The sequence below is a fragment of the Cryptomeria japonica genome, chromosome 5 (genome assembly GCF_030272615.1).
Source record: "Cryptomeria japonica chromosome 5, Sugi_1.0, whole genome shotgun sequence".
In the NCBI taxonomy this organism is placed as follows: domain Eukaryota; kingdom Viridiplantae; phylum Streptophyta; class Pinopsida; order Cupressales; family Cupressaceae; genus Cryptomeria; species Cryptomeria japonica.
Window position 1 is genome coordinate 194,207,786 of NC_081409.1, and position 60,948 is coordinate 194,268,733.

Here is a 60,948-nt window from a genome sequence, read left to right on the forward strand (position 1 = left end):
TCCTTAAAGTTGGATCATCTTTGTATAAATCCATATCATCAAAACTAACTATTTAAACTCTCATTTCAACAAGTAATATTGCTTTACCACTCAATGCATGTACTCCTTTTGAACTTCCACTTGATGCTTCAAAAAAACTTATAGGTCCTTGATGGACATGTAGAAGAAATATTAAAACAATCAATTTAGCCTCCATTATTTCCTTGTAACTTTGTGAGGTGACTTGCATTGTGGTTTTTTCACTAACATTTTCTTTTTTTCTTTTTTTATTATTGTTGAATTTTATTTTCTATTATTTTTGGTACTTAACAACACATTATTCATTAACTAGTGTTATTATTCTAAATTTTATTGCACTCTATCTAGCATTGAACTATTATTATTTTACTCTTAAATACACTTAAGATAAAGAACAAACACATTTTATCTATCATTATGAAATCTTGGTTGTTTGTGGAGGTTGGAAAACCTAGATAGGGGCTTAACTTGAAGGAAAGGTCCACAACAACCCAAAAACATTTCCTTTTGTCTATAGGTTTTCCTTTGGAGAAGAGATATTCACCTATTCAAGAGTTTGTCAATATTTCCTCTTCCTTTGTCATTTTTTTTATTTGTATTATAATAGATAGATAATTTATATTATTTATTACACTCTTTCATTTGTGATCTAACTAGAATTTTCTAGTTTTATCTATATATAAATAGATCACATATTTTAAGTTAGTGTAGATGAGGGAAAATGAAGTTCTCCAAAAGGACAATTATACTTCGAGAAATCGATCTTCTTCCTTACACTTGGGTAAATAAGTTGCACTTCTTTTAAGTTTATCTAATTTTAATGATAGATGGTAATTGAAATGTAAAAGGGGGAAGCTTTGCAATGTCTCTACATACAAGCATTCAAATACCTTGAGGTTTTATTAATAATCCATGATTATCATATGGGACTATTATCATTCCATTTGGAACCCTAATACTCAAGAAATCACTTTGAAATAAGGTTTGAAAATGACCCTAGTTTTTGTATAAAATGACTCAAAGAAGTACTGATGGATATATTCATAAAAAAATAGATTTTTCAAGAGTTTACAACTGTCCTAATACACATAATAGTCCATTGTCACATTTAGACAATTATAATAGTGTAGCTTAGAATGATTGGGATAGTTGGGGTACAAAATAAGGTCTCCCCTAGTGTTCACCCACCCACCTCATTGTGTTCAAATGGTTGAACCCCATGAGACATAGAATGCAAAATTTGTCTCTCAACATCTAACACTTTTTGTAACCTTTAAAACATTGTCACCATGGTCAAACGGATTAGAGATATAAAAAAATAAGAGAGATAATTATGGAGATACCCTATATTGACATGTAGGTTTAGAAACAGCATTTGTAGGTGTCATGAATTCTAAGAAACAATCTGTAGTTTGGCATTTTTTTACACTTAGGTCTCTTAAGAGACTACATCAAAACATTATAACCTAGGATGATCGGGATAGTAGGAGTGCAAAAATATTGAATACAAGGTGAATAAATATTGAAATGTTAACTTCTTTATGTGATTGTATCTGAAAATTATATTACTAAATCTGAAATAAACATAAGATTGCAACATTCTACACAATATAAAAATCAACAACCAAATGATCCACCCCAAGGGTGGGGAACCAATCTACATGGCTATCACCTTCTTTGGCCAGATCTTCCAACCTTTTCATTGTTCTCCCCAAATCTTCCATCGGGAAGAAATGATTGAAATGAATATTTGGAAGCTTCACCCAAAGATATAAGACAAGAAGATGCCCTACTATTCTAAAGGGATTAATTAATTAGCCTGCTAGAATAGGGATGCACTAGCTCGATAAATAATGATGTGGTGGTCGAAGGGATAGAAGGGGCCACACTCCCCTCCTTATTGCTTCCGATTGACATCGCTTTTCTGCCCCGAAATAGAATGGAACTTATCCCTACTATTCTAAGGGGCACTAACAATCATTAACATATTGAAGTGCACGTAGACGAGGGAAAACTTTTTTAAAAATATTAGGCCGACTACTAGAACTCTACTATAGGACAATAGATTTACATGGAGAAACCTTTTCAGGAAAAAGGCTCCACCAAAGAAAGAGGGAAAGTATATTATGATTATTAAAAAGAGAGATATCTTTGAAAAATATAATTCACCTCACTTCTCCAACCAAACCCAATCGCACTTGGATATCTAAAAATAAACCACACGTTACCACTATTCCAAGTGTCATGTGCCTTTTATAAAAATAGTGCTTACTATTTATAGTAAGTCTAATTATCCAAAATAGTAAATCAGGACTTGTAGATAAATTGAGAAACATTGTCCTTTATGGTTAAAGGATCAAATCAAATTTAATGTTGACATAATAAATAACATTTGAAATATTTTGGAGGAAAATTATGGAGTGAGAAATTGGAAATACATTTTAGAATGTTAAGTGGCAATTGAGAATTTTTTTCAACATGGGCAAGTGGCAAGTTATGGCTGAGAAAGTTTGGAGGTGGAAGACAAGTGGAGGAAAGTTACATTCTTGGAAATGAAAAGAATCTTCCCTCTTCGTCATTATTTTTTAGTATGAATGTGATTTAGAATTTCTTGCACAAAGTGATTCTGACTATCAACATTCTTATTACAAGGATGATACATGGAATTCTTGGCCAAACAAATAGCACTCTAACTGTCACATATGATTCTCACAATTGTGCAATAAAAACCAATGACAATAACAAGTCTTTATAACCATGTTTCCTTCTTAGAGGCATGTGTAGAAACCAAATACTCAACTTCAGTGGTGGAAAAAGAAACTATGGGAAGCCTCTTACTCATCCAACTCAATACTCTTCCAAACAAAGTAAATACAAATCCATTAATAGACCTCCAATAATTTTAAAGTCTTCTATCCAATCTACATCAACAAATCCATGTATGTCTAATGACTTAACCACATCATTGATACAATGATAAACTATATAGTAATTAGAACTACCTTGCCAATATATAAACATCTTCTTAACAAAAGTCCAATCCTCTCTACCAAGATTAGACATAAATTTGTTTAAAATAATATATGAGAGAAATTGATAAAGCACCAAGAATGAGATATAAAAAGAATGACATGAATCAAACCATTGTCTTATTCTAACAATTAAAATATCTCTAAAGGAATTCATCAATATACTATCATGTATATGTTCATCATATGAAAAATAAAAATAAAATTGCATCTTTATTTCAACTAAATGCATCTAATATTGGCTCTCTCAAAATGTGTTCATTACATATAACATAAACCAAATCATCATGAAACAATGAATTATTAATAAAATCATATGAGGAAGAGGATAAATCATGTCCATCAACTAAGGAAGCATCAATAAGCTCCTTGCAGGATAAACCATCAAGAGATTGTGAATCCAAGAATATAGAAAAAGGACTATCATGAGTTATACAAGGGATCGTTGTTAAGTGTGACAACATAATGAACTATCAGAAAAGATGAAATATCACCATCCTTTGATGTATCATTAGAATAAAGGAATGTTATTAGAGCCAAATCACTATCATGTCATAAAAGAAGTCTCAGCATTATGAATCATACTAGCAAAGGTAATTTTTTTAGGATGACGAAGATCTTATGACTAAAAACTTAAAAAAGGAAGTGCACAAGAGGGAATGGAAATATACAAATCCCCAAAGGGATAAATTCCTAGGAAAAGTATCTATAATGCACATGGACATACCAAATCTAAAAAATGATGAGAAAATTAGGGCAATCATATCTAAAACTAAAAATATCTACCAATTACAGTAAGTATGAAAGTTACAAATTCACCAAAATGTAGGGAAAAAAATACTCTAAATTAATTTAGATGTGTAATGGAATGATAAGGCAACTAAATCATCCCTCATCTCACAATAAAATATAAAATGTTCCTCAAACTCTATCTTTTTATGAGCACACACTTATATTGAGAGGGGGGATGAATCAATATAAGACAAACTTTTACTTTTTAAAAATTTAACAACCACAATAATAGAAAACACACAAGATCCATACAATCAAGAACACAAAATTTACATGGAAACCCTTTCAAGGGAAAAACCACGAAGAAGGTTTGCTTGGATCTACTATTTGAATCCAACCACAACAAAAATAAAATGATCTTACAATATTTATAGGCACCAACCCATTGGATACACCAATCCCCACTTACATAATATAAAGTCACCAACCTACTAGAGTCACCAACACCCACAACTAAACACCAACTTAGTAAGAGACACCAATTTCTTCTTTTACGGGGCACCAACCACTTCTGCAAAATTTCATCTTCTAGATATTCCTTCTTCAACAAATTGTAAACACATCTTTCTACCATTTCACACTTCACAAAAAATACACTATATTAAATCTACTCTACATTAAATTCTCTCTACTTTATATTTGAATGATAAAACATTTTCTGACACACCATACTTACAAAAACACTTCACCTTTTTACACCCCTTTGGGAACCAAAACTAATTACATAAAACACATAGGTTGGCCCTATTAAATTAAATTAGAAGAATAAAATTCCATGAGTAAGCAAACAATCTCCCAAACTTTGACATCAACAGCCTTTGTCATCAATGACAATATTTTCAACAATGTCACTCTAACATCAATGACCATATTTCCAACAATCTTCCTTTTTGAACAAAACACACGTTGACATCAATGACAATATTTTCACCTGCCCAAAACCCCCCCTCATTGGGGTTTGGGTGTCTCACCTGTTCTCCAGTTGGATAGCATTTTGTGCATGTCTGGTTGTGTTTGTTTCTAAATGCCTATGGGCGGTTGTTCTTTTGCCAACATCATTTATCTTGATGATGTTTGTTTTTTGTTGATAGTTTTTTACTATGTTAAGGGTCAGCACCCTAGTTAACGCTCCTTTACTAATCAAAAATATTTTCACCAATCTACCCCTTTGTCATTGATGACAATCTTTCAAAGAATTAATCATCTATGAGCATAACAAGAACATAATACTCTATCTTTTTGTAATGCTCACCTTTCTATAACTCTCCCCCTTTGACATCAATAATGAAGGGATGTCCAATACTCTAACAAATAATCTCCCCCTTTATGTAATTCTTCATGTTGACATTAATTGCATTAATCTCCCTTTTTCTTGTAACTCTCCCTTTTCTTGAAATCCACCAACTAATTTTTCTCTCAGTTGTCTTATTAAAGTATATCACCAAGAAATCTACAAGGCTAAAAGATAATACAATCAATAACTCCCTTGGAATTTGTGCTTCTCTTTAAGCATTTAGAATCATGCCATATGTTGTTCTACTACCTTACTATCTTTTAATGTCAAGCTCATCCAAATAACTTGTTTGCAACATGACACTGTCACTATGTATTTTGCATTTGCAATATGAACTAACATGACACTAGTTCTATCATCAAATACTTCATGCCCAATCTACATCTGTATATGTTGCTAAAGTGAAATCCTCACCTCTAAGATACCGTAAACCAAAGTTCAAAATGCCCTTCAATATTTTAATATTATTTTGACCATTTTCACATGAGTCTCTCTTTGATAATGTTTGGCCTTGATGTTGTCGCATATAATAGGTTGCCAAACAATTACTTATATAGTGTTTGATTATTTAAAGTTCATATGGCCCATTCTTCTATTTGATAACCAACTTTCACTTGTGTGTCATGTACAGCATTTTTGCTCCCTTGATCTCACTGAGGATATATAGGTTATTTGTTGTTCAATTTGCATCTACAACTAATTATTGGACTTTCCTTCTTTATCTGACAACATTGAGCATGAAATGTGAGAGTGTATCTTTGATCACACATTTGACTAACACTCGAAAGATTATGCTTCAAAACTTCATCATTCAAGGCATTTTCTATTTATTTTTTCTATTATCAAGACTAAGAATACCTTTTCTAGTTGTCTTTGTTGTAGCATTACCTCTATTTATTTCGTTCAAAGTGATAAACTTTCTCTTGTCCCCTATCATGTGGCTTGAGCATCCACTTTCAATATACCATTAGTTTCCTTCATCCTAAGCATGAAAAGTAGTTTACACTAGCATAGACTTTTCTTTCTTCTATTTTTCTAGCCCCTACTTCCTTTTCCAAACTTCACAAGTTCTTTCTTCTAATTAGCAGGGGTATCCACTTTCTTGTTTTGTTTAGGAGGTTCCAAAAAACCACTTCTACAAAAACGTGCTATATGACCAAATTTCTTGCACTTATAACATATGACATTGTACAATAAAGGAATAACTGAGTTGTGGTTTCAACCTAAGAACCAAGAAGAACTCTTGTTTTGTGTTCCACACAAAATTATTTATTGTATTTGTCCTACACTTTGCTACCTTATGACCAAAGTGATTACAAAAAAAACAATAACCAAAGAAATAATTTTCGAACTTCATCATTGTAGCATCGTAAATTGTAACCTGAACAATTTACACCTCATGTTTGTGCTCCTACTTTAGCATGTCTCATTTCCATTCCCCCTAGGCCTATTTTGGCCCCATTTTACTCCAACTTTGATATCACCTATTCACATTGTTGGGTGGGCCCTATCTCAAAGGTTGTCCCCTCCTATTTCAGGATTAACCAATCTTGTTTTTGGAGGAGCAAGGCGCTTAGAGCATCTAAAAATACATTGGTCCCCCTTAAACAAACCCCAAATTGAAATGGAGTAGGCACTCCCTCTCCTTGGTGGATTTTGGTCCTCGCAGCTACACTTGATAACTGGTGGTCAGCCTAATCAATGATTTATCTAATGAACCCTATATAAAGGTGTCCTATCAATTCATTTTGACATCACTCATATACCCCATCATTCATGCATCCATTAAGCATTCATCATCAAGAATATTTAGATATTCAAGGCAACATTTCATCCTTCAAGCATTATGGAGCAAATTTACATCAATTTTCATGCAAACATGTGTGTGTGATTAGGGTTTTCATGTTCATGAGTTTGTCATGCCATTACATTCAAAATTTGTGATTACATTCAAAGAGTATTGCATCATCAATCCTTCCATCAACAATTGCAGATTTGAGGTATATCTCCTAGCATTTACTTTAATATTTACATTATTCAATTCAAAGTTAATTCCTAAACGTAAGGCAAACCCCTATCCACAACACTTTCTGTTCTCTTTCTATGTACAAGGAATAGGCTCAAGTGTTGTACTCGGAGGTTCTAATAGAGTTGATGGTGATGAATAGGTTTAGCTTTTGACAAAGCAAAATTCGGAGGACCAAGGCGAATCTATGCTACCTAGTCCCAAACAATCAAGTCAAACTTCTAGGAACAAGTTCTAATAATCTGTTTTTTCCTGAATCTCAATTTGCGGCTCTATGGGATATTTGCAGTCATCTATTTTCATTAGTCTACTTCAATTATTCACTTCTTTACCCTAATCTCACAATAACCATCCAATTTCAACTAAGAAAGAGGAGGCAAACAAATAACCAGTGAATTTAATTAGAATTACAGCCCTTTTCCATATTTGAATAGTGGCTAGATCTATTGGATTCACCCCTCTTTCAGTGTAGTGGTCCCTAAGCTAAAATTAGTGGTCTTCCTATCCTATTTGGTGAAACCCTAGTTTTTCCACCATTAAAGTCATGTCATATTGTCTTGTAGGAAATATTCTTCTTAAACCCTTGTCATTCTAAGGAATGTCATCTTCTTTCTTCCTTCTTTCATTCTTGACAATCCCCTTGAGTGTGTCTATATAACTTTTAGGTTTTTCTACATTTGTCATATTTGGTTGTTTCATAGCCTTTGTATTTTAATCTTCTTCAATCTTCTTCTATTTTTCTTCAATCAAGACCGATCTTAATGATTGATGATCTTGGAAATTGATAATGTCTTCTATAATTTTAGTACTCTTCTCAAACTTCAAGCTTATGCTTAATTGAGTAATATTTTTTCTCTAGTTCCTTCCTCAAGGTAAGAATTTCATACTCTAACTTCTCACAATCTTCTTTATTTGTCTTCAACTAAGTTCTCACCTCCTCTTCTATCATTTTTTTGTCTCTTCTATTTGAATCTTTAGGATAATGATAACATTTTATGATTCCCCAAGGCTTTGTGATATTTTTTTCTTTTGAATCACAAATCTCTTCTATATATTTCTAGAGTTGCAATTTTTATTTCAAATTCATTTTCTTAAGCTTCTTGATTGTGCTTCTTCATGATCCACTTCTCCTTCAATTTCAAAATTTTCTTCCTTTGAATCTGTCTTTTTTTTCCTTCTCTTACAAGGTTGTCTTCACCTTTTATGACATCTCTCCTTATTTCTATTGCCATGAAGAAAGTTTCTTCTTTGTCACTATTAGAGATGCTTTCATCACTCTCCTCAAATAAGTTACTATCTGATGGGTTCGTTGTAATCCTAATCATTTAATTTATCAATCCAAGGTGGTGTCCATGGCTATATACAAAATAAAATTCAGAAAACTTGTTTGATGGTCTCTTCTAAAGAACACTTGAAAAAATGAAAGCTAATCTAAGGCACACTTGCATGAATTGAAAAGGCTAAACTAATTCACACTTGTTGGAAATAAAATACTTGCTTGAATTCAAATTTATTCTAAGAAATTTTGAAATATACATTGTTAGAAATGAAACTAGTTCATCCTATTTCCTCAAGCTAAAACAAACTTTTCTAGTCCCCCCTTTGATCAATTGATTACAAATTATTTATATAATTCATATTTCATATCTACCTGGCCAATTTGCTAAGATTGTGGATCTAAGATCTTATTTTTGAGGGGTCGTTTACAAAACTTGGAGAAAATTGAAACTCTTGTCCTTCATCACGCCACCTTTTTCTCAATCATTTTCTATCATAAATTGCTCCTTCCCTATTTTGAATCTTGTCAAATTCTCAAAAGGGGTTTTAACCCTAGAATTCTAGTTTCCAAATCATTTTGACGTTTTGAATTTTGTTAAGAAATGAGGGAGATATCACCATTTTACTAAGAATGTTTAGAAAGTCTTCAAGTTTTCAAGGTGAATGAAGGAATTATTCTTCAGTTTGGTTGACCAGATCATTGTTGATCATAATGAAGAAGATGCTACAATCATGCAATTGCATTGGAGTACTTTAGTAACTTGAGTTATCTAAGTTGGAGAAAGATAACGAGTGTAGTGTGCAACTGCAACTTGCATGAAACATATACTTTGTCCATTGATTTAGGAATGGTTGATGCTCCATAATTTTGCATGAATGTTGGAGTGTGTTGGGAGTCTTCAAGAGTCCTCTCTATCTTCTCTTAATGTCTTCAAAACCTTTTACAATGTATGGAGTTGTTAGGAGTTAATGTTTGGAGCTCTTTGTTGTAAGTGTTTTTGAAGCTTCTTCTTGTCATGAGTTATTCAATAACTCATTCAACTGCATTTTTGTTAGACAAAATAACCAGAAGACAACTAAGAAGGGGGGGGTGAATTAGTTGTCACCAGATTACCAGAACATTAAGCAAATAAAACTTTAATACCGGAACCCAAAAGATCAATACCGGAATGCATAAATCAATTGTCGAAAGAGCAGATATACCAATTAAGCACAAGCAACAATTAGAGAATAAATACCATCCACATGACACCAAGATTTGTATGTGAAAAAATCGGTAAAGAGAAAAACCATGGTGGGAAGCCTACCCACAGTCAGATAATACTTATGTAGTAAGTATGTGATTACAAATGAGGGGCCTGCACTTGCAAGAAGGCCAACAACCTAGAGCACACTGCTCATTACAAATAGAGTCTCACTGACTACATAAAAATCCAGACTACAATCCAGAAGAGAGAATGAACTGCAATGCTAGCATCTCCTATACCTAAGTACAGTTTCGGTTAATCTCAATACCGGAGGACTAAATCCTCTTACATAAACCCAACTCGATCACCAACGATCAACCAAATCCTCTATATGAATGATTAATACATTATTCGCTCCTTACATATCCATATATCCTCACATATGATCTACAATGAGATCTTACATCATATATGTACAAACCCTCAACCACAAACAATAAGGTCGACCACCAGACAATAAAACAATTACATAATTACAAAACATGTCAGCCTGAGACAAAACAAATAATATCCAACCCATAAGACATCCAAGAGACACATCGAGAAGTCCAAACAACACGTTACATTAAGTCGGTCCATAACCTAGATAAACCGGACCCAATTTAGGTCCACACGCTAAAGCAATGATCCCAATCAACCAAGTCTCGAACATGATCACCATCACCATCCTGAATCTCTACTAGAAGCCGCACCAACACCACTTATGCATAACATCAAAGATCTTCAACAAAGCTCTATCGGTGAAACCATCACCGGAACAACAAACCAAGCTTACCAGCATATACGATAGCATCTAATCACCAAATCAAAACCAATTGACTGAACATAAATCTAAGTAGCATGAATAAGCCAATTCCAAAAGCCGAAACATACTGGAGCATACTAGATCATCATGATCTAATCCAACCAGAAACCAAGCAACTTACCGAGACTAGAAGGATATCGGTAAAGCAGCCAAAACAGCTAGTGTTGACATCAATGCAACACATAATCAATTCCTCCAAATGGCCAACAATTTTAATATCTTGCACACTCACAGAGACATATTAGAAGCAATTTGGATCACATTTATTTACTAAAAGTAAATCAAATATTTACTTTATATTCTACTTTAAATAAGCTAAAGAACTTCCAATTATTACTCAAATCCACTTTTACAACAATACACTACTTAGAAGAAATAGACGATTTTAATGGATTAAATATGAGATAATTTATGGTCTCATCTCTATCTTCTTCGGAATAGAGGTTTTTCGCGTGCTTATGGAAGTTGTTCCTCTTTTCATGTTTACCTTATTTGTAGTTATTTTTGTAATGATGGTGTCTACTCCCTTTCTTTATGTTATGATCTTCTTCATCATCACTATTATCATCTTCTACATATGGACACATCAACAAAATGTCCATTTTTTCACAATTAAAGCATTTAAAGGTAACTCACCTTTATATTTGGGCTCTTTATTCTTCATCTTCTTTGAAGCTTTGAAGGTAGCTTCTCACTTAAATGACTTCTTTTTAGTCTCCATTCCATGCGTTGTGAGGATCCCATGCAATTCATCTATTGTTAATGTATCCAAATCTTTCATTTTATCAATAGGAAACTTTTGCATCAAAAATCAAGGGGAGAGACCTTAGCATATTTTGCAATCATTGAATCTTCAACCTTTTCACCAAGTCCTTTTATGGAATTCATGATTTTGTCCACATGAAGGAGATGGGCTACAATATTTTCTTCCTCTTTCATTTTCAAGCTCTCGAATTGTGCTCTATAGGTTTGGATCTTAGCCTTCTTAACTTTGTCACCACCTTCATAGATGCTTTTAAGTTTGACCCAAATTTCTTTTGCCAAGTCACTGTGCATTACCTTGAAAATTTTGATTCAAATAGACCACACGAGCTAGCATTCATGAATTTTACATTGTTTTCATGGCCTTCTTTTCATCATGGTCCGTTGGTGTAGATAATGGAGTTGTATAACCATTCACTTTTGATTTCCAAAGTCAAGAGTCATTAAATAAGTTTGCATCCATATGCTCCAAGATGCAAATTTTTATATGTCAAATAATGGAGCTCTCTTTGAGGAGAAACCTTCTTGACTAGACATGTGTGCTCTCAAGATCTACCTTTTAGCAGTTAGACTATTTTGAAGAAACGTGTTCTGGTACCAATTGATGAGCACACACTTATACTAAGGTGGGGGTGAATTAGTATAAGACACTTTTACTTATTTAAAATTTAACAACCACAATAATAGCAAAAACATGAGATCCACATATCAAGAACAGAATATTTACACGGAAACCCTTTTCGAGAAAAACCATGGAGGACTGCTTGGATCTACTATCCAAATCTAGGCACAACAAAAATAAAATAATCTTACAATATTTGCATGCATCAACCCTTTGGAAACACCAATACCCACTTACAAAATTTGCAAGCGCCAACCTATTGGAGACACCAATCCCTAGAAATGAGCACCAACTCAACAAGAGACAACAATCCCTTCTTTTAGGAGGCACCAACCTTTTTTGCAAAATTTCAATGAATGATGAAAATATTTTTTCTACAATGGCATACTTGCCAAAATCTACTTTGTATCAAATCCACCCTGCTTTGCATTTGAATGATAAAAAAAATTCTCACACACCATACTTGCAAACAAACTTCACCTTTGTATACCCCTTTGGCACCAAAATTAATTACATGAAACACATAAGTCAACCCTATAAAACTAAATCTTAATAATAAAATTTCATGGATCAACTTCCAATTATAGCTATTTCAAAATAATAAAATTCCAAGTGTCAACCTACAATTACACCTCTTTCAAAATAATAAAATTTCATGAGTTGACAAACAAATCTCTCAAACTTTGATATCAACGACCTTTGTCTTCAATGACAATATTTTCAACAATCTCACTCTTACATTAATGATAACATTCTAACAGCTCTTATTAAAAAAGTTGATAAATTATGGAACACGATGTTGCAAACCTCAAACCAAAAATAATCAAATCTGAGATTCTATTTGAATAAAAAACAATATACTAGTATTGTCCTCGTGTCTTTTAATGTCTTTTAGAGTGAATTAGGCCAACATAAAATAATAAGAATTGATAAAGATACCAAAATGTTAAAAAGGTTCATAATCAATTATTATTACTTTTTCTTGACTAACATTGATGGAGAACTCAAAATGCAAAGATTGAAGTGCTGAAATAGGTAAGAGATCTTCACAAACCAATAGGCATGACCCCTGTATAGTAAGTTATGTAGAAAATTGAAGAGTTATAAACAAGTCCTTGTTAATAGCCATACGTCATACCTTGGAAACATTGTTGCAATGTGGAAGGTCATCAACGTGAAATTAGAATGACTCCTACTCCTAAAATTCAAGGAGATGATTTGAGGTGAAGTTATTTTATATGTGCTAATCTAATGCTATGACTCTCAAGTGAACTACAATGTATATAAATCAAATATAAGCTTCATAATTTTAAGATGAAAGTAGTTGAATAAGAAATAAGACAACCCTTGGCCAAATCATCCAAGGTTAGAATTGAAAATAGTTAATTAAATTACTTGTCATCTACACAAGACAGACGGAATGTCATAATTTGCCTTCTAATTTTAATGTGGTCATTACTTAATTGTACAAATAGCAAGATGTGAAAGTTTTGAATTCAACCAAAATGAGACTATTTTGTAATCCCAATTTTTTAACTTGGAATAGTAGATAGTTTTACTTCACTTGTGTTACTATTACAGTTGTACCTATTGTTCTTACTGAAAATCTATGCCTTGTGGGGTTGAAGGGTTCAAGAGGAACAATGCCTTGTTAGATTTAAGAACTTTATAATAACCAATGCCTTGTGGGGGTGTGAGGATGTAATGTCCCCTTTTTAGCCGCTCTCATTTTATGATAGGCAACAATTATCTCATAACAAGCCATTACCAACCAAATCATTAGATCGCAGAAAATTAAGTAAAAATTGTAGAATTAGCATTAAATGTCTTCAAAAAAGCTAGAACAACAAAGAAACTTCTAAAGACAATTTGTTCATTTATGTATTTCAAATATTTTTCCGGATCTTTATAAAACCATCACTTTTTTGATGCAATCCTATTTCAAGTTTCCTATAGATCACAAATAACCAAGCCAAAGTCATCCTAATTCATTCATTTTTTCTTTTTCTTTATAAAGTCATTCTAATTCATTCATTTTTTCTTTTCTTTAATAAAGTCATACCTGTTTTCTGAATCATTTAATAGACTACTTATAATGCAATCCATTTTCTTAAAATATGCTGATCATTAAAATGCAATCCATTCTTTTAACCATTTTCATTATTTGTATGATTTTATATTTATTATTTTAAATTTCATATATATTACAAATAACCAAGCCAAAGTTGTGATATGAATCCAAGGTAGATTAAACCAATTACTTTCTCCAAATTAATTTGTAAAATACAGATGTGTATTTGCACTTGATACTATGAGCTGAGACAACTTTTTAAGCTTTTCCTTTCTTATATATGGTCATGATTTTCCATGAAATATCATTTACATGTGAACAGCCTGAAGGGCCTAGCAAAGATTTTTTCAAAATATTAATTGAATATTAAACATGTTGATATGGAATACTATTACGACTTAAAGAATCTTCAAACTCTTCGTTATAAATCAAAAATGACTAGTATATATTGTAATTGCTTAGAGAAACTAATGTATATAATGGTATCACCTAGACATGCTAGTAGATTGAGCTGAAAGAGTAACTTGAATATCTTTTATTTAACTAAATAATATTTTTCTAGCGGTTACACAGTAGTATTTAGCAACATCAAGATTATAGGGAACTTTCTGAATATCTAAATAGGACATCACCCAGAATTTTCATTTTATAGCCACTTGTGTGTTCTTAAGCAGCTAGCGAGATAGTCAAACATGTGGGTACAAGGGGTGAAAACGACACGTCCACAGCATACTGTTAGAAAGCTTCGGTCCACCACATAAAAGTTTTCAATGGTTAGGATTTTGCTGACACCAGTAATGTCTCTTTACATGATAACCACCAAATGTTTAGCTCTGTAAATGATTTATTTTGACTGTTAAACTAGGGTGACTAGTACAGACTTGTTGAGCCCTAGTAATAGTATTGGAAAACAATAGGACTATAATCTAGTGCCAATCATTTAATGAAGACAAATATTCCAATGAAAGAATGTGCAAGTATTGTCCCCTTAAGGCAGCATTTATGGTCATAAAATCCTGGCAGAGTGAGTTACAGATTGTTGAAGATCAGATTCCAATTATCTAATTACTGAAAATCCAACATTTTGCCAAATATTTATTTGTTGCAAGATAGTCGTACAAATTTGTGAGCATTAATGTTTCTCACCTGCATTGGATTGGCATTTGCAGATAAAAATCACAAAATATGATCTTTCATTGATTAAGTAGAATGATTTAAATTTCATTTAATACTTGCTGTCTGCATATTGTTCTAGCTGCTACTTCTCTGACAGCTTTGATTGTGGAATTTTTTTAATTGATTATATGTCTTGCAATCTACTTATAGTGCCAAGTGAAATCCTTGACTTGTAATTACACAATCATTTCCCCTATTAATTGATTATCACCTCATGTTCAAATCAAGCTCTCCCACTTCTCTCCAGTCATCATGCACTCCGTTTCCTGATGCCACTTCCATATTTTGAAAGCCTCTATCATCACCTGCCTCTTGATCATGATCATCATTCAAGAAGTCCTCAGAGGGTTCAGCATCATCTTCCCTCTGGAGAGGACCCCAGTTATGCAAAATTTCATCCATGTTTACACCTTGCTCATGCATAGACGGCTCATGCACAGCATGTTGCTCTTCAGCTCTTGCTTTCGCAAGAGCTTCCACTCTAGCTGCCTCTACTCTCGCTGCCTCTGCCCTGGCCAATGCTTCTGCATGTGCTTGTGCTTGTGCTTCAGCCCGTGCCTGTTGTTCGGCTATAGCTATCCTCCGTTTTGCTTCTGCTGCTTCTCTTCCTGCTTTCTCTCTAGATTCTATTTCTGCCCTGGTCTCCATCAGCTTTTGCCTCTCATCATGAAGTAGGATTTGCTCTACCATTAGCCTTTCCTCTGATCTCATATCTCCTTGAGCTCTCCTCCTTAACAGGGTGTTGTAAGTGTGAATTTGCCTCTCAAATGCAACATTAAGTTCACCAACTTTGGTAAGTAGGTTCTGCTCCCAAAGTTGAAAACGTGACAACACCTGACCTGTTGTGTCGGAATCCAATAGTCTATCATCATCTTCAATTTCGTAGTCTGCCACAACATGGTAAGGCAAAATCCTGCAAAAAAATCAGAATCTTAATATTGATAAGCACCACAACAGAGCACTCAGAACAGCACTTCCATCTGAATATCATATCAGGAATAGCAGGGTTTAATTGAAATTATAGTTACTCATATATAAATTGACTACAGAAATATTTATCTTTCTACCAAGACAGAAAACAATAAATATATTATGCATGAGTTTTATTTTTAGTCACATTCAAACTACATCCTTTTGTGGGGTTAATTTTCTTTATTTTTATATCTTGAAAGTATGCATACTGAATTGTCATGAAACGAGTGTTATGCACTACCAATTGCTAGAAAAGAGGACAAAAGGCCGCCTGGTAAAATAGTGAAGGCAGAGTATTTTAGTCTTTGGGCTTAAATAGTATCACAAGGATGTTTTTTTTAAATGTTGAAGTGTATTCACTTTTTGAGAACCTTAAGACTCCTAAAACCATGTGCACCTCATGGAGGGAGTCTTATTTTGAAACAAGGAGTCTATGTTTGTTTAACTCTCACGAAGGTTTAGGGTTTTGCTTGGATCAAGACAACCTGTTAGGTTAACATGGTAGGTGTCCCAGCTCATGGAGGCATGGACAACAGGTGTCTGAAGATGCAGTACACACATTCATGCAATATCATGCACAGGAGCAATCATTGAGTCTATTAGCACTTACTACTATTGGAATCGGAAAGCAATTATTGTGGGAATGTGGCCTGTACACTTAATCTGGACTTATTACTGCATTGCTAAACAGAACCGAGCTACTGGGACCATTTTTGAAGTTTCTTTCAATGTTCCAGTGCCACTATTTTGTGGCCGGTAATTGGCAGCGTTGGAAGAATGTTGTTGGTATAAGATATGGGATCTGTTCACCATTGATGGCAACATTTGCAGCAGTTGGTGAAGGGAAAAGTGAAAATTTTAAACAGTGCTTTGTTAATGGGACATGGAGCACAGCTCTGGGAAGCTGTACAATAGTACAAGACTTTGCAGATGTGGGCTATCATTTTATTTTCCTACTCTCATTGAGATTCATGACCATCCACCAAGCAGCAAGCCTTTGGATATTAAGTGTAACATTTGTCACAGATACCAGGGTGTATATTGGTGGGGCTACTTGGTATCATAATAGATGTACCTACAATTACAGTAATAGCAGTTTACGAATTCCCCTTCATATTATTTAAGAAATGGAAACAGTTACTAACAGATCTTATTGGAAGGACAGAACCCTTTTTGAAGACTGCTTGAGTTCCATTTGCTAGCCTCACTATCATACTCTGGCCTTTGACAGTTGCATTCAGAGTCTTGGGGGCAATTCTATCAAGATTTTTCCTTGACATCTAAGCATTTACCATTGTTTATCAGGAAAATTCTATTCATCAAGGATTAGCCTACATTGTGGCTGCAATAACATTGTTTGATGAATACACCAATGACTTTATGTACATGCGAGAAGGAACTTGCTTTCCAAGACCTAAATACTGCAAGGAAAGTGCCTCTGATGCTGCCAATAATCGTATTCCAGGTATTCCAACTTCCAAGGTTCAGAAACATCCTCCACAACTTGCATATTCATTCAGTGATGCTTGGCAGGAATAGAAAGCAGTACAGATATAGAATAATATCTTTGAGGCCTGTGAGGAGTCAGGTAAAGTTCTGTACCAAGCTGGTGTAATTATGGATGAAGATCTGAAAGACTGGAAGCATTATAACAGCAGAATACTCAATATGTGGCTTCCAGCTTATGTTCTGCTACAGTGTCTTCTCCACTCCATGAAGTCAAATACGCCTGGTTTTGTTCTGCAGGATGGCAAGGTTATAACACATGCTAATAGGCCTAAGGAAAGAACTTTTAATTTTTCATAGGAACCAATTTCAACCATCTTAGAACAGCTCAAAATCCAAAACTTAATGAGAGCAAAGAACTATGTTTGTCCAAATCAATACTTACAGGAGGTAATTCTGAATGGATTGAAAAATGGCACAATGGGGGAATTACACCTACAGATGAGATCACAAGAGGTCAATTGCAAGGCATATATGGGTTTGTTACAAATCTATCAAGAATGCCAACAATCATGTGTTGTTTTGAAGATGTGGCGAAGGTCATTTCTAAAGTGGCAGATGAATTAAAGAGGCAGCACAAGCAGTGAAGGAAGAAAACAGAAATTCTATGGAGTCCGCATATTTTGATGAACACCTGTTCAATAAAACAAGGTCTACAAGTAAGAAGGCCCTGCTATCAACAAATTTGCAAAGCCATCTCTACCTTGAGGGTTTACAATCATGCTTCATAAATAAGAATAACCATGCTTATTGACAGTTTACAGGAAGTATGAGGCTTTATGAAGGTATGCAAGCACTAAAAATATCTGTATACTCTAAGTGAATGCAATTACCTATGCGAAAGCATGTAAGGGATTGTCATTACAGGGTATTCATGCCATACATGGCTCTAAGAAGGTGATAGGACTGTGAAACCTCCAAGCCTGTTAAAGGCCAAATGAAATATGACCATGAAAGACTCTTACAAGATAGCAGTTGTGAGCTGAGTGCTAAGGATAATGTGGGATTAGGAAGTGGATGCCAAGGGGAATATCAAATGCAACAGTCTCAATCAAATGAGTGGGGAAGTTTTAAGAGAATTCTCTTTATGCTGGATCTGTCTCTCACATCCCTTCAGCTATGGGTTCTATTAGAATAACAAATCATCACCTAGTTTAGAAGGATGTGAATACATGTAAGTTTTGCTTAGATAGGTGAACCAACCTTGTCTTTCATACATAATAATAATGAGATGGAGATTTTGAGAAGCATTTTGGGGTCTACAGAGTGATCTGAGGAAGTTTTCAAGCCAAGGTTCACCAAATTTTTAAAGTCTTTTAAGGGATAGTAAGGGAGACCTATTAAGTCTTGAATGAACAGATGTAGACCTGACATACCTTTCCATTATCATTTTGATCACTGTGAGACCAGTATGCTATTAGCATGCACAGAAGATTGCAAGAGGAAGAAGCGAGTAGTGTTGATTTTAACACTTTCAAATTAATGTAAACTCAGAAAATCAGAATTTAATTACTAACTAAATTGATTAAATGAATGGTTTATAGTTTTCCAAATTTAAGCATAACCAAGAATAGAACAAAATAAGAACAAGATGCGATTACCCTGGGAAAACCTCCTAGAAGGAAAAACCCAGCCAGAAAAGATCCTCAAATCTGATTATGGATTGTATTCATATGAAGGAACACTTATCTCAAATACTTGAAGGTGATTGCACTTAGGACTGATAATGTCTTCCACAAGACTGCACTTTCACAAGCATCAATTTGTCACATCTGCCCCCTTTAACCCTTCTAACAGCAATCAAGTCCAAACCCTAGGTCTGCAATATTTGCATATGATGTCTGCACTTGATGGACTGCAACCTTAGCCCTCAGTTCGCTCTCCTCATTGATGAATTCCGCACCTTAACTAGCAGATGTAGTTTGCTGATATACCAGAGGTAATTCGCTGTGATAGCAGATGTAATATTGCTCCTTTAAGTTCGCATTAGGCAGGCACATGTAGTTCGCATGGAATGATAAAACTGAATGAGTAAATGATAATATGAAGTTGATGTTTATTTATATGGGGAGCAATAATCTTAATCATGTCGGCTTGCTTGATAAATTAATGAACTTTAATTTATTTAACCGAAAGGCATTAGGATAGGGTTGGCCCTATACATGTTGGCATGTTAGCTTGTTTGTAGCATGGAGTTGTAGAGTGGGGTCTTTATTTGATGCCGTGAGGTATAGGGCCCAGCCCTACACATTGGGGAAGGGGTTGGCCCCCTTGGACGGATTCCAATGTTGCCCAAGGCAATTGGAATCCGACATCCCTAATTACAATCAACACTCCCTCTTAATTAGGGAAGAGAAACATAACCATAATCTTCCATCTTGCATACAAGCAAAGAATGGATTACATAATCAGAATATTGTAGTCTTCCATCTTGCACACAAGCATATAATGGAACTACATAATATAATCTTCTAGCTCGCACACAAGAATAGACTGGATCCACCTTACATTGCTCGCAGAGGGTGGAGAGGATCTTTTCTACCATCTTACATTGTCTGCAGAGGATGGTTAACAGTTACTCTTCTCCCTGAGAAGATTACAATACCACCTTACATTGCCCGCAGAGGGTGGTTTGATACAACATAATGTATCACTAAGATTGAGACTTCCTCTCAATCAAGATTTCATTTTCCACAATACCGAGTCTGTCCCTAAAGTACACAAACTTCACTTTGGACAGAGGCTTGGTAAGAATATCAGCAACCTGCTCATCAGTGCTGACATACTTCAGCTGAATGGCGCCTCTTTGCACCATATCTCGAATGAAGTGATAATGAGTTTCCACATGTTTTGACCTGTCATGAAACACTGGATTGATAGACATTTTGATACAACTTTGATTATCACAATGAATAACTGTAGGATCCCAAGGTTGGCCAAACAACCCAGCAAGAAGCTTACGAAGCCATACTACTTCTCTAGAGGATATAGTTGCTGCAATATACTCAGCTTTAGCAGTACTTAGTGCCACTGAGGATTGTTTTCTGCAAGCCCAAGAGATCACTGCGAATCCTAAGCTGAAACAAATGGCGGAAGTGTTTTTCCTGTCTTTGACGCTTCCAGCCCAATCTGCATCTGAATAACCTTCCAAGGTTATTGAAGTGTTAAGTGGATACTTTAGCCCATAACCAACTGTGCCTCGCAGGTATCTTAGGATATGCTTGGCTGCAACAAGATGAACATATTTGGGCATGCTCATGAACTGGCTGAGAGCATTCACTGCAAAGCAAATGTCTAGTCTAGTGTTAACTAGATACATCAGTGATCCAATCAACTGCCTGTACTCTGATGGATCTGCAAAATCAGAGTTAGTTGTAGAAACACTTAACTTCTTTAAGTTAGATTCCATAGGAGTAGACATAGGTTTACAATCCATCATTCTAAATCTTTTCAAAATATCAATAGTATACTTCTCTTGACTTAAAAAAATTTCATTAGATCTTTGCCATACTTCTAGACCTAGAAAATAATGCATTAGACCTAAGTCTTTCGTTTCAAATTCTGAAACTAGTTCTTTCTTACATCTAATGATAAGTTCATCTTTACCGGTGAGAAATAAATCATCCACATATAGAACTAGAATTAGCATTTCATTATTGGATAACTTAAAGTAGATGTTAGAGTCAGCATCATTTTTACAAAAACCTGAACTCAACAAGTATTTATCAATTCTTTCATACCAAGCACGAGGAGCCTGTTTGAGGCCATACAGAGTTTTCTTCAATCTGCACACATGGGTTATTCTATCCTGGATCTCATAACCCTCAGGTTGTTCAATATAGACTTCTTCCTCAATGACACCATTAAGGAAGGCAGTCTTAACATCTATCTGATGTAGCTTCCAACCTCTAGCAGCAACAATAGCTATTATAGTTCTAATAGAAGTATATCTAGCAACGAGAGCAAATGTTTTTTCATAGTTTATGCCTTCCTTTTGAGAAAAACCACGAGCTACAAATCTAGCTTTATATTTTTCAATACTACCATCCACATTATGTTTAATTTTAAATAGCCATTTAGAGGAAACAACAGATTTACCTTTAGGTCTGGGCACAATATCCCAAACATCATTCTTGATGATTGACTGATACTCTTCATCCATAGCAAGCTTCCAAGCATGATGGTTCAAGGCTTCTTCAACATTGCAAGGTTCAGATTCAATGAGATTGTTCATCAATGCAATATAGTTGGAAAATACTTGAGGTCTCTTGGTTTCACGGAAGGTGCCACTGGGAGCAGCAAATCTTTCGACTTCTTGAATGGTGTTTCTTACCCAAAGTGGCCTCTTTTTGGTAACAACAATGTCACTAGGAATGTCAGTGGAATTCATAGGCTCTGGTGGATCATTATGTTCTTCTTGAGGTGGAGGTTCAACAGGCTCCCTCTGAATCTCAGGGTTAGTATCAACATTCATATCTTGATTGTCATTAGCTTCATCAATAATAGAAGAACCTTTTGATTTCTTAAAAGCAATATCTTCTTCAAAAGTAACATCCCTACTTACCTCAACATACCTTTGACCAGGGATATAGATCCTGAAGGCCTTGGAGGATTCACTGTATCCGACTAGCATGCCTTTCTTCCCGAAGGGTTCCAACTTGGTTCGCATTTCTTTGGGCACATGAACATAAACAGGACTTCCAAAAATTATGAGGTGACTGATGTCTGATTTGGATCCTGTGAAAGCTTCTTCAGGGGTCGTGTTCTTTAGAACATGGTGAGGACATCTATTCTGAATATATACCGCTGTTCTAGAAGCCTCAGCCCATAGAAAGGTCTGCAAATCTTGATCATGAATCATAGCCTTTGCAGCCTCAACAATAGTTCTATTCTTCCCTCTTAATTCTTGACTCAACACAAAAATCATAAAAGCTATCGGAGGTGTACTCACCTCCATTGTCAGATCTTAAACATTTAATTCTTTTACCAGAGAAGTTTTCAGTTAATGCCTTAAACTCTTTAAATTTACTTAAGACTTCATCAGATTCTTTAGATTTCAAGAAGTAGATCCAAGTTTTCCTAGAGAAATCATCTATGAAGATTACGTAATAAAGAAATCCACTAGGAGATGCTATAGACATAGGACCACATAAATCAGAGTGAACGAGTTCTAGTTTATCTTTGGCTCTATTTTCACTTTTATGAAAAGGACTCTTACATTTTTACCTACAGCACAACCTTTGCAAGTATTATCATGAATTTGACTAGGCATACCTTTGACTAATTTTTCAAGAGAGGGAAGTGCTTGATAATGTAAATGTCCAAGTCTTCGATGCCATAGCTCACAGGTTTCGGGAGCCTCATTAATGAGGGCTTGAACAGGGTTAGTAGAGAGCTTATAAAGACTATCATATCTATTACCAATTACACGAGCAGACTTAAAACTAGATTTCTTAGGCCAAGCAAGTACTTTTCCCTCAGAAAATGCAATTTGATAACCTTTATCTTCTAGAGCAGAAATGAAAATTAAGTTTCTTTTAATTCCAGGAACAAACAAGATGTCACTAAGGTGAAGTGAAATACCAAAGTCTAAATTTAAAGTAGTGCCAGAACCTCTCACCGAATATCGAGCATCATCACCAATTACCACGTGGAGGTAGGTATCCTTTTCTACTAAGTCTGAAAGATGTTCACGGTGGCCTGTGATGTGTCTGGAAGCACCACTGTCAATCAGCCACGTATTACTATCTGTAGGTATGCTGCTTGACAGGGCAGAGATGAATAAGAAGTCATCATTTTGTTCTGAGACTTCATTTAGGTTGGCTTCTCTTTGAGTAGGGTTTTTCTGACATTCTTTAGCATAGTGACCAAATTTGTTACATCTGAAACATCGAACACGAGAGATATCTCTTGGTTTCTTCCAAGAGTGCTGGAGACTAGATGGTCTGAATTCCCTATTTCTCTTTGGATAATGCTTCTTCCAATTTCCACCTTTCTTGCATTGGGCAGCAAGCATGTGTTGGTGATCTACATGAGGACTTTTGGTTTGCCCTCTTGTGATAAGGCGAGATTATTCTTGGATGCAATCATTCTTAAGGTGATCAAGGGTAGGTAACTCAGTTCTACCACTTATGGTTTGAATAAATAACTCCCATGAGTGTGGTAAACCATTTAGGGCAATCATGACAAGGTCCTTGTCTTCCATGTTATGTCCAATTGTACCTAGCTGATTCTTTAGTTCCGAAATTCTCATAATATAGGAAATAACAAAATCTTCTTTTGACATTTTGATATTAAGTAGTTGTTGTCTTAAAGTAATTGCCCTACTGAAACTGTTAATTTCATAGGTACCTTGTAGATGACTGAACATTTCCCTTGCAGTAATAAATGAGGCAATGGAGGTGACAAGGTGTTCTTTAATTGAATCAATGAGAAGTTTTTTGGCTTTGACAGCATCCTTTTTGAATTGTTTTAGCTCAGCAGCATCCGTAGGTTCAGTTAGCTCTTTCGCTTCTATGAAGTGGAGAAGATCTTCTTCTTCTAGGGCCAACATGATTCGAACCTTCCATGCAGCAAAATTGATATTTCCATCAAGCCTATCTTCAACTTTGAGCCCCATTAACCTGACCTGAAAATGAGACAACAATCTGGAAATAAAGGAGTACTGAATTCTGAAAACTGAAAGTTGATCTATCCTATAGCTCTGATACCATGTTGATTTTAACACTTTCAGATTAATGTAAACTCAGAAAATCAGAATTTAATTACTAACTAAATTGATTAAATGAATGGTTTATAGTTTTCCAGATTTAAGCATAACCAAGAAAAGAACAAAATAAGAACAAGACACGATTACCCTGGGAAAACCTTCTAGGAGGAAAAACCCAGCCAGAAAAGATCCTCAGATCTGATTATGGATTGTATTCATATGAAGGTTAAAACACTTATCTCAAGTACTTGAAGGTGATTGCACTTAAGACTAATAATGTCTTCCACAAGACTGCACTTTCACAAGCATCAAATTGTCACATCTGCCCCCTTTACCCTTCTAACAGCAATCAAGTCCAAACCCTAGGTCTTCAATATTTGCATATGAAGTCTGCACTTGATGGAATGCAACCTTAGCCCTCAGTTCGCTCTCCTCATTGATGATATCGCACCTTAACTAGCAGATGTAGTTCGCTGATATAGCAGAGGTAATTCGCTGTGATAGCAGATGTAATATTGCTCCTTTAAGTTTGCATTAGGCAGGCACATGTATTTCGCATGGAATGATAAAACTGAATGAGTAAATGATAATGTGAAGTTGATGTTTATTTATATGGGGAGCAATAATCTTAATCATGTCGGCTTGCTTGATAAATTAACGAACTTTAATTTATTTAACCGAAAGGCATTAGGATAGGGTTGGCCCTATACATGTTGGCATGTTAGCTTGTTTGTAGCGTGGAGTTGTAGTGTGGGGTCTTTATTTGATGCTGTGAGGTATAGGGCCCAGCCCTACACGTTGGGGAAGGGGCTGGCCCCCTTGTACGGATTACAATGTTGCCCAAGGCAATTGGAATCCGCCATCCCTAATTACAATCAACAAGTAGGTTGGAGTGAATTGGTCAAAAGTCATAAATGAAGGAAGACTCCTATTCTGTGCCCTCAAAGAGACAAGACAGTTGTAAGAAGACAAAAAAAACATGCAAGACCAGTATGAGAGGATAATGACCAGCAGGGGCACTTATTGCAGCATTTCATCTTCATCCACCTATCCAGGAGATTGGAATCAGTTGTTGAGCCTTATAAGGAACATCTTTATACCTTTGAGCTGAAGGAGTCAACCAGTATCATCTCCATGCCATGTTGAAGAGTTTGTTGGATGTTTTCAAAGAGCAAAAGAGGGAACATTTGACCTAGCATTAGGTAGTTAAAACATTTATTTCCATGAAAGCCACGTCTCCTAGATGCTCTCAAAAAATGTTACTTAACAAGATATGCTCTGTAAAGAGAGCATTAGCATTATCTCTGATTTTCAAGAGAATTCTGTAACACAAAGACCTGTAACAGTTTTGACATAGATTTGAATAAAACTTAGTTTTATATTTCTCCATTGTTCTACTTCTGTCACATTGTGTATTACTTTTCGGCGGTTGATCTTTGTCTGTGGACAGTATTTTGCCCCTCGTATTGCTGTCCAACCTTTATACTTCTGTGCAGAAACAAATCATTTATTTGCAGGTTGTATGTTGTGCTTTCAACAGTTCATCTTAATGGTTGTGGTTTTGGTGAATCTATTGTTGCTGTGATTAAACTTATTTGCCTTCATGCAAAATACTTACGTGAATGTTTGAGAAATTAGAGGTTGTGTGTAGAGATATAATGGCAATCTTGTGTTCTTAACTTCTTTGAAACAGGTCAAAGTTCTGCCCTACCTTTGGTGCATCACCACATTTTTATTTTCAGTTATCTTCTCTCCCCATTTCCTTAGTGAATGTTAAGAGTGGGATAGGATTAGTCTTGAACATCTGAAAGCATATTTCAGACAGGGAAACAGCCCTTCATCTGGAGGCTTGGCTTTAAATAGCAAGGTGCCACACCTTGAAGTCATTTCCAGTGATAATAATACCCATTCAGGTTATCAATATCTTTTCTACAAAGCTCCATACAAGCTGCCAAATGAATGGCATATACTTTGATTGCAAGATTCACAACTCTTTTTCAGTAGAAACTTTTAAAGATTATTGCTAAAGGTAGCAAAGACAAATGGATGTCCAAATAACCTCAGTACGTCCCCAAAAATAAAATGCTTCCAGTGAAGTGGTCCGGCAAAAAGTGTGCCATGTTCAGAACAGATAAATTCCCAAAAAGGCAAATATCCACTGCACTGGCACAGCACATGCTTAGCTAAGCAGCAAGATACAAAGTAACCAGCATTCGTAGTCAGGAATTTCATGTATAAGAATTCAAATTGCAAAGAATGTAGAGAGAACTTTTATCTAAAGATTTGTCTTTCATCATCCACAAATTCTCACAATTAGGAGACCTCTTTAAGCAATGAGTAATATTTCGATACAGCAGTGAAAGAACAAAAAAGCTTAATCTGAAGAAAACCTAAAGCAACGGATAAAACAGTTGTAGCATCAATTCTTAAGATCAAGAAGCCCTTTCCTAAACCACTGGTATTGAAGAGAAAATTGAGAATAGGCAATTCTCCTAGATGAAGAATATGAAAGGCACTTAATAAGACGCCATATAGCTACCATCAATACATACCAAGCTGCTATGGCCAGCCTCCAAGTCCACATTGAAGCTCTTAGAATTTTGAATTTTATGGAGGACGGGCAAGCATATGTTATCACTTTCTTGAAAAGACCCTTGTGGGAGTAAGATTATGTATGCGTCTTTGAGAGCTTCAAACATAAAAGTTTAAATACAAGCTCGAAACAAATAAAGCATTGTGGCATATAGCTTTCTACCAAAATTTCCAGTGGCAGATCAATCAGAGAAAGAAACAACTAAATTTATGCTTGTGTGGCCCAACATTTGTATAGCAACAGCACCAATTGAATCAGAAAATTTATAAGACAAGGAATTTGAAGTGATTGCAAAAGCAGCATTCTGCAGTGGCATAAGAAAAGATGTATTGACATGGAAATAAATCAAAAGCATGGAACAATATGCCATGTGGTAAGTTAAAAAGTTTGTAATTAAGAAGATATCATATAAAGAATAACCGCAAAATAAAGGGATCTACAAAGTACAAATCACAAAAAAGCACTTCTTAGCCATGTTATTACAAGTGAAGACGAAAACTCAGACATTTGGACAGCACTGTTTCCTTATGGATTGACAAAGCTTTTGGATCGTCAAGTGCTTCATAAATCTTTCTTGGCACAACCAATGCAGAAATATCCAGGGATTTCCTCAACATCCCTGTCCCCTTGCAAATTTCAAGTATACAGGGATGGCCATGACATGGATTGGCTAATCCCCTAACTTTCAAAACCCCTGAAATACAGGCTCAGAAGTTGAGATGTGCTGCGGGAAGACAGACATCCCTGACAAGGGTCACTTAACAAACAGTTTTTTAAAAACGTTAAAAAAAATACAAAATCTCTAGTGTTACTATGTTGTCATACTTTTGTCAACAACCACCTCTACATTAAAATTATTATTTCAATTAAGTTTTAACTAAGTCGACCGTTAAGCAAAGGAGAGAAGCAGATAACAATAGCAATAAAGTTTAAAGAAGCCATTCTAACTGTCAAAAGGGTCTTTCATTACTAAACATGAGGTTCACTGTCACACCGCAAGAAACTAATTATTCAGCATGAACAACACACCAATTAAAAGTAGTCCAAACCATAGTTTGCAAACTCTGTGAGTACTCTCCGAATTGCTGAGTACTCTATTTTTTTTTTTCTGGGTGAGTTTTCACAAGTTTAGCTCTCACATTTTTATAGACAAAAAAAAAAGCGGGTAAAAATGTTGACTCAAGTAAAATGCTGGTTAAAATGCATTTTTCACATGTTTTTGCTATAAAACCATGAATTTTCTCTTTCAATATATCAATTCTTGTCTATAATGACTGTGATCATGGTTTCCACAATAGTCAATGAGATTAGTGTATAAGGCTTCTACAAATTAATGTGTACTTGCAATTGATATATTGCAATTTCAACATATCGAATGAAGAAATTGCAACCGCATGTTGACGTGTTTTTTATGACAGCGTCTAACACAAAATAAAGTTGTCTAACGGTCACTTCACTCTCTCTTGATCAAAGTATGATTGTATGCTAAGATTGTCGTGTGTTCAAACAATCGACTCCAAGGTTCCTTTTCGCGATGGACGTGACTTAGTTGGCTGATGTGATTGTTGGTAATCCAAGGGGACTTATGTTTGGATCGTTCTTTCACTTCTTTGTTGTGGTTGGAACTTCATCATCGGATATGGCAATTCTGCGATACTTCTGCTTCAAATGAACTGATCTAGAATGGACTGAAATTAAAGGGGAAAGGGTTTAGAAGGATCTAAATCTACTCCTAAGGGCAGTGATATCAATAGATAGTGCTTTAGTGGACAAATTCCAAATAAACCAAGCTCTGCTTTGCCAAGATTAACTACAACTCCGCAAGAACTAGTGCAATCTTCTGAGGATGTTGAAGAATTTTCACATTGAGAAAGTGCATTTGAATATCCAACACGGCGCAATCCAACCGACTATTCACAATCGAACTTAGCACAAAATTGGGGGTTCAAACTAACTTTATACTGCAACTTATAATCAACAAGATGCAAAAAGTATGAACCATGGAAATTCATCAAACACCATTACATTCTCCATTGAAATCAAAGCACTACTCTATTTCTACTCTAAGTAAGAAAAGTGAAACCATGCAAGCATTTAAAATTAACTTAAGTGAACACCATCAGAGAACAATGTTTCACTATTGTTATCTCAAAACTTATCGCAACAATTTCATACAAATCTCCCTCCCTTTACAAATGAGGGGATCACCCCTTTTGTAATGTCCCTTTCTCCTTAGCACGTGGACATTCACGAGGTTGACCTATAATTGATCCTCGTAGGCCAAGGAGTTGATTGGGGGGTCGACTTGGCAGAAATTTGTGGCTTCATATTTTATTTCTATTTGGTTTTATGGAGAAATAAGGGGATAACACATATCATGAGACATGTGCACTTTAATAATAATGAAATAATATTTTTTTTAAGTGCAATTAAAATAATAATAAAGTGTACCTACCCGAATCTTCTAGAAGGAATCTTACGATGGGTTATGAAAAGAATAAATAGAAGAGGGTAATACATGTTTGATCATCAGTTGTTTGTTATCTCCTCTTGTGTTGTGGTTGCGGAGCCAAGGGCTGTCCGTAGATTTGGTCTTAGGGAACGAAACCTCCCTTTGATCTGCATAACTGACGGGGTGAGAAATCCTCCAAAGGGTTGCCTTGAGAGTGACATTGTTGAGCATATTGAGTTTGACATCAGATTTGAGATGTTTTGCATCAGACCTTCAGACTTCCATGTTTTTGCTCATATGACATGGTGAATGCATCCTTTCATGGGCTTGAAGACAGCGACATTATCTAGAAGAAAGGCGATTCCAATTGAAGCATTTTGGAGGTATTTTGTGTTGCTGCAGGTGATAAATCAGACTTGGTACAAACAGCTTCCAACCTCAACCTGCCACGATTTTGCTATTGTCTCCTTGTGTAGCATCGAAACCTTCATTAGGGGAGATCGCTAGCATTGGGTGCCAAAGGCGATTCTCTAGAGGTGTTTGGGAGAAGAAATTAAAAGGTTGCAGCAGTCAGATCGGGTCTGAGAAGAAATTCGAACCAGAACACATTACTCCCATTTTGGCTCCTATCTTCATAACAATGCATCGAACTTGGCCATTAATGACAGCACTACATTGAAGAAGGAAAGGCGATCATTCTAGAAGAAGATTGGAAGTGTTAGCAGCTGTTAATCATTAATTATCAGACTTCACATGCAGCAGGGGCGATTCTGAAGTATAGCCGATTTGGCATTTGTGAAGGCACCGAAGTTTGGGTATTGACTGCTTCTTCAATCATAAGGCAAGGCGTCTATAATCAGGTTCCCTTTGGCATCATTCTCATTATAATTTCATGTTGCACATTGTTCACCATGGCTGCCATGTATACTCAGAAAATTCTGAGTATTTATTGATAGGTGGTTAGGGACTTGATCATATGTAAGTGCAATGTAATGACCTCATTTGTCTCATGAAATAAAGAGTAATTTGATGCATCTCTTGGGACATTGTCTCAAGGTTGCATGTCAACCGTTTGCTTAAATACCAGCCAGCTGTAGGTGTGTAATTTTGGCATTCAAAGTCATGTAATAGCATTGGAAAACACAAATACAACTTGCACAATCATCCTTGAGGTTTATATTATTGTTTAGCAGTGGTTTGCAAGACTTATCTTGATTATACTTTGTGGAAAATGTTTCAAAACACAGTCTGAAGTTTGTAACAGTCATATACCTAACTGTTTGACATAATATCCCAAGCTGGAAATCAGAATTTCTTGTCATAATCAGCAGGGGATATTACATTTATATAGGCCTCAAGCCTTGATTACATGCAAACCCTAAATAGGGTTTGCCCCAAAAGATTCTCCACACATGATGCAACAAGATGGGAATATTCATTAAATGTCCATATACAATTAATTCCAGCCCATTACAATTGGTATCCAAAATGCATTAAATGCACCACTCTTCACTAAATTGCCCAACATGCATTGAATATTCCTCCATGCACAAATCACCCCATCATGCCATAAATGCATCATCATCTCCACATGTAACAGCTGCATGCAAAAGGAATCTGCCATAATGCCTTAAATGTGACGGCTGCATGCAAAAGATGCTCCATTAATTCATCATGAGCTGACCTAGCTGCCACTTGGCAAGAAACCCTCGGAGAGTGAAAATCCCTAGAGAGAAAACTTTATACGGGAAGCATTTTCTTGAAGTTTTGAATTTCCTTGTTCTAGAGGAGATTTTTCATCAATTTTCAACATCTATTTTTTAGGGACTTTTCCAATTTTGAATTTTGGGGTCTAGGAGAAAGAAAATTATCTCACAAATCCAAATCTATCATCGTTTTGAAATTTGGATGATTTTTTATGCCCGAAAAATGGATGAAAAAAAAATTCCAAGGGGAATTTTCTTGTTCAATTTATTCTTGATTCCTTCATTAGAAATTTTATCTTCAATTCATCCTTGGGTGTGATTTTTTCCTTGCTTGGAATTTTGTCTTGAAGGAAGGAATTTCCAACACTGAGTCAATTTTTCACCTTTCCTGGAATTCTGTCGTGAAGGTATTTCCATCACTTACCTTTCCTGGAATTTTGTCCTGAAGGAAGGAATTTCCAACACATAGTCAATTTTTCACCTTTCCTGAAATTTTGTCTTGAACGAGGGAATTTCCAACACAGAGACAAATTTTCACCTTTTCCAAGAATTTTTTTGTGAAGGAATTTCCATCACTTGGCCAAATTTTCAGTTTCCCTATTTTTTAGGAATTCTTTCCATTTTGAGCTCCAGAATTCGAGAGAGAGAAAATTCTTTCTTTTAGCCAAATCTATCATCATCTTGAAATTTGGATGAATTTTCATGCCAAAAAGAGGATTATTCAAATTTTCTCCCAAGGGGTATTTTCTTTTCAATTTATCCTTGACCCCTGAATTTCCATGCCTTGGAAATTTTTCTCTTCTCTGACTTGGGCGTGGAAATTTAACTTTGATGGAGAAATATACATCTTCCATATGTTTTCCCTTGATAACTTCAATTTAGCACCTATCACATTCCTTGGCACTATTTCACCTATGCCAAGGAATTTGGCATTTTGTCAACTGTCCATGAGCAACCCATTTTGGCACCCTACTCCTTGCCTGGGCGCCATTTCACCCATGTGGTGGAATTTTGTGATTTTCAAGTTTTCCCTGGCATTATGATTTTAGTGCCTTACTGACTCTTGGGCACTATTTTGCCTTGGACGAATTTCATCCTTTTTGACTTATCCTTGGCGACATGAATTTGGAGCCCTCCAATGCACTTGGGCGCTATTTCCACGATGCCATGGAATTTGGCATTTTTACAACTCTTTTGGTGCGCCCTCCTCCATGCATGGGCGTTGTTTTTACTTCCTCATGGAAATTTGTGTTTTTTGGATTTTCCATGGGCACCTTGTTTTAGCGCCCTTGCCCAAACTTGGGCGCTCTTTACATGATGAGGAGGAATTTTGACATTTTTCGATTTTCCATGAAGACCTTGATTTGGCACCCTACCTTGGATATGGGCGCTAAAATCACTTGAGGAAGGATTTTGCACTTTTACTAGATTTCCTTGACATATCAATTTTCGCGCCACCATCTAACCTCGAGCACCATTCTCACTTCAGGAAATAAAATTCACATTTCTCTCTCCAGACTTAGCCAATTTCAAAATTCTTCCATACTCAGGATGCCATTTCGGGGAGTTGAAGTGATTTTCCAGACAGAAAATTTACACGCTTTCTACTTCTGGAATGGATGCCCATACTTAGCCATTTTTTATCAATTTAGCCTGCTTCAACTTCCGGATTTAGAAATGATCGTGAACGCTCAAACTTCAGTGTTTGCCTACACAGAACCTGCCACAAATAGACTTTCCAAAAATAGAAAGTGTTTCAAAATGTCGAAGTTAGGGTAAAATAGGAGGCAGAGACACTTACTATATATAGAAACTTACTAAAAATAGAAATTACTAACAAACAATAAGTTTGATTTTCAATGAAATGAAGACAATCCGGGAGGCAGTGAAATCCCTAAAAAATAAGGACTTTCTAAAAATAGAAAGTTACTCGGAATTTGCTCAAATTTCATTGGGAGGCTCCTCGAAGGGCCCTGATTCCAATGCAACATTCAATTTCCAAAAAACCCTAAAAGGAAAACCCGAAAATGTAGATCTAAAGGACAAAACCCTTAAACTCGCGAAACGAGCCCTAGACTTAGCCAAATTTGCTCAAATGAGCTACAGACTTGATCAAATTGACCCACAAACACTTGCAAAATGAGGAGACTGACGAGAACTGCGAAGAGACCCAACAAACAAAAGCCAAAAGACCAAGAGGGCCTAAAAAGTACGGGGTCCCCATTTGCAATGGGGCGATGTGTGAAAACGTCACAACACCGCACAGTCTTTTCGCAAAGCTTTCTAATTTGTCTAGTTTAAATGATGAAACTGCAAACAATACTTTTTGATATATCAACAAAGTAGGCATGACTTGATTGAACATTACAATTTAAATAAATGAGCAAATGTCCAATCTCTTAAATTGCTTTGCTACTTAACACAACAAAGCCTCTACTAGAAGAACAAAATAGTGACATAATCCTTTGTTGCTTAAAATCATTATTAAAAAACTCAGTGGGTAACACACTGACTCACAAATACCCACAAATGAAATGAACCCACCCAGTCACCTGCCAAAAAAATTACCACCAAGTTTTAGGAGAGTATTCACCCTAAAACTTGTGAGTTTGTGAAGAAAACTCACCTGCCGGCAAACAAAAAAATGGCAGTGGACAGAAAATACACACAAATACCCTCATTTTTTGTCATTTTTTCATATACACAATTGTGTCTTTTGACTCTTTGAAAACATTTTGTCATTTTCTACCATACCTTGCCCCTCAACCCCAATGAGGGCTACTGCCCCAGACCCACACTAGCATTTAAAAGAAAAAAGAAAGAAAGCATTGCTTTGAGTTGCACCAAATGAAAAAGCAGCATTTTTTTCCTTAAAAACAACATTTTTCCCTGTTTTTATGTAACTCAGGTTTTTCATGATTAAATCCTGAGTCATTGAAATTTATGTATACTTTTGAATTTGATGTGTACTTTTGGTATGTTGAGTTAATTCTAATTCTGAGTAATAGTATTACGATCAAAATAGACTTGTGTTATCTACATTCATTATTTATTCTTCTCATACATTATTTTTATTTATTTATTTTTAGATGGCATGTTTTTGTCAGGTCTCGAGTCTAAGTCAATTTGAAGGTTTTGCCAATTTTTTGCCAAGTCTAATTTTTGAACTATGCTTAATGCAGCAAAGCCTCTACTAGAAGAATCTCAAGTACCCCAGGGGCACATCCCTTACATTTTTAGACACCATCCCCTAGTGGAAACATTTCAAGGATGTGGGGATGGATCGGAATATCCCCTACACGTCACTAATTCACAAAAAATAAAAAGATAAATGTCCCAGGACATCAAAAAAAAATTAGGAAATGCCCTAAAACAGTAAAAAGAAAGAGGGAGAGCATGGGAAGTGCCAAAAAGACCCCCACACCTCTTTACAACCACCCTAAACCTAAAACAATGACACTCGCAACTAAAAACAAAAAATTCACTCATTTTGCCATTATATTTTGTGAAGAAAAAGACAAAAGAAATATAACAGTTGTGAGAAGAGATGAAAACAACAGTGAGAAGAAAGCAAAAGAGCATCATAACTACATCATTTGAGGTAAGTTCAATATCGATCGTTCATTTGCACAAATTCTGTTGCATTTTTTTTGTGTTTTCAAAATGTTGGTGTAAATTATATCTCATAATTACACTTTACTTGAGTTGACTTAAGATAATGCATTTCATAGTAGTTTGCATATGAGCCACTTAGGGAAGTGTGCACAAAGGGATGATGCATGTAGGAGAAATTCCACCTTTTGTGGTCTTATCTTGTTGTTACATTCCACCTTCAATGGGTGATCCACCTCTTGAGGAATATTTTATTATTTCTCCTACCTATCCTCACCTACCCTTGTTTCTCATTGAGCCACATGTCATTATATTGTGCTCACATATCCATATGGCCTTGCCTTTGTAAGCGGGCTCATCTTACATTGTATGTAATGATCCAGTTGATCTTATTTTGCATCTTGATTAGAATACAGTTTATTCTTATCAATATCTTGTTTCTCTTTTCTTCTATTCATTGTGCTCTAGATCTTTGCTATATTTGACAAATTCTTACACAAAATTTCAAATACTTACAGATTTTTTTGTTATAATTACTATTTGATTTGCAACTATGTTTTGAGTTTTCAAAAAAAACATTTCACAGCAATAAGGGTGAAAAAGTCCAGATTCAACACAAAGGCCTTAGAGGTACTAATGGGGGTTCTAACAGAGGTGGGGATGTTGCAAAAACTGAATTCAAATAAAAATTTAAGGCCTGGTCAATCCTTAAAAATCCTTTTACAATTTGCAACAGCCATAAACAGAGTAAAAAAAATATGTAAAAGCAACCTATTAGAATCTGCATTCTATTCCCTGCAATATTTTATACACATATGAATATGGTGCCAATTCCTGCCCTTGAGCCTCACAACAAATGAACAGCAATATGATGATCCAATGCACAAACCCTTCAAACGGCGCTGTTTGCATCACAAATATCTATCAAATAAAAACAACAGTACATCTTTAAACAAGTGAATCAAGGATTCTCATCCATTAATTTGGCAATGGAAATCACAGATTTTTGTCCACCAATTCCAGACCTAGAGGGTTTTTGTGCTTGGGTTAATTGCACCAAATTCCAATGCTCCAACAAGGAGTAAAAATCAGAAATAACATGGTTGATCAATATATCCCTTCTCCTTGCTTGGTCTCTCTTAAATAGATTTTTCCTCCAAAAGACATAATTCTTCAAATTTTCTTCATGGCCCTTGATTGATTATTTAGGAGGAATAATTTAAAGATAAACATTAATTATAAGAGACATTATTTTATATTTTATATTTACTTGACGCCCTCTTTATTATAATTTTAATCCTACTTCCTTGGTACAAAATTCCCAAAAACCACAAAAAATGTATGATGGGTGTTTTGATCTTCAACTTGGCTTCAGTTGAAAAATGGGGCATCATGAGTAGACTTTTAATGTTTCACTACAGTTCTAGGGTAGCAAATTGTCCCAAGTAGATATTTCTTAAATGTTCCACTTCCACTGAATTTACCATATTGAGAGGAGAACAAGAATCTGATAAAATATTTATTTAGAACATAGTTGAAAAACTCGGACTCGCCACGGACTCGACAAACCAAAAATTTGGACTCGGACTCGGACTCGTAAAAGACTCGTGAAAGACTCGGCAAGGACTCGGCAAAAAAAAAAACCGTAGTTTTACAAAAGAACATAAAGAAATTAATGCATTTAGAGAACATAAGAGCCATAATTGAAACACTACACATGTCACATACTCATAGTTTCAAACTTTCAACTCTAAAATGTATAATACCAAGATTTCTTCAATGCTAATTATGCTTTTATATGGAGCCTAATCAGACTCAAAGGTTAAATTTTCCCTACTTCCATCAGCGCAATTTCCCCCTATATTTTTTGACGGGGGTTTGGGGGCAGCGTCCCCAAGTTGGGGTCAAGGGGCATCGCCGAAGAATCCTGAAATTTGACTAAGTCTGGAAAATTGAAGAATCCTCCAAAAACTAGATTTTGCATTATAACTCCTGGAGGTTCGAAACCACTCTCAAACATCCTGACAGTATATATGGAATATAACTTAAAGTATAAGAATTTCTTCTTTCTTATACTTAAATGTTATATTCCATATATGAATCCTGACAAAGAGACCAAATTTTTTCACATGTTAAACTCAATTTTAAAGCTTGCATGACTTTTTTTTCTGGGTCGCGCGAGTCCATCTGAAAGACTCGCGAGTCCATGCAAAAGACTCGTGCGAGTCCTTGCAAAAGACTCGCGAGTCTTTCAGATGGACTCCGCAAGACTCGCCTCGCGAGTCCTTCGCGAGTCGACTCGTGGCTCCCATGGACTCGCAAGTCCGTGGCGAGTCCGTGGCGAGTTCGTGGCGAGTCCACGAGCCTTGTGAGTCCTTGGCGAGTCGACTCGTGGCTCCCATGGACTCGCAAGTCCGTGGCGAGTCCACGAGTTTTAAAACTATGCGAGTCCGTGGCGAGTCCACGAGTTTTAAAACTATGATTCAGAAGATATCATACAGACATCTTGAATCTGAATGAAGACTGGTCTCAGCTAGTTGAAGGAGCAAATGTAAGCAGCACATTGGCCAAAAAAATGCAAAGATACAGAGGACTTGAGATGTGTGAATTATAGACAGTTATGGATTTGAAAGAAATTTATGCAAATTTGATCGAAGATGGTGGATATAATTGGTTTGTGCAGTTCATCTTACAGCACCAAATTTTGTCTGACTATGCACTTCATGACAACCTCACAACTGTATAAGAATGGAGAGAAAACATTATGACTGATTGGAGTAGTACAATGCCAAAATCAGGAATGCTATCATAGTGATACAAAACAACTTCACCATATTCCCTTTCAGTTTTGCAATAGCCAGGATCGTATCGATTGTCTTTCCTTGAGTAAAACTGCTAGCAAAATTGGAAGTTTAGGAAGTTTAGGATGATTTCGTTGGCTAGGTGGATTTACTTTGCTGAGTTGAGGTGTCAAATCACACCACAGATCAACTGTCTGAATGTCGATATGTGTTTGAACCTCAATGATCCACTTTAACGGCATGACTTGGCCTGATAGGTAAAGTCTTGGGTACTTCATGGAAACTTGCCCATATTTCATGAGTAAGTTCTTTACCAAACAACTCCATATGTCTGCTTAGTCATTGCAGAATCGTTATTTGGACATTAGATTCAACTTGCAACTGTCCTCTCCATCCTCCAGCAAAATCAACAACATGCCAAGAAACCCAAACGAGAATTTGCCTAAACTGCCCTCAAATATCTTGACCCTGTCATCTTTGCTAATGATGTCCAAACCAAAGTTGTCTGATACTTGCCCTCCTCTACCTAGATACACATATCCACATGTCGGATACCAAGTACAATATGTTGAGTGTGTCATTGATGTCAATTCTCTGCAGCTAGTGTAAGTGATCTTCTAGTTCATCTTGTGGCATGTGGCACTTATTTTTGCTCAGTCTGGTCGTATTCTTTGTTTGTTTAGTTCATGACAAGTGGATGAATGTTTCTTTCCAAGTCAGCTGTTGTATCTCTGTTTATACGCAGAGTTGTTTTGATATGTGGCAGTGTTTGGAGGTTGAGTTTTGAAGTGTGTGTCAACTCTTCTGGCTGAGAATATGAGTTGTTTATCTCTGTCACAAAAATCTGCGATTCCTGTGCAGTGAAGGAGTTTTTCTGGTTCACTGAATCTCTGACAAATTTCCAGTGGTTGGTGGCAGTAACTGTAACATTTTTTTTAATTAATATTAAGTCTGAATGAAAAACGGTTTTTGCCAGTGCCATCTTTTGTAAAAATCAAAAACATTTTTGTATTCTTGTTGGATTTTAAAAATGGATGATGAAATATGTTCAGTTATGTGAAAGGAGCTGAGTGATATACGTTTTCCTTGTCTGTTCAGTTCTCTGAGCAAGTTACAGGTGAATCGCTCAGTTGCAGCTAATTTGTTTACGTTTTTTTTTGACAGAGCAGTTACAGTATGGGTAATGATACAACATTGGTTCGATAGAGAGAGTAATATGCTTCTTTCTGTATTCTGAAAAAGTCTTTTTGTGCATCGAAGATTAAAGTTTTTGAAGTTGGCCTTATCGTTTTTTGTGGTTTTTAACTGTGGAAAAATCAGGAGTTCTTTTTGAGAAAAAGATAATCTTAATGTGAATGAAAGTCGCCATTTCTGAGTCATAGCTCCAGAGATTTTTTTTTGAAAGACGTGCTCCTTGTAAAATCAAAAAAATTCATTCAGCTTGGTGGAAATATGCTTTGACTGTAGCTCATGCGTTTCGGTTGAAGAGCTTCAAGGGTCATAATCAGATCATGTGTTTTTGTGTCAAGATTTAGATAGAAATCATGTGCAAGTGAGTGTCATATTGGGGTATTGCAGAGTTTCAGAGATCTCAGATTGCTGAAGTGAAGTTCATCAGAGATATCTTTTAGTTTTGGGGTCATGTTGAGTGAGCACTCTGTTAAGTAATACCTCTTGTGATTGTGTAAGATGTTCTCAGTGACAAGCTTCACTGTTCTGTGAACTCCAGTCTGTGAATGTGTTTTGAAAGACGTATATCATTTTTAGTGAGATTTTGTTGATGGTGAGTGTTATGAACTTAATGGAGAGTATCAACAGCTAAATGAGCTGTATCAATTCTCATTTTTTAAAACATATAAAGTCTGAGGAGGTTGGAGCCTTCCTATAAGAAGTTAATGTTTTGTAACCTGGAGTTTGTGCTATCTATGTAATTGAGGTTGGAGCCTCAGATAGTCAGAGTTGGAGCTCTGAATTGTAACTGTGTTGTTGCCCATTCATTTGCTGATTAGTAAATCGTGGTTTTTACCCGAAAGGGTTTTCCACATGATAAAAACTCTTGTCTTTGTCTTTCAGGATATGTTTGTTTTCAGTTCATGTCTTCATGTTATTAAAATGTTAAAATACTGATTCACCCCCTTCCCCTCTCAGTATTTTCGTTGTTTTTCACAAATACTCCCAATTTCCCAAATACGGCATGGATACTGTATCCATGTACAAGCCTATATTTGCACCAGATCCATTACTTCTGGATACTGCACCACAGCATGTGATGCCATTCCCAGTTCAGGTAAATGAAAAGACATTCAAAATGTGCACAAAACAAAATTATAAAATACAATAAAAATTCACTTATATGATGCCTTACCAGTTTCGGATTTGTGAGAAAAAAATTCGTTAGCAAAGCATAAAACAATTCACTTATAATATACATCACTAAAGACAAAAAAAACATAATCTAAAATAATCTAACAAAATAATATTATAAACTCAATTATAAAACAATATACATATATATATATATATATATACACATATGTATGTATGTATGTATGTATGTATGTATATACACATATATGTATGTACATGTATGTACACACACAGATATATATATAGGTTTATAATATTAATTATAAAACCATATATATAGCTAATCAAATATAACTATATTTTTGTAATTAACATATCCAGCTGTATCTGTGCCAGGAGATCTTGCAATTTTGCCATAAATGGATCCAATACAGCATCCATTTCCATGCACCTCTAGTCCAAACTGATTCTACTACTCTTTGCCTGACATGAGATCTTAAAATTTTGCCATAATTAATGTATCAAGCTATATCTGTATCAGATCTTGAAATTTTGCCATAACTGTATCCAATGCAGTATCCATTTCCATGCAACTCTAGTCCAAATTGATTCCACGCTGTCGGAATCAATCAACACTGAGAGGGGGAGGTGAATCAGTGTTCGGCAATTAACAACTTTCTTAAACTGATTCTTAAACCACCGGATGCAAATGAACAAAAAGTGCAGAAACTAAATGCACTTCAGGGTGAGGCGGGAGCAAGGGCTTTAGGGAGTCTGGAGGTGGAGATGAACATCAGGATGGTGAAGCAAATGACAATGATGCAAATGGGTTGGTTTCCCCTGGTCAAAGCTTGGAGGGCGGGCTGTTTTCCTCCTTTTGTGGTTGGAGCTCTCAGTTGAAGGTGTCAATGGCTAGGGTTTCAGGGAATGTTGAAGGTGAAGGGGCTGCCAAAGATTTTGTTGGGATCAAGGGCTTTGCGGGTTGTGTTGCGGTCTTGCTGGACTCTCCCTTTGCTCGCACTCTTTGACTGTTGTTTCTCTTCCGCATGTTGTTTCTGGTGGATCTCTTTTCTTTCCACCCAAAGTTTTTATTTTGGGTGGCGGCGGGACCGACGTTTGGACTGCTATTGGAGGGATGGTTGATGGAGTGGGAGGAGATTCTAAGGTTGCTGAGGACTCTAGGGAAGCTTCTCATAGGTCATCTTCAGTGGCCCTTGTTGTTTTTGGCTGCTTGGTCTGCAGAGGGAAGTTGGAGTGCGTGTGTAGAGGAGGGGTTTGGGCTTTGGGAAAGTGTGCTGAAGATGGGGAAGATGGAGCTCCAATCGGTAGCTATGTTTCAATATGGCTTCTCCTTGCTTGGGTTGACTCAGGTTTTTATTCTGAGTTTGCCTTGGGTGGTGGCCTCCTACTTATGGTTTGGATGGGTCGCCCTGTTTCTTTTGTCGACCTTGCTTTCCCTATTTGTTGGGGTTGCTTCTGTCAGAGCGGGCTGTTTGTTTTTTCTAAAGATCTTTGGAGTAGCTGGAGCTTTCTGTGCCCTGTGGTTTTTCTTGTGGATTTGTTGGAGGGGGGGTGTTGTCTATGGTCCAGCAATGTTTGGGTTAGTTTCATCTTTTGGGAGACTCTCTCTGGTTTGGGTTGTGTTGTGACCTTTTCACACATCGCCCCATTGCTAATGGGGAACCCCTCTTTTCCGGCTTGCTGCATTGTTAGGTTAGGGTTTTGGTTGCTTAGTGGGCAATTTTGTGTTTCCCATGCCCGAGTCTCAGAGTTTTGATCATACCTAGTGCCATCTAGGGTTTTTGAGGTTATAGGATCAAGTTGCAAACATTGATATTTTAATGATTCTAAGTTTTGTCTAAGTGTTGACCTTTTGAGAGTTAACGTGTTTTTAAACACGCATATCAGTGATTTTAAAGTGCCAAGGTATTCCTAGACCTTTTGGAGTTGTTTTCTCGCTCCTAAGGTATTATTTAAATTGATTTCGCACTTTATCTCGATAATTTCCTAGCATTCTGCTCATCTTTCTGGAAAATTTGCCTAAGTCCAGTCTAATTTTGAAGTTTCTAAGCGATTTTGAGTGGTTAAAATGCCAAATTCCAAGGGTTAGAAGGTCAAATTCCATGCTAGAGGTGCTTTTCCCCTCATATTCCAAACTACACACCCTTTTCCCCCACTCAAAATCCACACTACACATGGGTTTCCCCTGAAATCCATACTGGCTATGATTTTCCACCACTGTTTATCCATGCCTGGGTCGATTTTCCCCTAGAAGTGCTAAAATTTGGCTAAGTGCTGAGATTTTTCTAGATTGCCATCGATTTTCCACCAGGAGTGTGGACTAGAGTGCGAACTATAGTGCGGACAACGTTAAGGATGATTCCATGCCTGGGTCGATTTTCCACTAGGATGTTTTATGACAAATAAGTGCGGATTTTTGTGCACTCTCAGTCCATACCCAAGTCAATTTTCCACTGAGAGTAATTTGATGAGCTTTAAGTCCGGATTTTCATCCAGACTGAGGTCGATTTTTCACCAGGGAATGTTTTTTGCGAATAAAGTGAATTTGGAGTGTGGATTCCTTGTCCAGACTGCCATCGATTTCCCCCTGGAGTGTTTTGTGTGCATTTTGATGAAATTTTGTATGGATTTTTGTCCAAGCTAAGATCGATTTTCCCTTGTGGGGATTATTTTGACATTTTAAATGATTTTTAAAGGGATTTCTTAATCCCAACTTAGGTAGATTTTCCCCTAGAGGCTCAATTTGGACTTAAAATCGAAATATTTAATAAGTGAGCCCCATTTTTAATTGTTTTTAAATGATGATTAATGATTATTTAAAATTTTAAAGGCAAAAAATTAAATAACTTGCAATAAGCATTTAATATTTTAACCTTCTAGAAGCAAGTTGGTTTTTACCAAACAAGTATATAAGCAAGTGTTTTATCCCACATTGCTTGTGTGGTGAAAGTGAGAGGCAAAAGCAAGTATAAGAGAGGAGTCAATAGCAATATTTTATTATTAAATCTACCAGGTGTCTCCATGAAAGGCGATTTTTCTCCCTCATTGGCGAATTTCGGCAAAGTGCTTAAGTGAAGTGTTGGGTTGAGGATTATTTCCTCCTCCATTTTTCCAGCTTGTTGTTCCATTCCCTTGCTGCCATTGAAGACCATTTTCAGATTTGGCGATTTTTTCAAATTTGGCAATTTTTCGAAGTTTGGCGATTTTTGGTGAAAGGTGGCGATTTTTAGTGTTTGAGAGTTTGGCGATATTTTTTCCTCCATTGTTGCTGCCATTGAAGAGATTTTCAGAATTTTAAAATGGCGCCATAGCTGGTAAATTTCGATTTGCATTTGGAGGTGTTTTGTGCCATTGTTTGGGGTGATTTCCTTCACACTTGGTGACTGCCATCATCCCCAGCTCGCTGATATGTTTCAGATCTGAGGTTGTCTTCAGATTTGGACCTCCATTATTGGCTGCATACTTAATTTTCAGACTTTAATTTTTATTGCCCAGCCAATTCCAACTTAGGCAATTTGCATTTGGAGGTGTTATGTGGAGTTTTAGTGCATTTTTCAGACCATTTTATCGCTGTTGCAGGTCTGAAAACTCCATTGTAGGCAGCTATTCTCAGAAATCTTCATTTCCAGCCACCTAACCACTTTGGCGATTTTGCTTGGAGCTGATTCCTTAGTTATTTTCTATCATTTTCAGGGATTTTTAACTACTTTGCAAGGTGCTGGTAAGTCTGAAGTAATTAATTTTCAGACTTGTCCTCAGAAATTTATTTTTTACCAGCCACACTTACATTCCTGGATATGATTGTTTTCATCATCAAAACTGATATTTATCAAGTTGTGCATATTTTTTAAGGATTGCAACATGTTTTTTGAAGTTAATTTATTAGTTGCAGGTTGTCTTCAAATTTGTTGACCTCCATTGTTGACTGCGGAAGGTGTCCTCAGACATACCTTGTGTGAAAACACAACCTTTCACACCTTTCCTTAGTCATCGCTGATCCAGTATACTCCTTTGCATTTTAGTTTGCATAATTTCCAAGCATGAGGAGGTATTAATGAACTTCATAGAGGGTTCCATGCCCTAGCGTTGCCATACTTTGAATCTAATTGTCAAGATCTACCAAGAGCATGGATTATTCTCCTGACTTTATTGCTTTAATTAGCTAAAATCTCTAGAAAGTTAGGAGTTTTATCAAGAGCATTATTTATTTTCCTAAGTCTAACTTCAAGCTTCGTACAGGTACGATGTCGAAGTCCAGATTTAAGGAGAGGAAAGAACTACTGAAGATGCTTGAGAGTGGATTCTATCCAGAGCCCAAGATTTCATCCAGATGGAAGGAGATCACAGATATAAACATGCATTTCCTAGACTTGGATCAGATGCGACAGCGGTAGTTCGGCGTCGGAGATAAAGTTCCTTCCCCAACATATGCGAACATTATGAAGAGTGGTATTTTCCATGCCGCTGGATTTCCACAGTCCATACAGTGCAGTGAGCCTATCTTATCCTGGAGTGTGCACGGTGTTATGATCCGCTCACATGAATGATCAAAACTCCTAAGGGCATTGTTGTTGCCTACCTTGCTGAGGATGCTATTGCTGAGGCGTTCGGAATTCCACGCGGAACAGACATGAAGGATGTGACCAAGGATGAATATACAAAAAGATACACGAAGAAGATGGGTGTATGCAAGAATTTGATAAACAAAGAGTGGATGATTGAGCCTAGGTCTCATCAATCCAAGGTTCCCAAGACACTCATGTGCATAGACTTCAAAGAGGAGTATAGCAACTTAATATTCCTACTCAACAGAATGATGGGGATGCCGCAGGGAACAATATTCGATGGATGGATGTTCTACTTCATCCAGGATTGTCTTAGAGGAACATTAGTAAATTGGTCTAAGATTATAAGTGACAATCTGGACTTTCAGCTGAGGAATGTAGAGCGGTCCAAGTCAATCGCCATGACTTCTTACCTGGTATACCTGCTTGCACGGTTTGTTTCATACAGAGGATTGATATGCAAGGGTGAAGTCGAGAATGGGCAAGGACAATTCAGGAGTCGTGAATGCTACCCCCAGCTGAGCATGTATAGAATTGAAGACTATAAGAGAGTGAATGATGCATTCACTATGTCCATCACATGGATGCTGCAAGGCGGAATCCACAGAAGATTCTCCAAGGAGGCAACAAAGTTAATAAAAAAATATGGATCGTGGTATATTCAGTTTCCCACATTCACGTATCTTAGGATTCATGGGTTTCAATCTAAACCCTACAGACTTCCTAGGTATCCAACCGACAGAATGATCTTGTTGGAAGTGGTGAGACAGCTTCTAGAATTCAATGTCATTCAAAGAGAGAAGCATAGGACAAGCATGACATTCCCTATTTCAGTTGGGAAGACGTCGAAGGTTTGCCAGTCTGCCATAGCCACCAGCACTGCGAGTGAGGAGCTTGCATCCTATTGATTTGCTACATATAAGAAAAGAGAAAGATTTGATCCAGATAAGAAAGTTGGAAGGATCAGGGGAGAGAAGCTCATTCACAAAGTAGACATAGAAGATTATTGGGCCAACCTGATGGACGAGCAAGCAGTGAAGAGAAGAATGTGGTCCAGAATGTCAATGGATTTCATGAGGAAGTGTGGACTTTTCCTCAAACCTGATCAAGTGTTCGATAACAGAGATCATACGCACCCACAACTGAGAATGAAATGAAGAAGGCAATCCTATTGCCAAATTGGTCAGAGTCAGAAGAGATTGACCTGAATGTATTGATGAGAGAGGTTTTGAGTTTCTCCTGTGCATGGATAGATATACAGATGAATAAATTAATTGATATGGGTGTTCCCTTCACTTATGAAAGGACGAAGCCGAAAGAGTCTACTTCCGAGGATGATAAGAGGATTGTCAGTGATGTCAGGATTCATGCAGACGAAGAGAGTCAAGCTCCCAAGAGAAGGTTGAACGCGCCAGGAGAAGTCAGGGCCAGAGGAAAGAAGATTGAGGAGGTGAAGAAGAAACAAAAGACTATCATTCCTCCACATATCATTCCTTCACCACCTCTCAGTGTCTCATCAATCAAAGTGATTGAAGTAACAGAACGGAAGAAGGAAACCCAGCAGTGTTCCAACACAATGATACTACCAGGGAATACTTAGGAATTACATGCCACAGCGACATCCGCACCTTTGAATGAGAATGATGATTAGCAGGGATCCCCTACTGTCCTTTTGGAAGTTAGTTTGGGAAATGAGGTATACAATTGAACCAGGAATAATCCTAACGATGATGATGATGTTATCTCGGCTTTGAGAGGACTTGATCGAGAAATGTGTCTCGATGATGGTATGGAGATGGCCGCTATTCTTGAATAGTTGATGAGAAGTATGGAGAAAAGTAAGAAAATGATAGAGATACAGCCTATTGACGACATTGATGACTACCTAGCTAGGAGTGTTGAGGAGAAAGAACCCAAGAGAGCGGAGATTTTGTCGCACATAGCTAGAGATGAGACGGGAATGCGGATTGCGCAAATTGTTGTTCCTATTGCAGGCGTGACAGCGGACATTGCTACTCCTATGGATTTCCAGATCACTTCAGTTGCCCTTGGTCGTACATCCAGAAAGCAAGAATTTCAAGAGGGTGGTGAAAACCTCAAGGCAATCGATGCAAGGTTAGACAGAGAGATTGCGGAGAAAGAAAGGTACAGAGAAGAGAATATTAAACTTAGAGAGTACATTGCAGGGATAAGGCGTGAAAATCCCACCCTTATTTCCCCTATTGTAGTTGACCATGGAATGCATTCACACTATGAGGCAGCGAGAGGTACACTCTTGGAGGTGGAAAAGTGGATTGGGAATACAAGAAAGCAGGCAGATGATTTCCTTACTCAGTTTGTCCATGCATATGATAGGACAACAAGGCTCCCATTTAGAATCCAGTATTTGGAGGGAGTTTGGAAAGAATTCCAGCCTATTCAAGAGGAGACTATTCCACACCTCCAGGCTTTGAAGAAGATTCCTAATTCCACCTTGGTCAGCGAGAACATGGTGCACAGTGGAGACGGATACGATTTCCATGGCTGGTATTGTTCATTAGCCGTGAAGAAATCAACTTATGAGAACGCCCAGTCAAGTTGTATGGAGATGGAAGGATTGATTCAGGACATTCAGATGAAGATCCTTGCCTCGATTGAGGAATCATTGGGTGTTGATGTTAGTGATGCTAGTGATTTACACTTAGCCGAATTAAGAGACAAGATGAAATTTATGTATTTTTGCCACTTGGACTCTTTGAAGAAGAGTCAAATAGATGACTTGGTCTCTTTGTTGATTCATGTTCATAGTTCGCAAAAGTTCATGCCAGAATGGGAGAACACTTTGGATGCTTGCTCGGATTCACTAGACGTGATTGATTTACAGCAGGATACCTTGCCTAGCATTTCCATGGAGGAATTAGATTTAGTATTGGCTAGATTCTTGGAGTATGCTAGGAGAGAGAGAGAGATGCAGGGAAGAATCTTCTAGAAGATTCCCTATTTGATGACTAGGTATCTTTTCATTGGGCCATATGTAGGTGGCACCATTTTTTATGTAAACCCTAATTAGGGCAATTCTAGGGTTTTGTTGGCATGATCTCGACCATTGATCTTGGATCAATCTTGGCCATCCATTTTGTAAGAGACTCTATATATGCCTCCTTGTCTCTCATTTGTAAGAGAGAGTTTTTGTAGAATTGTTGGTATATGTTGCAGCTATTTGAATCATAATCATTGTTCAATTGCTGGTGATTTTGCTCTTCAAATGTTGTCTTTGCATTCATAGTTCTCAATTCCTCCAAGTTAAATTAGAATTTTAGATTAGAATTTATTTTCATGTATGTTAGATTGAGTGGAAGATTTGTTGAATTCATTTGTGTGGAATCCTTAATCCATACCACTAGCCTCTTGCCGCTAGTAAGTGCGCCTTGTGTGGTCAACTGGAAATTTGAGAAAGCTTAACTTCAACTATTACGCGTCCCTTGACAAGCATCAACTTGGATGGTGTCAACGTTTGATGGTGATAGCCTGAAAATCTTTAAGTATACCTTAGACGATTGCACTAAGCTTGTGTCAATACATGTTTGTGAGACCTTGCCTAGTTTGATTCCACTAGATCCATTCATCATTTCCTACATTCCTAGGCTTAGAATAGATTTCCTGAACCCTATTCCTTTTCCCCCTTTTTTAGTAAGAAGTAAAATCCAAAGCCATATTGATAAATCTTAAGTTGTCAGCACACCTACTCCACATATTCATGATAATCCAAACATTTGCGTAAGTCCCCAAGTGAACACAGCAATTCACATCGACCATTGAGTTACCCACTCGTCAAGACCTGACATGTAGAAACCTTGGAATCATTTTAGTTGATCTCATTCTTAGCATCTGAGGTGATTTTGTTCAAGAGAGGGTAAATTATCTTGGTAATTTATTCTATAATGTTATGTGCCTAAAACACACATCAACAGGCTGTTCTTTGGCTTTTTGCTTTGTGGGGGCTGATGTTCTTGATTGGGGTTTTCTCTTATTTTTTGGCCCCCTCTTTCTACGATTGCCATGTTAGGGTTGAGACCCTTTGGGGCGGTCTATGCATATCTCTGGGCCCTAAGAGGGTTTGCTCATTGTTTTGCTTTCTGGACCTGAGGCTTCATTGGAGATTGTTTTTTAAGGTCTGTTTTGTTGTCTCTCTTGGTTGCCTTATCTATCTTTCTGGGTGTTTCCTTTTTGTGGACTCCAGAGTTTGTGTTTACCCTTCTCCTATTGAGGTGGAGTTGGGTGTTGCAGGTGAGGCTGGGAGGTTATGGTGGGTGGTTGAGGGCACCCTATTTTTTGTTTGTATGGGAACAGAGGTTGGTCTTTTAATTGTTATTTCTCCTTTATCATCTATTGAGGTGGTGAGGAGGAAGTGTATAATGTACTTTGTTCTATTCATGCTCAATTTCAAGGTTAAGGGAGCCATGCTAAATCCCACTGCTAAGGTCGAAGGTGCCTGGAAAATCCCTATGGTTATATTGGATCAAGCTTCTACGGAGCTAAGTTTTTCTGTTGATGGTTTGTGTCTTTTCAAAGCCCCTATAGAGGTGGAGAGGAGCTTTGCTTGAAGGATGTTGACTTTCAAATGGATCAGGTTTGTTGGCTTAAGCTTAATGGTTTTGGGAGCCATTTCAAAACCCAACATGAAGGTTTGGGGAGCCTTTCAAAACCCCCTAGTTCCAGATCATTACTCAATGCTTCTCTTCATGGATCTGACTATTATGGTTTTGGGATCTTTGTTTGCAAAGGTTCAAAATATGGGTGCCTAGAAAAACCCCTGGTATTTGTTGAAGGTTAAGGGAGCCTTGATAAAACCATTGGATTTTCTTGTTTAGTCTTCTCTTGGCTTTGTATGTGTAAGGCCTTGGCCTACGCTTCTTCTCAGCAGGTTCTTTAATGATTACTCTTTAGTGTTTGGCTGAGTTTGGGCTACTGATTATCTTTGATTGTATCCTATGGCAGCGTTGTACTGTGGGTTCCGGACCCTGGTAAAATCCGAGGGTTTCGGGGTCCCCTAAAAACCTGTTTTTTCCTTCATCAAAAACTAAATGCAAACAAGCACAACCCATAACACCAGAATTTTTACGTGGAAACCCGAAAAAGGAAAAAACCCGGTGGGATTGAGACCCACAATATTATAATACTGTAATCAAGAGTATAATAATATTACAAGAGGGGAATGCACATGCAGTCAGGCACACTGCCTAGAGCTCACTGCTCAATTACAAAAGAGGGCTACAACCCTGGAGGACTCGCTATCCTACAAATGATTACAAATGATAACAAGAATGTCTGAACTGATGAGTAGCATCTGCAAATGCCAAAATGCAGTTTCGGTTTAAGCCCAAAGTGACTAACTTCCACTGTTTTGACAAACTGCTATGTTTTGCTGCTTTGTCATACGCCGAAGCATTAAATCAAAGATAGTGCATGTGAAACTGCGCACCAACGCTCACACAAACTTCGCATACTCATCTCTATATCCAAAATGCTCATATAAATCAGTCTTATATATCCACATCATCAAATTAAATCAATTCCATGTCGGCCTGAAAACCGCATAACACGCAACATGAAACATATAACAAGAAGTCAATTCAATCCAATTACAAATCCATATGCGGACCCAAACAAATTGATTAAATGCTTCACGCATGTCAACTCGACCACCTCGAATTCAAAACCAGTCACCGAAATCATCCCAAAGATTCCGCATAACACGCTACACCAAAATAACCCAGTTCTTCCTGAAATATCGGATACCGGATCTTCAATCTTGCACGAGAATCAATATCAGAGCCTAGGATTGCGAATTAAGTTGTCTCAAACATCCAATCACCTAACCCTTCCACCACAACAAAAACTATACAACCAAAATTGAGTTTTGCTCAATGTAACTATACTCTGCCACATATTGTATTCCACCTTCCAAACTTAAGCAAAATGGATATCAAACTTCCGGTAGAACAATTCAGCATATACCAGATGTGATATCTGATCTGAGTTGCCATCAATGACAACCCCAAAACATTCCTCATGCATTAATCTCTACCGGTACAGTGTCTCTTGCCAACACACACAATAATTGATTCTACTACTCTTTCCCTGACAAAAAGCACAAAGACAGATGCTCATGACGTGAGCCTGCTCAAAAAGTCAACATGGCCACCCCCACCATATCATTTCGAATGTGGAATATAAATTTGTAAGCGTGAATTATTTAATGTTGGCAGGAAGAATCTTTAACATGAGCATGGCATTACCACCCTCAAACAGAAGAGAAAAGGTTGTTAACAAAATACGGAATGGTGATCAAGAATATCAACAACCAAAGCATCTGATAAAATGATATTGGTACGGTACCACTTACCAATCTGCTATTCATATGACACAACTTCAAGTACGAGTATGAAACCATCTCTCCCAAGGACTATAGTGTTCGTAATGGCTGGATTCCTGCTGCATCCAACCTGCTCTGAGAAATACAATATATTTTGCTCACATTTATATTTTTAAGGGTAACCTCCCAATTCCTGTCTCGTATGAAACAAGAAGCCAACTGATAACCACTTTCAGCATTAGTTTAAAGTGGGGCTAGATTCTTGGCAAAGCTTCCACATTACAAGCAGAGTACTTTGACACAATAATACCACCACAGGCTTCACACAACATTTTATAGTCCTTAGCAGACGCAAGAAAAGATCGATGAGGTTGCTTGTGCAGTAGATATTTCCAGTATAAAGAAACCTTGTGACGCCTTCCTTGTTTTAATTTTACAAAGATGGTCAACAACCAAATTGTTGTGCAGCATGAGCTCCCCAAACAGAATATTAAGGCAACGTTGTTGTCTTAAACATGATGGAATTCTCAGCACTAACATTAAACTCAAAAGCACAAACATTTTCCTTGTTGCATTATCAAATAGCAGGGTTTTTACTTCAGGTATATTAGCAACAATCCAGTATATTAACCATAGAAGATTACCTACAACAAAGAGTAAAAATGACCATATGCAATAACATGATGCTACAATCCTTAATACAATGCATTTGTAGTGCCAATATTATCCTCGGAATAAAGTATCATACACAAAAAATATAATATTCAAGTCAAAGTCATCATTCATGGTCATAAAAGATAAGATCCTGCAAGAATCAAACATCAGAATCCACTTACAAAAGCCAACAAAGTAGGGGAATCTAGGATCCATGAAAGATTAGTAATTCTATAAAAAAGATATAGTCAAGTATAAAAAGGAAGTGTTGAAGCTTTATCACAATTTTTGGTTTTCTGATGAAATAGTACCATTTATTTTAACTATATACAATTTAGTTATAACTGCTGCAAGATTAGATTGTGTGATAGTTTGTGATAATAACGTTTCAAATCACACTCCATGATCCATCATCAGGATGTATAAAGTTTCTAGAAATACGCTATATCACAAAATGAGGTAGGTGGAAAACGCCACACGCTATAGTCTATGTTAGGCAAGGCCTTGAACAACATATCAAAAGAGAAAAATATAATGTTGCTGAACAGCATGAGCCAGGTCATAATCATCTAGTTTCCACCCATCAAATTATCTCGAGTATGAGCTCCCACCCTGTCAGAGCACCATCGTTGGCATGTTCATCCTGCAATTCCTCATGTGGCTGATCAGCAGCCCTGGGAAGAGAAAAGGCCAGTGCAAGGCAAGGAACCTTGCCACTATCTGGCGAAACAGAAGCACCTCTATCACAAGGCTGATGAGAAGTCAGAGATCATAGATGAGCACTGCAACCATGAGCTCTGCACTGCAAAGGATGAGAATCATGATGACTCCTACCATGTCAACACCCTCTAGAAGATGATTATAGCCCCTATTAGAAGGAGAGGTCGACAAAACTTTGGTAATCATCCATATACATTACCCCAATGGTCATGGAGCACTTAAAAATGGACCATTTCAAGTGCAACTTTATTGGCTTGTAGTTGTATAGCTTTATCAAGATTTCATTTTATATAGCATTGATAAATAGTTGGTTATCACTGAATTGCTCAGACTTCCAGGAGAGAAAAATAACTCTGGTGTATGTGCAAGTTTGACAAAATAGAACTTCAAACTCTTCAAAAGGAAAAAAGAATACTTATACATCAAAAATAAATGAATAAATTGTTTGCTTTGCTCGTGTTAGTATCTTATTCCAATGTGCACACTAAATATTAAAAAATGTATAACCTTTGAAAACATGTGCCATGGAAAAGTGTTGGATTTTGCCAAGATCAAGAGGTCAATGAAATGTACAAGATAGAGACACAATATAGGACAAGAATAAACTGTATTCTCATCAATAGAAAATGATCAATAATGGTTACATACAATGTAGATGAGCCTGCTTATATAGGCAAGGCTAGGGATATGTATGAGCACACAAATATGACATGTGGCTCAATAAGAAACAAGGGTAGGTAGGAAATAGGTGTGGGTAGGTAGGAGAAATAATATAATATTCCACATGAGGTGGATCACCCACCGAAGGTGGAATTATCACTCCACAATAAGTGGATATGATAGTGTAATAACAAGATCAACACCATAAGAGGTGGAATTTCTCCTACACACACTATCCCAATGTGGCACAAACACCCAAGTGTCTCATATCCAAACTACTATGAAATGCATTATCCTAAGTAAACTTAAGTAAGTGTAATAATATCCATGATGAATAATTACTTACACCAACAAAAAGAATCACATTCCCATAGCAATTCCATTGCAAAATTGGGCACAAACTCTTTAGCCTTGCTTTAGAGTTTACTTAAAAACACATCAATGGATTGTAGGATTGCATACAAATAGAAATATTCATATACCTATTTTCTCACAAACATTTACCATCAAATTGAACTCAACACCATTTACAATTGTCATGCTTCCTAAGCAAGAACGAAACCAAGATCAGATTTAAAAATTTCATGGCAATGCACATAAAAAATTTACATCATAATGCTTCCTGACTCGAATAACTAATACTAACATATCGGGCAAACAAGGAAATAGTATTTTGAAAGTTTGAAATCTTTTGACCACATCAATTTTTCTGTATTTGTATGAGTTGAACTTTAAAAGGCATACAAGTGTTTACAAAAATTATAAAGAAAACAGCAGAAAATATTCCTCTGCATTTGGCATATATCATATTTTGTTTGGAAAGATCGACATGTGCCCTCATGCTGGTGAGTGCTTGTGTGGAAACCTAGGCACACTAGGCAAAAGTTGAATACATTGTAAGACTTACTCATTTGTCCATCACTAATAGCCTCATCAAGCCTAGTCGCAAAGAAAGAATAAATAAAAATAAAAGCCATTCAGAAGTTGTCAAAAACCTGTTCCACTGGGTTGTGGGATATTGAAGGAATTGGTTTGGCTGTTACGCAGACCCCCGTGAATCAAAAACTGCAGAATGCTAAGCTCCTACGTTCAAAAAACCTGTATTCCGAAAAACATTGTCTAAAACCTAATAATAAAGCCACATATTTTATTCACTTTCTAATCTTCAATCCAAAGACGCACTTTGTGTAAAACCAAGTTACAACTACGACTACTGTTTTTTAAATTTCTTTATCCCCAGTCAAATTGATTAAAACTTGGGAGCATTGCTATCACTGGAAGATTAACTACTACGATTGGCATGTACTTTATAGACAAGAAAGAAAAACTCCGCAATAACAATCTAAGAAATGACTTTAACAAGAAGGGCACAATTACAGAAAAAACATAACAAATTTCCATATATACGTCTAAAAAAAAATGTTGCAGCCAATTGATAACAAGATATTGGCTAGTTGATTTTGATTTTGAACTGGTGAGACCTGGCGTTCAAAAGCTACCACACTGACTAGAAAGGTCTAGATCAAAGCTTACCTGTGGAGGATTTCTCCAGCAAGCGTGGACAATTAGTCATTACATACTAGCCAGAAAACAATAGGCGAACCTGGTGAGTCACAGATTACACCCAATCTGGGGAGAATCACCCAGACAATCGTAGGATGAACTATCCTAGCCCTGCAAGCAGTAACATTGCAATAGCCTTTGCTATGCACACCCAACAATAGGGTCTTTCTACTCAATTGGGTGCCAAGTTAAGGTCCGTGACAGCAAAGAGATTGGACAGGCTGAAGCCTTATTTGAAAGAAAAAGAAAATGTCATTTTGGCGTGGCCACCCAAGCATTTGCAATGGCCCAGAGCTTGATAGAATCTTAGCCCCTTGAGATTAGTTTAAAACCTAGAACGAACACGTAATGCTGATTTCGGTGTAGCAGTTTGATAAAAACTCCAATTTCCCCATTCAAAGCTAATTAAATATGGGATCGATTATCATTGTACCAGTCCACCAAATCCACTTCCAATCAGGTAATGTTTTATACCTTATTTTAGCTTTGTTATTATTGACATACTATATTGGCAAATAATCAATGAGAATCACCCACGTTCAAATTCCCCCATGAGAATAAGGTCGCCCATTACTCCCGCCAACATGTGCTCAGGTATATGGCCCATTTTTATAAATCTTAAGATTGCAGCCCATGCTTGTGCCAGACAAAGATGCTTAAAGGTTAAAAATGGCAGGTCATAACCTCGCCCAAGATTAAAATACAAATATTGCTCATTAATCAGAAAAACCAAGAACCCTAATCTGAAGCGGAACAAAAAATAAAAAAGCAAGATCATAAGAAGAAATAACCAACCTTTCACAAGCATCTTCAAGTGAAGAAAATGGTCGCTTAATGTCAGGGTTACAGACTTTCCATGCATCATGGTGGGCCATCTCTAATTCTACTTGGTATCCCGGTCTCGGGTTTGACTTCTGTTGATGTTGTTGATGATGTTGTTGATGATGCTGTTGATGCTGTTGATGATGCTGTTGCTGCTGATGCTGTTGCTGCTGCTGCTGTTGATGTTGATGTTGATGTTGCTGCTGCTGCTGCTGCTGATGTTGTTGTTGCTGTTGATGTTGCTGCTGTTGAAGCAGATGATTGTGATGAAGAATTGGGTTCCTGGGCTGTAACGAGTGGGAATCATTGTTTGCTATGTTAGGATTTGAAGGAAATCTGTTAATGGACTGTTGGTGTTGTTGAAATTGTTGTTGCATTAGAAGAAACTGCTGCTGGTGCTGATGCTGCAGCAACAGTTGCTGCTGCTGCTGCTGAGATGGTGGTTGCGGTTGTTGCTGGTGTTGTTGAGCCAATGCATTGGCCTCCTCCATCCTCCTATTAAGATCGTCATTCATTATTTGTGGGATTTTAAATGGACTTTAAGATAAAGATGAGTATGACCTGTCTGCTGTTCTACTTTGGTTTAGGGCACAATTTTGGAAGGCACTGATCTAGTCTGCAAGTAAAAAGCAAGGTCTTAAAGGCATTATTGGATCGAAAGAAGATGTGCTTGTATTTTTCGCGATTTCATTGAAAGAGCAGTTACCAGCCATCACAAGGGAAGGGCAAGTAAAACTCTGCTGTTTTCTTCACCAGTTTGAAAGTCTTCGGGACATAACATCGTGTTCTCAAGGAAACAACACTTTCATTTTTCTGATTTCCGTGTAAGGGATAAAAATATTTTCTTTTGTATATTTTCTTTTATTCAGAAGTTATTATTCACAAGTTCTATAATAATTTTAAGTTGCTCTTATAATTTGATATTATTGAATATAAGTAGGGAAGTAGGGGAAGAGTTTGAGTAGTTGAGCATGTATGAATCGTTGTGAGAGTTGTTGATACTTTTTGTTCCAATAATAGGACAAATAAAAACTATTGTTTGAAACATAAAATATCACTTTTTATGAGTTTATATAATAATAATTACAATATATTGTACCAATAGTTGTGACTTTAAAATTGTTATTGCTATGAAATGTATCATTAATTGTAAAAAGCAACCAATCATGTGATGCAACATCAACTACACAAGTATAGGAGCCTTTTTTGCACGCCTGTTGCTCTCACTTTTTTTTTTTTTGTTGTTTTGAACACCTTGACAAAAAGAATGTTGATGTGGCACCATACTTGATGATGTGGCCCTGAAAATTATAAGTAGGAAACTTGTCAAGTAAGCTACTATAAAAAATTGGGAGTAATTTGAAATTTCCACGTAGGATTTTGAGAAGAGTGAAGTTAGTGTGCACAGCTACTGAGTCCTCTCCCCTATATGTTATTCTTTAAGTCTAGAAATATTAAATATATGAATTTCAAATATATAATTAGTATGTCAATGGGCCCTTGGTCTACTGGTGAAGTTGAATGGCTCCAAATGAGCCCACCTAGGATCAAGTCTTGCTGAGTGCAAGGCTTCGACATCATAAGGGATGAGGTTGAGATTTGCAAATATATCATTAGGTGAAGTATTATATTCACATAGAAGATGGACTTACTATTCTTTTCAGATATTTTAGACTTACTTTGAGTTTCAATTTTTTGGGGGCTTTATTGTGGGTATGTTTTTATCAATATGTATGGAGTCAAAGCAGTTAATCCGAAAAGATCATTACATTTGTAGACGTTACAATAATAAAATGCGACTAAGAGGGCAATTTTTAAAAGCTCGACAGGTTCTTTTGGAAAGGTGATATGGGGACCTTTACTTTTGGTCTAAAATGCAACATTAAACCTTGTTCAAGATCGGATCACTATCTCATCCAACTTAATATCACTAGCAAAAGAAAGGCATCTAAGATGTTTAAAGTAGTCTTTAAACTAAAATTAATGAAACAAAATTTGAAAGAGTGGAACATATCACAATTCTAAAATATTTAAGAAAATTAGAGAAGCCTTGAAGAAGAGTTAAGAGAGCTCAATGAAGTGTTAGTTTATGGCACGGATCAAGACATATTTATGAAAAAAAAGGTCGATGGGAGAATATGAAGAAATTCTAGCAAGGGAAGAAACTTGCTACAATAAAAAAAAACTAGAGAAATCTTGATCAATGAAGTAGATAAGAATTCCAAATTCTTCCACGACAATACAAAATCTTGTACCTGAATGCAAACAAAATAGCAAGTTTAAAATTAGAAAATGGAACAATATTGGAGGACCCTGAGGAGATCAAAGAAGCCATAGTCAATATTTTGTGACTTGCTCAACAATCGAGAGGGCTCGGACCTACAAGCCCAACGTAAGATTCTAGAAAATGTTCCTGTTATTATCAGGGGAGCATAATAAAACATTAACAACAAGGTTCGCTAAAGAAGAAATCAAGCAGGAAATAGATCAAATGCATCTAGACAAATCTATGGGATTGGATGGGTTCCTAGCTTCCTTTTTTCAAAGTGTTGGGCAATTATTGGAAAGGAGATATCTGAAGCTATTGAAGATTCTAGACTTTCTAGAAAAAATCTAAGAGAAATTACTAATACCTTTATAGCCCTCATACCCAAGAAAGCAAAGGCGTTTGCTAAACGATTATCGACCCATTTCCTTGTGCAATGCCTTCTAAAAAATTCTAGCTAGGGTTGTAGCAAATAGATTAAAAAGATTTTTACCCAACATCATCTCAGAAGAACAAATGGTCTTATTTTTGGGAAGATCCATTTTAGATGGGGTAATCATATCTCAAGAGGCAATACATTCTCTTCAAAAAATGAGGATTTTAGGAATGTTGATTAAATTCGACATCAAGAAAGTATATGATCAGGTGGATTAAAGGTTCCTCATGAAGGTCATGGAGGCATTTGATTTTAGCAAGAGTTGCATAGATTGGATATATAATTGCATCACTCGCCCAAGGTATTTGGTGTTCATCAATGGATCTTTAGAAAGCTTCCTCGAAGCTCAACGAGACTTAGGTAGGCGGATCCACTATCACCCCTTCTCTTCTTTATAATGGAAAATTCATTGAGAAGAACTCTTGGACAAACTATTTCAAGGAACAACATTAAATTTTTAAGCATAACCAACAATCTTCACCCTAATTTGCATCAGTGATTCATGGATGACACCATTTTTATGGAATAGCCAATAGATGGGTAGTGAGGCACATTAAAGAGACAATAATCCTCTACTCAAGAGCTTCGAGGCAAGAGGTAAGGAAGAACAAATTAGAAATCCATTTCTTTTTCATATCAACAAGGAAAGAGTGGAGATTATCAAAAAAAATATCTTTAAAAGAGGGCAGCTACCATTCACTTATGAAACAAACTTTGGGACCCTCTAGGGGACAGAATAGCGAATCAAGTGGCTTCATTGAAAGGTCAAAGGCTGAGCAAGCAAAATGACCATGCTAGAGGTGATTATTTTTGTCATTCCTAACTATCATGTCCTATCTACCTCTTTCCACAAGAGCTAACCATGAAATCAACCAGCCCATTAGAAGTTTATATTGGTAAGGCAAAGCTAAAAGAGATAAAATTGCCTTGATTTATTGGGACAAGGTTTGCAATCAAAGCATTTGGAGGTATTGGGATTAGAAATAAATCACTTCAAAATAAAGGTTTTGGCAGCCAAATTGATATGGAGAATGTTTGAGGAACCTCGGTCAAAATGGGTTGGAATTATCTAGCACAAATATATGGAGGACAACGAGGCTTCAAGCATAATCGCCACTACCAACTCCATGGGGTTGAGTTGGGAACTTCATGAGTAATTTCAAATCCCCAGTCACAAAATATCTAACGTGGCACATACATGATAGTGGAACATCTTTATTTTGGGAAGACTCTTAGAGTGGACAAGTAAGTTTGGACATGGCTACCACCAAGAATGCTCTTAAGCAACTTTAGGGTATACATGTCAAGGGTTACCTGTAGAGAGATTGGAAAAATAGGTTAAGGGTGTGGTCTTGGAAGGATTTGGAGTTGACATGATTGTTAAGGTATGATGTTGTTTGGCTAAAAGAGATTCTCTGACACAGGCCTTTGGCTTTACACGATGGACAAGGCACCATCTTATGGAACAAGTCAAATAATGGTTACTATTTACAAATGGATACAATTAGTTGGAAAGAGAAGTAGAGAATGAAGAGTTGCAGATTCTAATAAACCTTTGCTAACAAAAGCTTTGCTTTCCCCAAGTCACACTTTTGCATGGAACATTCTCCAGAAGAAGATTCTTATTGTAGATAAAATTAGTAAGATGGGTTACTATGGTCCTTCTAGATGATCTCCTTGTGCAAAAGTAGTGAAAAAAAGATGGATCATATGATTAGTGGATACCCCTATGCTCGAGAGTATTAGAGGTAGTTGTGTGTAAAGCTTGATTGGGCAGACATTCTACCAAATGATATTGAGTTTAATCAAAATGTGACCAATTTTGAAAAGGTATACCACTTATTATAGTCTCTATATTGTTTGTCCTTTTAACTTGATTTAGGAAATATGGAAAGAAATAAAAAGGAATATTTTTTAGTACAAGGAGCTAGGTTTGCATTCATTCTTAAATAAGGTAGAGGTTGTTGTGGTTGAAATAGTAAACAATAGATCAAGAGAGAAAAAATAATGCAATTCCTTTTTCACAAAATGGGATGCCAATATTAGGAAGGCATGGTTTATATTGTTTGCTCCCTCGGTAGTGAGGTTTGGGGGCTTAGACACTGAGAAGATAAGGGAGAGGGTTTCTCAGAATTTGCCTCCATTAGGATGGTTTAAGATGAACTTTGATGGAGAATCAAGGGGAATTCCTAGTATATTTTTTGCATGGTGTATTATTTGCAATGGGGATGAGGTAGCTATTTGCAAGGTTTCAAAGCCTCTTCCGAGCGAGATCAACAACGAGATTGATTTTCAAGCCCTCATTCTAGGATTGAGTAAATGTAGAGAGCTAAAACTAGATAAATATGTCATGGAGGGAGAATCAATCATAGCAATCAATTCCCTTAGGAAGGACCATACTCCCAATTGGAAACTGCAGGCATTGTTGGACGTAGCCCTAGAGAACTCTCAAAATTTTAGTTCCTTCATAGCTAATCATATTTTTTGTAAAGCCAATGGTGAGGTTGACTCTCTAGCCAATGTTGCAATCGATGGAGTTGAAAATCATTATATGGTAGAATAGGGAGGCTCCTAGTATAGTTAAATTTAGGTTCTATGAACTGTCCTAGCTAAGACCAATAATGATACATTGATGGATCAACTTTTCTGATTCTATGATGTTGGAACTAGAGGGTTGATAATAGGTGGCTCTAGATTTTGTCTAGTTTGTTTCTCAAATAAATTGTCTCTTCAGGCTATGTTCAAACATATTGAAGATATTGCCTCGGTTTTTTAGTAGCTGAATTGAATATGACTACTTCTTATAAGGTTTGGTCTTTAGTGTGAGAAAGGTTCGGTTTGGACAATAAAATGTCTATGGGGCTGGGTTGCAACATTATGTTGTCCAAAATTAACTAGTATTGATGTATCTCATACTCTTTTGATCAATAAATGTTATCCTTGCGTATAAAAAAAGGCTATATCCAATGAGATGATGCAATACATAATTCACATACCTAAATCATGAACACATTTTCTCTCAATGCTTACCTTAAGATTTGTTTTTTCAACCTCAACTTCACACAACTAACTCATTGTGTTTTATAATTTCATATTTGTCCTATTACT

At 36.6% G+C, this 60,948-nt stretch overlaps 1 protein-coding gene across 1 annotated transcript; it reads right to left on the reverse strand.

The window, feature by feature from the left end:
* Positions 1–14,912: 14,912 nt before the first annotated feature.
* On the reverse strand, positions 14,913–55,965 carry LOC131027993 (uncharacterized). Its single transcript, XM_057958103.2, has 2 exons — positions 55,112–55,965; positions 14,913–16,033 (listed from the first exon to the last, which is right to left on the reverse strand). Exons 1-2 carry the CDS (start codon positions 55,651–55,653, stop codon positions 15,328–15,330), a joined length of 1,248 nt encoding a protein of 415 aa, XP_057814086.1. The 5' UTR covers positions 55,654–55,965; the 3' UTR covers positions 14,913–15,327.
* Between the last annotated feature and the right edge of the window lie 4,983 nt (positions 55,966–60,948).

Excerpts from the sequence above, each read along its gene's own strand:
- LOC131027993 (XM_057958103.2), bottom strand. The coding sequence starts at position 55,653 with ATGAATGACGATCTTAATAGGAGGATGGAGGAGGCCAATGCATTGGCT. Across the intron at positions 16,034-55,111 it reads CTTGAAGATGCTTGTGAAAG|GATTTTGCCTTACCATGTTG; the intron begins GTTGGTTATTTC and ends ATTTTTTTGCAG.